This window comes from Pongo pygmaeus, chromosome Y (assembly GCF_028885625.2).
Source record: "Pongo pygmaeus isolate AG05252 chromosome Y, NHGRI_mPonPyg2-v2.0_pri, whole genome shotgun sequence".
NCBI lineage: Eukaryota > Metazoa > Chordata > Mammalia > Primates > Hominidae > Pongo > Pongo pygmaeus.
This window is the reverse complement of record NC_072397.2, coordinates 36,255,203-36,322,825: the sequence shown is the minus strand read 5'-3', so window position 1 is coordinate 36,322,825 and position 67,623 is coordinate 36,255,203. Positions and strand designations below refer to the sequence as shown.

At 36.9% G+C, this 67,623-nt stretch overlaps 2 pseudogenes; both read left to right on the top strand.

Annotated features, from left to right (window-relative positions):
- The first annotated feature begins 10,821 nt into the window (after positions 1-10,821).
- LOC129025758 (glutamate dehydrogenase 1, mitochondrial-like) lies at positions 10,822-20,939 on the top strand (annotated as a pseudogene).
- A 2,569-nt stretch (positions 20,940-23,508) lies between these two features.
- Positions 23,509-53,436, top strand: LOC129025757 (heat shock transcription factor, Y-linked-like; annotated as a pseudogene).
- Positions 53,437-67,623: the final 14,187 nt, after the last annotated feature.

Below are 67,623 nucleotides of genomic sequence, written 5' to 3'. Positions count from 1 at the left end.
AGTTACAGGTAGATTTAAATATGTTTTCATTGGCAGTTGTCTGAAAGAATTAAGTTATTACCTAAAAACCTAAAATCAACAGATAGGAATGACTGGGTTACAATAAATAGTAAGGGCTGTAGAGACCAAAGTTTTATCATGATGATGAAGACTCTATGTAGTAGGCTTGAGAGAATAGAAGGTAAATATTCCTTATCAGACTTAAGGTATGTGTTGCTGTTAATGATGGTCAACTTTTTCTAAAGTGAAAAAGGGAGGAGTGTGTAATGAATCATGTGTGTCCCTCTTTCCTGTTGGGAACTGGACCACTTTTGGAATGCCCTTGGTCAAAATGAGGGGTCCATTCAGATGACTGTGGTGGGTGGGGGGACTTGAGAGTTAATTTTTTCTATAATGTTTCACTTCTATTTACAAAAGTATAACCTATTAAATTGCTATACATTATAATTAGTCTAAGAGAAAAAAGGGATTTCTTAAAGAAAAAAAAAAAAAACACTAAAAAACCTAAGCCACCACAACTTGCCAGATTTTTTATTGTTTCTGTTTTTAAAGTTGTCAGGGATGCTTTGCTTGTAAGTCATATAGTTGACTTGTTGACCATCCGGGTATAGTTCTTTTGCTTCTTCAAATACTGTACCTAGTAACCTTCCACAATTGTTTTTAAGTAAATTTCTTAAATTGTAGCAGTAAACAAAATGAAAAGATAATGTTAAACAATACTAAGGTTTATCACAGGACATAAAATTTTCAACTCTTATTCCTTTTCTTCTTCTTTTTTTTTTTTTTTTTTTGAGACAGGGTCTCATTCTTTTTCCCAGCCTGGAGGGCAGAATTGCCATCATGGCTCACTGCAGCCTCTAGCTGCCAAGATCAACTGATCCTACACCTTAGACTCAGCTATCATCTCTGGCTAACTTTTTGTATTTTTTGGTAGAGACAAAGGTTTGCCATGTTGCCTGGACATGTCTCAAATGTCTGGACTCGAGTGATCTGCCTGCCTTGGCCTCAAAAAGTGCTGAGATTATAAACATTAATAAAACGTTTATGTTAGGGTTAGATAAAAACCAATCTTGAAAACTGGCTAGCCATATGTAGAAAGCTGAAACTGGATCCCTTCCTTACACCTTATACAAAAATTAATTCAAGATGGACTAAAGACTTAAATGTTAAACCTAAAACCATAGAAACCTTAGAAGAAAACCTAGGCATTATCATTCAGGACATAGGCATGGGCAAGAACTTCATGTCTAAAACACCAAAAGCAATGGCAACAAAAGCCAAAATTGACAAATGGGATCTAATTAAACTAAAGAGCTTATGCACAGCAAAAGAAATTACCATCAGAGTGAACAGGCAATCTACAAAATGGGAGAAAATGTTCACAACCTACTCATCTGACAAAGGGCTAATATCCAGAATCTACAATGAACTCAAACAAATTTACAAGAAAAAAAAAAACAATCCCATCAAAAAGTGGGTGAAGGACATGAACAGACACTTCTCAAAAGAAGACATTTATGCAACCAAACAACACACGAAAAAATGCTCACCATCACTAGCCATCAGAGAAATACAAATCAAAACCACAATGAGATACTATGTCACACCAGTTAGAATGGCAATCATTAAAAAGTCAGGAAACAACAGGTGCTGGAGAGGATGTGGAGAAATAGGAACACTTTGACACTGTTGGTGGGACTGGAAACTAGTTCAACCATTGTGGAAGTCATTGTGGTGATTCCTCAGGGATCTACAATTAGAAATAGCATTTGACCCAACCATCCTATTACTGGGTATACACCCAAAGGACTATAAATCATGCTGCTATAAAAACACAAGCACACGTATGTTTATTGTGGCACTATTCACAATAGCAAAGACTTGGAACCAACCCAAAAGTCCAACAATGTTAGACTGGATTAAGAAAATGTGGCACATATACACCATGGAATACTATGCAGCCATACAAGATGATGAGTTCATGTCCTTTGTAGGGACACGGATGAAATTGGAAATCATCATTCTCAGTAAACTATCGCAAGGACAAAAAACCAAATATCGCATGTTCTCACTCATAGGTGGGAATTGAACAATGAGAACACATGGACACAGGAAGGGGAACATCACACTCTGGGGACTGTTGTGGGGTGGGGGGAGTGGGGAGGGATAGCATTAGGAGATATACCTAATGCTAAATGACGAGTTAATGGGTGCAGCAAACAAACATAGCATATGTATACATATGTAAAAAACGTGCACATTGCGCACATTTACCCTAAAATTTAAAGTATATAAAAAAAAAAATGTTGGGAGTTGGTAGATGCAGAAGTTCCTTTTCTGGCCTTGCTTGAAAATGTTCAAAATATTCTAATTGTTTCCTGTCCATGTACTTCTTTTTCTGTTTTTTAATCTGTCATCTGTTAAAGTCATAAATACATTTTTCACAGTTTATGAATTGCTGCTCTGCTTCCCTAGTGTCATTCTGTTTGTCATAGTTTTTCCACTGAATGAAATACTCTGCCTTCCTATTTTTGTATTATCTTTTGTCAACAACAGTTTCAACCTCAAAATCCCAGGATGCCATGAAGGAAGAGATAGGATTGGAGCAATTACTGTGTCATGTTTATTTTTCTTTTCTTTTCTTTTTTTTTTTTTTTTTGAGACAGACTCTCACTCTGTCACCCAGGCTCCAGTGCATTGGCGCAGTCTCAGCTCACTGCAACCTCCACCTCCCTGGATCACGCCATTCTCCTGCCTCAGCGTCCCGAGTAGCTGGGACTACAGGCACGTGCCACCATGCCCAGCTAATTTTTTGTACTTTTAGTAGAGACAGGGTTTCACCGTGTTAGCCAGGACGGTCTCAATCTCCTGATCTCGTGATCCGCCTGCCTCGGCCTCCCAAAGTCCTGGGATTACAGGCATAAGCCACTGCACCTGGCTTGTCATTTTTCTTTCTGATGAGTCTCCACATTGTCACTGCTTTCAGCCTCATTGCTGCACCAGCCCTGGGTATGGATGAGCCTGTTCCACTTTGTGGCCACTGGTGTAGTAAAAGTTGTGTGAAGAAGCAGCTATGCTATGTACCTTTGTATCACCTAACTTAGTCCATGGTGGGACAGCTCAGGCTTCTGTTTATCATGCCAAGGTGTCTGGTTGGGTAGCCTCAGGTATTCCTACTTTCTGGTGTGGTAAAGAGATCTTTCTTCCTGGCTATAACTCTTTGCTTTGTAGTTGCTCCAGTGTTTATATTGAATATTCTAAAAGTAAAACACTTCTAAAATCACATTAGTTTATTCTCACTTAATATAAAAAACCCTTACTCCTTTATAGCATGGCCGGCTTTATTTCAGTTATTGAGTTCTCGAAATTATAACAATATGCATTCTATCTCCAAAACACAAGCTAGTGAGTTTTTTTTAATATAATAGTGTATTAAATTATGTGGAGAACAGATAGTGAAGGTGCACATTTTTAATTTTTTTATCTTTTGGAATTTTTTGTGTACTTATCTTTACTTTATTCTTTGTTTATTAATACTGCTGTTCAATGTCCTTTCATTTTACCCTGGAATAATCCATAAAGTATTTGTTAAACGGTTGTCTACTGGCAAAAGAATGTGGCTTTTATTTGGGAATTTCATAACTTCTCCTCTCTTTTGATGGACACTTTGTTAAAACATAACTTTTCTCTTTGAAAGTTTTTTCTTACTGCACTTGGAATATATGAGTCCTCTGAGTTTTCAGATAAGAATTTCCCCTGTTATTTGTGAGGGTATGTTGTGCATTACTAGTCAAAATTTCTCTTTCTGCTTTCAAGATTCTCTTTGTCTTTGTTTTAGACAGTTTAACTATCATGTATGTTTGGGTGTGTTTCTTTGAGTTTATTTTACTTGGAGTTTTTGAGTTTCTTAGGTATTTATTATCTCAAATTTGTGACATGTTTAACCACTTTTTTTTAGTCTCCCTATTTCTTTATCTCCTCTTGAATTTCCAAAATGCCTAAGTAGGTCTGCTTGATGGTTTCACACTGGTTTCTAGACTGTTTTCACATTTCTTTATTTTTTTCTCTTCTTAACTTAATAATTTCAATTGCCTCTTTTATTCAATTTGCTGACATGTTCTATATGTGCAAGTCTCCTTTTAAATGTCTGTAGTAATTATTTATTTTTTTATTTGAGATGTAATCTTGCTCTGTCACCAGGCTGGAGTGCAGTGGCACAATCTTGGCTCACTCCAACCTCTGCATACTGGGTTCAATTGATTCTCCTGCTTCAGCCTCTTGAGTAGCTGGGACTACAGATATTTGTCACCACATCCAGCTAATTTGTGTATTTTTAGTACAGTTGGGGTTTCATCATGTTCCCCAGCAAAGTCAAAACTTCTTGACCTTATGATCTGCCACCTAGGTCTCCCGAAGTGCAGGGATTGCAGTCCTCTAGTGAATTTTTTTTTTAATATGTATTTTTAGTAGAGATGGGGTTTCACCATGTTAGCCAGGATGGTTTTGATCTCCTGACCCCTTGATTCACCCGACTCAGTCTCCCAATGTGCTGTGATTAGAGGTGTAAGCCACCATGCCCAGCCAAGAATTTTAATGTCAGTTGTTTTACTTTCATCTCCAGACTTTTTTTTTTACTGAGAGCCACTGAACCTGGCCCAGAGCTTTTTTCTAAGTTTGAAAATAAGTTTCCATGCTTTCCTAAGATCCTGTATTATTTTACTTTCAATCTCTGTTTCTTGAACCTAAAGTAAGACATGCATAGACATCACATTTGTGAATTTTTTTTCAAAGATGCATTTGTACCAGTCTGTGTGTTTTTATATAAGAGCTCACATTTAGTTACTACAAGTAAAAAAAATTACTTACTGTGACATTTACTTACATTTTTTATATGTTCTTTGTCTTATTTGATCCTCAATTACTCCTTTGTCCATTAAAAAAAGTTAACATTTTGAAAATTTTTTCTGTATTTTCATGTAATTATTAGTTATATTTGGGACTTTAATTATATTTTAAACATAATACAGCTTCTTTGAATAATATTAACTTGTTTGAATATTCAAAATTTTAATTTCAATAATATAAATATATGCTGCTCTTGTACTTTTCTCTATCTCAATATAAATTGTCTCAGATTATATCTGTACACACTGAGTGTCCATTAAAGTAAATTTGTAACTTTTTATGTAATAGCTGCCTATGAGATCTGTAATAGTAATAGCTAACTTTGCCAGGATTGCAATAGTAATAGAATTTTTTTTAGGCAAATGTTAATCACACATTATTTTAGCTTTTCTATATGTAGACATTTTTTGCTTGAGTATCGTTTTCATAAGATATTGATTTTCTTCATTTCTCCAACGTGTTTTTCTCAGTTATTGATACCTTAGAATGCATTCCATTAACACTATGAATATGAGCATTATAAAACTATTATTTTTTTAAAAAACTGGATCTGTATTAACAAATCTTTTGTATTGTCTATTGTATGAAATAACTGTATTCTTGCTTTCAACAATTGAAAACTTTGTTTGTGACCAATTCCTGGCATTTTCAACCAAGAATGAGTTCTGAGTTTGCAAAACAGAAATAAATATGTTTCATCGATTCTTTATTTATCTTCTAGAAAGACTGCAACAAACACAATAAATTAACACCAAGTGCTTCTTCACTCCTCCCAGAATTAGGAGTCAGGGCCTGAAATGGAAAATGCGGATTTCAATTTTGAAGGCTTCATCTGTGCCTGGGAGGCAGTATGACAATCCAAAACAATATTTACTACTTTAAAACTGTCTCTTTTGATGGTTTGCTTGGTTTATACAAACTACTGATTTACAGTAATCAGACAGTTTTTGATTGGTTTGATGTTTCTTTGAATGGTTTGAAGCTGCCAGCCCTGCAGTTTTGCCCTCATTTTTATTTGGGAAGCACTGATTGTTTTAGAATCTCAGAGATTAATTTTATTTAGGGGATCTATGATTTGTCCCTTGAAAATATGGTTTAAAATACTAAAATTGAATTTTACATGTTTAATTTGTGTTTCTAATTGTTAGGTTTTTGTTTTAGTGGTTATGGTATGAAGTTTGTTGTTTGCTTTTTATTAATTGATGTTATCAATTTCATATAAAAGACAAGGGCAATATTCTCTATTATGAATCACGTCTTGGTTTTATGTAAAACATGTATACAATTTTTTGTTTCCAAAGTGACTTTCAAGTACATACCAAAATAAAATAATAAGGGAATAATTATGTAGGCATGCAGCAAGATCTACAAGTGTGATGATCTCTGGCAGAAGCTTGCATAAATTGTTTGAAAAACAACCAGGTCACTGTGGATGGAGCAGACTGTGGAAGGAAAATGATTGTAGACAATGAGATTATAGGTGTAACACACAGTTGATGTGATTGTCTAGGGTTTCCATAGGTCAGTAGATTTTACTTTAGTTTCACTTTAAGCCAAGTTCATGACTGGAAGTGGAATTGGTAAGGTTGTTGCTAGCATCTAAAGCCAAGAGGCTAGAAATGCTGCTGAATATCTTAAAATCTAGTCTCAGGCAACTTTGAGCAATTAACAGTATTGAACCATCTCTCCAGAAAATTGTAAAAAGAAAAAAAGAAGCACACTTTTAGAAAACATTGATTTTATATTTTCAAGGTTACTTAACTCAATCTTTGGTTTCTGTAAATCAGAAGGATTTTAAGAAGCTCTTTTAAAGTTCAGTTGATTGAAGTTAGGGTAAGTGTTAGTAAAGTGAAGTCAGTTCAGTTAATCAATAATTAGAAAGTAAACTGTAGGCCAGGTGTGGTGGCTATAATCCCAGTACTTTGGGAGGCCAAGGTGGGCCAATCACAAGGTCAGGAGATCAAGACCATCCTGACTAACATGGTGAGACCTTGTCTCTACCAAAAAAAAAAAAATTAGCTGGGCATGGTGGCGGGCACCAGTAGTACAAGCTACTCACGAGGCTGAGGCAGAAGAATGGTGTGAACCCATGAGGTGGAGTTTGTCGTAAGCCGAGGTGGTGCCACTGCACTGTCCAGCATGGGTGACAGAGCAAGACTCCATCTCCAAAAAAAAAAAAAAGAAAAGAAACTATTTCCTTTTTTCTCCCCCTTTCTTTTCCATTACTTTAAAATATCTCTGTAAAGCACTAATATAGCAAAATAAAACCCTAGGCACATTCTATTTTTGGGATAACATGGAGAACACTCCAAGGCTTTTGGGATATAACTAATCTTGAATACAACTGGAAGTCATACAGAATACAGATGCATATATGTGCATTAGTGCAATACATTATGCATACAGACTGGGCATAGTGATTGTCATAAGACAAATATTAAATGTTTCTTATGACATAAAATTTGCTAAGATTTTACAATAACTAAGACAAATGGAAACCAAGATTTCAAGGATTACAGCCAGGGTTAGAGAATTCTGGCTGTTAAGTACAATGAAAACTCAAGCATCTTCTAGGAGAGTCCATCACTCTTGCCATAACCAGCGTGGGGATTATCTCTACAGAAACAGGTGAAAGGGCTGATGGCAGCATGAATCTCATTATTCCTGGATGCAGAAACATAATTTGAGATTATCTGAATGACAGGGCTGAATGACCTGGAACACAAACAGGGATAAAAGTTTCCCCTGGCTTACCACATTGTGGTAAGACAAAAATAAAACAAGAGCTGTGGCCCTTCAGTGTGCACAGACCTAGGAGCTATCAAAGCCAGGGAGGGCTGTCACACCCTTTGCGGCTTTGCATTTTCCGGCATCTCCAAGCTTCTGGGTATCACTACATTCCCCAGTATCAGCTGTGGAAGCTGCTTGCGGTAGGCCTGGTCCAGCTGCAGCTTTTCAATGATCTGGCAGTTCTGTTGGCAACTAAATCTTCCTGGCCTGATACAGCTGGCATGACTGACCTTGTTTAGCTGCTGAAGCCCACACTTGATCATACACCACTCACCACTCATCCATGCTTGCCCTTGGCAGGTGATAAATCCCGGCTGTTAACACCAGATGAGTGCAGCATGTCAAGTAGTGTGGGTAGAACAACTTAGCAGCCCTGATTAAAGCTTAGGGAAAGGAACCACAGGCCACAGAGGTTTTCATCTGCAAAGTGACACCCCTAAACTCCCATAGCAGTAGAAGCGTAGCTGGTTATGTTTAAATGACTTACTTCTTTTGGTTCTTGAAATAATGACTATTCAGTGTCCTACATTTTGGTATTTTTTAACCTCATTTGCAAATTATTATATTTCAAAATTTTTACAAAATCAAATTTGAAAGATTATTATTTGCGTTGAACCACCTGATCCATCTTATGTACACTGCATTTTTTTAAGACAGAGTTTCAGTTTTGTCATCCAAGCTGGAGTGCAGTGGCATTTTCTCAGCTCAGTGTACATCCTGCCTCTGCCTCCCATGGAGCTGGAATTACAGGCACCCACCATGGTGTGCAGCATGGCATTGGAGTTCAGATTAGCTTTCTCCTAGTAGATTATGAAGCTTACTTATGAAAGAGTATTTATAATTCCTGGACTTTGATGTTTTGTACTCATGTAATTTCTGTTTGAGAGACACTTTTGCTCAGGGTTCTAATATGATGAGCAGCATTTCTGGCATTTTCTGCTAAATGCAATGGTGACATACATTTTCTGTGGTTGAAATACCCTAATATGTTTGTGTCTCAAGAAGTCTGAATCGTTGACATTTACTATTCTAGAGAGTTCTGAAGAAGAAATTAAAAACCACTTTTTAAAATTTTGCAGAGGCCAGGAGGAGTGGTTCACACCTATAATCCAAGCAACTTTGGAGACTGAGGCAGGAGGATCACCTGAGTTTAGGAGTTGTAGACCAGCCTGGTCAATAGGGTGAAACCTCATCTTCACTAAAATTACACACACAGGCATGAAGTAAAATCAGCTTGTCAGGGTGGTGGACAACTGTAATCCCAGCTATTTGGGAGGCTGAGGCAGGAAAATCTCTTAAATCTGGGAGGTGGAGGTTTCAGTGAGCTGAGATCACACCATTGCACTCCAGCCTGTATGACAAAAGAAAACCTCTGTCTTAAAAAAAATTTGCAGTAATTTTATATGAGATCTCATTTTTCTCTAATTTTTGGCTATTCTAACATCCTGATATTTTCTCTAACTTGCTGCTATTATAACATTCTGTCATTGGTGAAATATACCAGGGTGTCCTGCATGTACCATGGAACTTAATATAAAACAATATTAATTAACACAAATAAAAAGTTTTTTCTGGATGTGAGGTTATAGTAGCTTTGAAAAATGTGCCACACTTTAAAACATTTTGTAATTACAAATCAGCGTTGTCACAAACTTCATTGAAAAGCAAATAAGAAGCATATCTCAATTTTTAGTTGATTGAATTTCTTTTCTTTTATTTTTAGAATGAAATCTCACACTCTCTTTGGCTGGAGTGCAGTGGTGCAATCTTAGCAGACTGCAACCCCCTGCCTCCCAATTTCAAGTGTTTATTCTTCCTCAGCTTCTTGAATAGCTGAGAATACATGTGTGCATCACCACCTCTGATGGGTTTTTACCATATTGGCCACACTTGTCTCAAGCTCCAGACCTCAAGTACTCTGCCTGTCTTGGCCTCCAAAAGTACTGGAATTACATGTGTGAATCACCATGCCTGGCCCCTGACTGAATTTCTAATTCAAAAAAAATCCATCTTACAAAACCTTATTTTCTATATTATATTTTTGATGTGTTTCTTTATATGTCTCATAATTAAAGAAAATGGTATAATTTTAATGTATTTTTTTGTAATTGAAAATGAGTTTATTTGTATTAATATGTAATTAAAACAGTAAGTATATTAAGAATTTTTTTGCTGTGTGTAAAGTTATGAGGTTTTAGAAATTTCTTTAAAAAACTAATTTGGATAATTAATTACATTAGTTGATTGTACTTGGGTTATTTTCCTCAGGATTTTCTTTTGTAAGAAAATTCAAAATTGCTTCAAGATACATTGAGATGTTCAATTATGTGAAATAAACTTAAAGGTATTTTCTTTGAAAAGAAAGTTTTTATACCCTACCTTTTCTACTAATAATATGTGATTATTTTTTCTAACATGTTAGAAATTAATTTTTTTCATCTTCCCTGCACCTAAAGTTCCCTTGTAATATATGACAAGCAAAGAACTGCTATCAGAGAAGGCTGTTGTAGTCTGTAAGTCACCTATTACCATCAACCCTGGTTTTGAGCTACTTGCAACACCAGCTATTGTCTGTGTAAAAAATCTCACAGTGATGCTAGACTGTCTGACAGAAACATATTACATAGACAAAGTAAAAACTGTGAGTATTTTAAATTATAAAACAGTTTTGTTCATTAATCATACTTTTGTTTGAAATTCTATTATTTCATTTAGAAAAATTAACTCATGGTTTTCTGTGTTTTTGGTCAGCTAGTTTACCATTTTGTAGTCAACAGGTATATAATTAAAACCATTTAACTAAGAGAACATCAATTTTTTAATAAGCATGTATTTCTTAACTTCTCTCCTATTGTTGGTTTTAGTACTTTACCACAGTGGGTTTTATTTAGTCATATGTGAAAAAAAAAAGACAACCCATTACAGTAACAAGAAACCTAATTTAATGCTACAAAAATTTATATTTAAAATGGATTCATTAAAAAGATTTTCATAACCCAAATGTTAAAGTTGCTCAATGTATTTTAATTATATTCTGAGAGGTACTTTTTTAAAAAAATCATAATGTGAGAAGAGAACATTTGAGTGCATTTTATTAATTTTAAATGTCCATATTAGTTAAGCAAAATGAATAGCAATGTTGAAATTTTACACAAAACTGAAACTCAGAGTGGGAGCCAATGTAAGTAAGTTAACAAGTAATAACTTGAAATTTAGTTGATTTCAAGAGAAATCTGAGGGTTAAGAATATAATTAACAACAGCATTCTGTACAGATATTTAATTGGAAATTTGAAATTATATTTGTTTATGTTTTTTCTCGGTTTGAGTATATTTTTTAGTACATTGTAGGAGTTTCTAGCTAAACTCAGTATTTAAAAGTTCAGATCTTTATGTGTTCTGTAGGATCTACATAGAGAGAAGAATTTCGTTTTTGAAAACTTTTTTTTGTTTATTTGTTTAGCTATTGTATTGGAATAGTAAATATATATTTTCAAAAGAGATTTTTTTAACCAACCCTGTTTTTGTTAAACTATTTAGCCAATGTTTTCTTGTGATTAATATATATTTTCAAATATATAAGAGGACATGCAGTAAAAACTATGAACTTGTCACCAATATATATTTCTTGGGCAGAGATTTTCTTTAAGGTATATGCACATCTTCAAACACTTACCTATTTTTTTTTAATCAGAAATATGCAATATACAATATGGTTAACTTTGTTTTGTACTTAGTCACACACCTGTCAATACATGAAGATCTGTTTAATTCTCTTTTGTAGCTACTTAAATTGCATTTCAATGTGCTCTAATTTATGCAGTCCACCCCTAAGTTGAAGTGATGTGTAAGTTGTATTCAGTTTTACAAAAAGTAGCATTTACAATTTTCACAGCTATTTTAAAGACACCATCTAATTGACTTCTTCTTACAATAAAACTATGAACATATATAAAGCAATTATCACTGTTAGCTGAGGAAGAAAGTGATATTTATGTGGAGGTTATAGTTTTTATGAGTTGGAACAATAATTTAAATGAAATGATCAATTAAAACTGAGAAAACCCTAATGTTCTATTTATATACAGTTCTGATGAAAGTGTATTGGATATAATTATTTTAAGTGCAAAAGTTTTTTAATATGTAAAGTCATAATGATTAATGCTAAGTCTCTGTTTAACACATGAGAATTTAATATTATATCGTCGTGTATGACTCGTTCTAAGAGAATTGTTACAAAAGCAATGACATTAAAAATGTGCACTTAAAAATTCTGTATTTAATAGTCTTTATAGTGGCTCACATTGCTGATGTAAAAGTTTAAAGTACTCTTTCAAAATGGTTGTGTTAGCCTGATAGAATAAATTTCACAGCCCAATTAAGAGAACAATGGGTAAAATCATTATATTTGTTGCAAAATCATTATATTTTCTTAGCTTGTGAAGCACTCAGTGAATAGGAATAACTGTCCCCTGTTGGATCCTGCCCACCAAAAAGATTGGTGGGACTCAGAGAAACTGCTGCTACTTTTCACCTAAATTATGTGATCCATCAACTATACATAATCCTAGTCATCAGAAATAGTTTTTCTACAATTGAAAAAACAGTTAGTGATAAAGATGACGATTGTTCAAAGATGAGAAACAAAATTGTGAGGTAAGTTTTAATTATATATTTTTAAATATTCTGATAGTAGATACTGTTGTTCTTCCTGAGATTAGTGTACTTTCGTGAGATTTTTATCCAGACTGCGTTTTGATGATAGGGCTAGAAAATGTGAGATACTGTGACTGACATATTTATTGTGCTCACTATCTAGTAACTTTAAATTTTGGTTAATAATATGTATCACTTTTTGTTTGTTTGTTTTGAAACCGTGGTAGATATAATCACATTTGTATGACCTGGTAAATGAAATTCAGCCTTTGAATAATGAGTTTTTTTTTTTTTTTTTTTTTTTTTGAGATGGAGTTTCATTCTGTCACCGAGGCTGGAGTGCAGTGATGCAATCTCAGCTCACTGCAAGCTCTGCCTCCTGGGTTCACACCATTCTACTGCCTCACCTTCCCAAGAAGCTGGGACTACAGGAGCCCAGCATCACTTCCGGCTATATTGTTTTTGTATTTTTAGTAGGGATGGGGTTTCACTGATAGCCAGGGTGGTCTCCTGACCTCGTGATCTGCCCATCTCAGCTTCCCAAAGTGCTGGGATTACAAGCATGAGCCAACGTGCCAGGCCTTTTATTTTTAATAATTATATTGCCTTTTAAAGAAGGCATTTTTTTTTTTTTACTGTTGTTCTGTCTGTGTCATATAATCTGTGCTTATTTTTAGGATTTTCTGAATATTTTTCTCAAATTAGGGTTTTTTCTGCTAAGGAAAAAAATTATTTTTGAGATAATGCTACATGGACCTGTTAGCAACCTGAAATAATTATTACAATCAGGCTGCTAAGTGTATAAAAACATCTGATTGAAAATACAAAGTATCTGGTTGAAAATAAAGCAGAAAAAACGTTAGGTTTTAGTGGCAGTTTACATATTTAAGATATAGCTATTAAGTAGTGTACCCAGAAAACTTTAATTTTGGAAACATTTGTACTCAAGTAATTTATCATTCCTATACTTTTTTGCATAGATATTGACAGAAACTAAATAAAGAAATTAGAATATTTTAACTCTAGTAAATAATTCTTAAATTTCTGTTTATCTTCCTCTGTGATCAGAAATAGTTTGGTTTTCAAATAGCATCTCAGCACTTATCATCAATGGAGATTGAAACACAAACTTGCCTCTGCCTTTCTAGATCTGATAGATCACACCATACAGTTATTACAACCTTGGTAGTATTTCTTTTTATTAGAATCTCCACATGGGATGTTCACTAACACTTGATTAACAGCCACTAACAGAAAACAACAACAAAAAACTAAAATTTAAGTCCTGGTATTGTAGTCGGTTTTACCCCTAGGGTTTTGAATTTAAAACAGATAGAGGGGGGTAGGGGGAAGGGATAGCTTTAGGAGATATACCTAATGCTAAATGATGAGTTAATGGGTGCAGCACACCAGCATGGCACACGTATAAATATGTAACTAACCTGCACATTGTGCACATGTACCCTAAAACTTAAATTATAATAATAATAAAATTAAAAATAACAGATAGAGATGGTTAATTATACTGACAAAAAGTGAATGAGGCAGACAGAATATAAAATTCAAATATAGTCCCCACCTGTGTTCTTGGTTGCTTGTGTTTTATGTTTTCTTAGGATTCACTGTGGCATGCATATCTGCCTAGCTAATTTTTCTACATGATGAACTTCATCAGGGCACAAACTGGATATTGTTTATTTTTGTATCAAAAACCTCAGGTGTAGAGAAAAACATATAGAAACATGATATGTGTAAAATAACTGTATTTTGCTCTGTAGCTACAAGGAAATTATGATCTTTGGAGCACCTATGTATGTTCTCTTACCTTCCACAACTACTCTTAACAGCCATATTTATTGTGTGGTAATAATTCCAAATACATCACATAAATTATATCCAGAAATCTGTAAAAATACATTATACTCACAAGGGGACTCTGAATTCTAGGAGAACAAACTATCTTATTCCTCGTAAGTTATTTATCACAGGGCACATAGCCATCAGTGTCCGTGTCGGTAATGTTTTCTGATTTGCAACAAATAAGAGACTTCTACATACACAGGTTCTGCAAACAGCTTTCTCCAAACATATATTAAGATGTTTGAAAACAAAAACAAATCAATACTACAGTAAAATGTAACAAATTTAAAGCCATTAGAGTATATTATCTGTCTACAGATCATTTACATTTTATTAAATATTTATGTAGAGATAAAGTAAACTACACAGGAGGAGGAGTGTGAATTATATTTACATACTCCATCATTGTAAATCAGAAGCTTGAGCAGACAAAAATTATAGTATTAAAGAGGATCCTTGAGCCAAACCCCTACAAATATCAAACGATTACTATATGGAAATATTTTAAGCTTTGGTAAGAAAGTATTGCTTAAGTTAGTTATGGCATAATCACCCTAATGATGTTAATTTTTATTTATTTATCTTTTTATAAAAAGATTATAAACCTTAAAATTATCATTAAATTGTTTTAATGTTTGCTCAGTGAATGTGAACATTTGTACCTGTTCTCTGTTTATGGTGTGTAACACAATTAAGCACTTGCTATTTAAATAATCTTGTTTTTTTTTTTTTTTGGCCAATAGAAATGATTTGGGTATGACTAAAAAAATGTGCATTTACATTCAGTGATTATTTTGAATTTCCTTGGGAGTTGGATATGGGACCTTACACAGAAGCAGGCATTGCAAAGCTGGAAGAGAATAATGTGAAATCAGAAAATCAATGGATTCTACAGAAAGAGTAACCTGAAAATAAAACTACAAAGATCACAAAATGCAGACTTTTAGATGTGCTTGTATACTGTGGTCAAGCAAAGCAGTGGGCATTATTATTCTCATATTATTCAAAAAATGGTAGGATGATGACTGAGATTCCTGGTATAAATTTGATTATGAAGATTTAACAGGACTTAAATGGATGATGATAAAGAAATTTTATCAAAGGCCTTTTCGGCATCTATTGAGATAATCATGTGGTTTTTTGTCTTTGCTTCTGTTTATATGATGGTTTGCATTTATTTATTTGTGTATGTTGAACCAGCCTTGCATCCCAGGGATGAAGCCCACTTGATCATGGTGGATAAGCTTTTTGATGTGCTACTGGATTCAGTTTGCCAGTATTTTATTCAGGATTTTTGCATCAATATTCATCAGGGATATTGGCCTAAAACTCTCTTTTTTGTGTGTGTGTCTCTGCTAGGGTTTGGTATCAGGTTGATGCTGGCTTCATAAAATGAGTTAGGGAGGATTCTCTTTTTCTTTTGATTGGAATAGTTTCAGAAGGAATGGTACTAGCTCCTGTTTGTACCTCTGGTAGAATTCAGCTATGAATCCACCTGGTCTTGGACTTTTTTTGGTTCATAGGCTATTAATTACTGCCTCAATTTCAAAGCCTGTTATTGGTCTATTAAGGAATTCAACTTCTTCCTGGTTTAGTTTTGGGAGTGTTTATGTGTCCAGGAAATTTGTTCATTTCTTCTAGATTTTCTAGTTTGTTTGTGTAGAGGTGTTTATAGTATTCTCTGAAAATTCTTAAATGTAAGACCTAAAACCATAAAAATCCTAGAAGAAAACCTGGGCAATACAGGACATAGGCATGGACAAGAATTTCATGTCTAAAACACCAAAGGCAAGGCAACAAATGCCAAAATTGACAAATGGGATCTGATTAAACTAAAGAGCTTCTGCACAGACATAGAAACTACCATCAGAGTGAACAGGCAACCTACAAAATGGAAGAAAATTTTTGCAATCTACCCATCTGACAAAGGGCTAATATCCAGAAAATACAAAGAAATTAAACAAATTTACAAGAAAAAATCATACAACCCCATCAAAAAGTCGGCAAAGGATATAAACAGGCACTTCTCAAAAGCAGAAATTTATGCAGCAGAAAGCCACATTGAAAAAGGTTCATTATCACTGGCCATCAGAGAAATGCAAATCAAAACCACAATGAGAGACCATCTCACACCAGTTAGAATGGCGATCATTAAAAAGTCAGGAAACAACAGGTGTTGGCGTGGATGTGGAGAAATAGAAAAACTTTTACACTGTTGGTGGGACTGTATACTAGTTCAACCATTGTGGAACAAAGTGTGGTGACTCCTCAAGGGTCTAGAACTGGAAATATCATTTGACCCAGCCCTCCCATTACTGGATATATGCACAAAGGATTATAAATCATGCTGCTACAAAGACACATGCACACGTATGTTTATTGTGGTACTATTCACAATAGCGAAGAGTTGGAACCAACCCAAATGTTCATCAATGAGAGACTGGATTAAGAACATGTGGCACATATATACCATGGAATACTATGCAGCCATAAAAAATGATGAGTTCATGTCCTTTGTAGGGACATGGATGAAGCTGGATACCATCATTCTGAGCAAACTATCACCAAGGACAGAAAACCAAACAACATATGTTCTCACTCATAGGTGGGAATTGAACAATGAGAACACTTGGTCACAGGATGGGGAACATCACACACTCGGGCCTGTTGTGGGACGGTGAGAGTGGGGAGGAGGGAAGGATAGCATTAGGAGATATACCTAATGTAAATGCTGAGTTAATGGCAGCACACCAGCATGGCAGTTATATACATATGTAACAAACATGCACATTGTGCACATGTACTCTAGAACTTTAAGTATAACGATAAAAAAAAGAAATTTTAAAAATTAGTGTTTTGATGGAGAGTACATGAATGTATTTGATCATATGCTGAAGTGCATGTCATATAGACAGCAGAAGAGGTGATAAAATGCTTATATAGTTTTGAAACAATAAACAAATGGACATGATTGATGAAGGAGATGAGATGATAAGACATATATTATGGCTAACTCTTGCGAGAACACATCACATCATCATGTCACCAGCCTTCAATAAAAGTGTATGGTAAAAAAAAAAAAAAAAAATGACATTTACTCCTAAATGAAAGCAATAAAGATGAGAGTATTTGCAGTTTGTGAAAGAACTGCTTACATGTAATGGTGTTTATTTAAACCCTGCTCATGCTAAGCTTTTAGATTAGCTTCTTCGTAATAAAAATAATGTGTGCTTGGCTTCTACGATTCTTTACAACACATCAACATGTTTTTCATATTTTTCTTCAGTCTTCTTTTTGCTTTTTTCATAGAATCATTAGCCTCAATTTATGTGAACATGTTGCCTTTCTGGTTTAGTTATTCTAAAGTAAAAAAATTTAAGATATCTGTACCTTAGAATAGTGGAACTTAATGTATGGATACGTGAAAAGCATTTATTTATTAAACCAGTGATTATTTTTTACTCAAGCATTTGTTTAAAATGTGGGTTAGTGAAGTGGTAAGATCATCAGCAAAAGTAGTCTTAACTAACAAAAATTATGTTAAGAAAGAGCTTGAAAATACAACTGTTTTTGACTGTATAGGTAATTTTTATTTAAAGAGCAGAATTATTTTTCTGCCTGAATCAAACTAAATTACTGTGATTTGTATACAGATTGCTGCTATATTCCTCATTATCATTGTATTTTACATTTTAAAAAAGTAATTTGTGTTCCTGCCAGTGACTGGTATACGGCTTTGGATTTTATTCATAGGGAACTTATAATTGGTTTGTTTGTCTATTATACTGCTTTACATTTTCCTAACCATAAAAACATTATTTCAAATTTTAAATACACAATAATCATTTTTGCAGTAATTGTGAGAGAATTCTTCATAAACTTAAAATTGTCTAATCTAAATGCGTGTTTATTATTTCAAAATTGGTTCCTATTCCAATACCTTCGTATTGCACCTTTTTCCACTTTATCATTAAGTATGAAGTTTTACCTTTACTAAATAAAATATTAAGTGATAATTAAAAAGATATAACATATTTTAGATGAGGTTTTCTTGGTGATATTCATAATTCCAATAATTTGGAAGGCCAAGGCAAAAGATCGCTTGAGGCCAAGAATTTTGAACCCGGTTTGGCAAAACAGTGAAACACAATCTCTACAAAAGTGTTTACAAATCAAGAAGATATGGTAGCTCACACCGGTAACCTTAGCAATCTATAATTCCGTGGTGGGTGGATCAGTTCAGCATATAAATTGAGGCCAGCCTGAACAATATAGCAGGATTCTGTCTATAAAAAATATTAAAATAATTAAAGAAATTGAATAATTATCTGAGCCTACTGGCCTTTTCCTGGAGAACCAGCTAACTGGGAGGCTGAAGCTTCAAGAACATGGGTATCACAGGCTGCCACTAAGGAGATGAGACAGATGCCTGATTCTTTCACATAGCTAAGTGGATACAGCCTACTTTACATTTATCTTTTTCATGTAAAATTGCTTATTTTCTTGACTTTGTATGACTATAGGTAGGGTTGTAGTTTGCAGTCAGAGGACAGCTTTAGCTGAGCCATCTCCCCCTGAAAACACAAGGCATTCTTCCTTCCTACACAGTCACCCATCTTAGTGCCCCAAAACGCTCAGGCAGAATTTGACTTAGATTGTCCTAAATTTAATGTGATTTTTGTCTTCTGATCCTTCCATTAACGCTCTCTTTTCTCCACACTCATGTCCCATCTTTTGCTACTGTCAATAATCATTTATCCCCTCCCATCACAAAAGAAGCCTGTACTCCCTTCAGATACAGCAACATGAAGATTCCCCAGAAAAAACAAAAATTAAAAAAATACATACTTTAATTTTGCACTTTTTTAATTTTTAAAAAACGTTCGAGATTGAGGAACCACATGCATCTGGTAGGAGACGAGTTTTATCTTCACAAAGAATTTACTGATATGAACATTTTTGTTACATAATATTAGCAGAAAAAATTCTGAATTAAACAAGAACAAAAAAAACCCTAAAACCTGAGGTGAAGCCCTGCTGCTGTCCCGGGCCGGGCCCTCTGCCATGGGCTCGGCGGCCTCCCACTCGGCCGCCTTGTTGGGCGGGGCCCGGAGACAGTCCGCCGCTGCCTCACAGCCGGGGCTCTCACTGGCCGCCTGGCGCCGCTACAGCTAGGCGGTGGCCGATCGCGAGGACGACCCTAACTTCTTCAGGACGGTGGAGGGCTTCTTCAATCGCGGCGCCAGCATCGTGGGGGACAAGCTGGTGGATGACCTGAGGACCCGGGAGAGTGAGGAGCAGAAGCAGAACCGGCTGCAGGGCACCCTGTCGATCATCAAGCCCTGCAACCATGTGCTGAGTCTCTCCTTCTGCATCCGGAAGGACGACGGCTCCTTGGAGGTCATCTAAGGCTACCCAGCCCAGCACAGCCAGCACCGCACGCCCTGCAAGGGAGGTGTCCGTTACAGCACTGATGTGAGTGTAGATGAAGTAAAAGCTTTGTCTTCTCTGATGACATACAAGTGTGCAGTGGTTGATGTGCCATTCGGGGGTGTTAAACTGGTGTTAAGGTCAATCCAAAGAACTATACTAATAATGAATTGGAAGAGATCACAAGGAGGTTCACCATGGAGCTAGCAAAGAAGGGCTTTATTGGTCCTGGCATTGATGTGCCTGCTCCAGACATGAGCACAGGTGAGAGGGAGATGTCCTGGATCGCGGATGCCTATGCCAGCACCATAGGTCACGAAGATATTAATGCGCTCTCCTCTGTTACTGGTAAACCCATCAGCCAAGGGGGAATCCATGGACGCATCTTTGCTACTGGCCGTGGTGTCTTCCATGGGATTGAAAACTTCATCAATGAAGCTTCTTACATGAGCATTTTAAGAATGACACCAGGGTTTGGAGATAAAACATTTGTCGTTCAGGGATTTGGTAATGTGGGCCTACACTCTATGAGATAATTACATCATTTTGTTGCTAAATGTATTGCTGTTGATAAGTCTGATGGGAGTATATGGAATCCAGATGGTATTGACCCAAAGGAGCTGGAAGACTTCACTTTGCAACATAGGTCCATTCTGGGTTTCCCCAAGGCAAAGCCCTATGAAGGAAGCATCTTGGAGGCCTACTGTGACATACTGATCCCAGCTGCCCGTGAGAAGCAGTTGACCAAATCCAATGAACCCAGAGTCAAAACCAAGATCATTGCTGAAGTTGCCAAGGGGCCCACAACTCCAGAAGCTGACAAGATCTTCCTGGAGAGAAACATTATTGTTATTCCAGATCTCTTCTTGAATGCTGGAGGAGTGACAGCATCTTATTTTGAGTGGCTGAAGAATCTAAATCATGTGAGCTATGGCCATTTGACCTTCAAATATGAAAGGGATTCTAACTACCACATGCTCATGTCTGTTCAAGAGAGTTTAGAAAGACAATTTGGAAAGCACGGTGAAACTATTCCCATTGTACCCATGGCAGAGTTCCAAGACAGGATGTCAGGTGCAACTGAGAAAGACATCAGGCACTCTGGCTTTGTGTACACAATGGAGTGTTCTGCCAGGAAAATCATGTGCACAGCCAGGAAGTATAACCTGGGATTGGACCTGAGAACAGCTGCCTATGTCAATACCATTGAGAAAATCTTCAAAGTGTGCAATCAAGCTGGCGTGACCTTCACATAGATGGATCATGGCTGACTTCCTCACTATCCTCTTCACGTGTAACTTCTGCAGACCTATCACATATTACATGTAACCACATAAATCCCTTTCTCTCCTGACTCATTAATAATGGATACTTTTTTCAACAAGTCAATCCAAATCAGCCTGTTAAGGAGTAATAAATTAAGGTTAGAGGATCATGTACGAGCTGAGTGTGAAAGTAGAAATCACCTACATCAGAGAGCCATTTTGGTATTTTGCCTTTAAATAAAAATCCTCCTCCATCTGGCTGTGCAGCCTTGCTCTGTGGCTTTTCCCAACACAATTAGTGCTAGTGCTGGGGAAGGGATAGTCAAGAGCAGTCAGTTGCTTACTTATTTTGCTCTGGATGAGTCTGGGACATGCTATAACTTTAACACATTTAAGAAGTAGTTGTGTGGCCTTTTCAGAAGGTGGCATGGTCCTCAAGTGAGTTCTTAGTATTTTATATCAGCAAAATAACTCAATTTTGCAGGTTACAGACAAATATAAAAGCTGTTTCTGTTTATGAATTTTATTATTTTAGAATAGAATAAGTACATGCTGTCTTTAATCACTTAACAAGCCTAACCTTGACTCAAACAGTGAATGCCTATAAAAATAATAAATGAAAAAAACTAGTATTTTTATATCATAAAACAGTATCATTTATAGCTTATCATTCATGTATTGTTGTCCAGCAAATATTAAAAGACCTGTGGATAATTAAGTTTTCTTCATACCTGCAAAATGTTGGAGGCTATTTTCACTAAAACTGTCAGAATTTGCTTACTATAATTATGACACATAGTACAAAGAATGCCGGAAACTTTTTATCATGTTAACCAATTGTTCTCTTTTTAAGACCTATGGTTGACTAATTAAACTATAATTCAAGTAGAGTGTCCCAGAAAGAAACCACTTCGGCTCCCTCTTTGGAGTCTGGCTGGCTCTGAGCATTGCCAATGGCCCCTACTCACCTGAATTTTTATCCTCTCCTTTTAGAGGCTTTGCATTCTGCACCCAGCTTCACTAACAGTGGGCTCAAAACAACCTTGGGTTGAGTGTTTCATTTGGGAGTTATTTGGCCAGGGCCTTTTGAACAGTAGTGCCCCCATGAAGTGGTAGATAATATATGTGTAAGAATGAACTTCTTTTTTTTTTTTAAACTATAACACCCTTCAGAAATTTCTCACTACTTTGTAACTGCATGGCTTAACCTGTTGATAAAAGCAGTTATTTAAAGTCTACGTTTTCCAAAAAAAAACTACAGGATATTAAACCAGGACAATCTTCTAACAATGACACCTCTTTCCAGTATGAGAGAACTACCTCCTATGATATGAGAAATATCAATATTTTATTTCTTTCTTCTACACATATTCAACACTTATCAATGCCAAAGAGTTCAAATTTTAATATGTCAAATTTCAACCATGAAGATATAAAAATTCTTGCTGTAAATGCAGCATTGTTTTTTCATTCAATATTACTTTATGAATTCAAGTCCTGCTTAATAATGATAACATTATTGGCAGGACCCAAAGATCATTCCTTACAAATCTTTTTTTAATAGAGATTATGTTCTTGGAGCCAAATAAAAATTTTGCTGCTTAGACACACATACATATGTTCTTTTCTTAAAACATTTTCTTGTTATTATTTATTTACATCTCCTACTCTTTGGGAATTCCTTACAAGTAAATCACCAGCTTTTAAAATCTTTCATCATTAATATTTGTCAGATATTTACAGACATACCAAATAAAATCATTATTTATTTTTCTGATATGATTGAAAAATGTTTTGAAGAGACATGCATATAAATAACTTTTTATTCTTAAAAGTAATCAGTTAGTTTTATTCACATTTGTTTTCTCCTTAATTTATCAAGGTAAGTTTCACATAATGTGAAATTACATTTGATTATGCAATTCAATGAAATTTAATATGCTTATAATGTGGTACAATCATCATCTATCTTTAGTTCCTAAATATTTATATTGTCCAACAGGAGACTCCATATCTACTAAAGACTTCTTTTTATTTCTCAGTCCCTGATAACCAGTAACCTACCTTTTATCTCTATGGCTATGCCTTTTTACCACATGGGTTTTGCACTGCAACAGTTTTCAATCCAACATGCCAAAGTCATAGAGGTTTTAAAATTGTTCATTTTTCTTTTCCTTTTCCTTTTTTTTTTTTCATTTTGCAATTACCAGGCCCTGTGCTCCTCTCACCAATTTAGTAAGAGTGTGTGTATCAGGGAGAGAATTATTACATTTATTTCAGGGACTGAGGACATTATTTTCTTATTTATTTAAATGCTGCTACAGGGATGAGATTTTGCAGCCTACAGTATGTAAGTGAGCAATCTATATTTTATTTTCACTGGATACATTTCTCAGACTGGGAAGGAAATTCTTTTAGCCAGATTTTTGTTGGTTGCTAGGAGACCAAATTCCTCTTGTGATGTGTTTGCTACTCAGCTTGACATATACTAGAGTGATGCTTTAGATTGCTTTACCTTCGTAGGCCTTCTGAGGCAGTGTTTCAATTTGCACTCTTGAAAACCATACAGGCTGGAAGAATATCTAAAGAAATATTTATTTGAGATGGCACGTGTTTCTTCAGAAACTCAAGTTGTTTCTCCCAGAGATGAATTAAATGATTCAGAAGCCTCCACTAGGTCTCCACTGTGTAAACACACATTCCCTGCGGACTCAGACTTAAGGTCAATCATTGAAGAAAATGCTGTTCAGGTTTTGTCACAAGAATCCTTGTTAAAATGGCCATGTTACCGAGTGTGTGTCTCTGAGCCAGATAAAGATAATGATTTTTTTTCTCTGACCTTTCCCAGGAAACGTTGGAAAATATTTGAGAATGACCAATTCAAGTCTATTCTGTGGGATGAGAATGGAACTTGCATAGTGACTAATGAAGAACTCTTCAAGAAAGAAATTTTGCATAGAAAGGCTCCTTACAGAATATTTCAAGCTGACAGTATCAAAAGTTTTGTTTGACAGCTCAGCCTTTATGGATTTAGTAAAATTTACAGAATTTTCAAAGATCTGCCTTTCTAGCCACCTTTCTGGCAGAAGAGAATGAATCCATTGTCTTAAGCAAGGTATTTAGCATATTTCAGTTAACACTTTACATAGAGTATATATGTAATTTTACTTTGTATACCAGTAAATATATTAATACATGCAGTAAGATCACATTTTGAAAATTATGTAAAACACTAATGTAAAAATTATTCATTTTTTTGAAATTATTGAGTTCAGCTTGAGCATTAACCTTTCAGGGTTTTAAGGAATTTTGCTAACAACTTTGAAGCTCATTTATCAAAATAAATGTACCAAAGCCACTTAATGCAATGTTACTATTAATATATAACATGTTTTCACTTGAGGGCTTAACAACTTGAGTGCTTTTTTCCCAAAAGCACATTTCTGAAGATAGTAAACCATGTTCATGAATTATTTGATGACATTAAGTTTGTGTGATGAAGCAGAAATCTGATATTTTAAGTGTTATGTTTGTTATTGCCACTTGTCTCAACAAATTACAAAAGATCAACATGCTATTTTGAATCAGTTGACCACTATTCATGTGCACTCTCATAGCACCTGCATCCAAGCAAGTGGCCACATTGTGAATTTCATTACAACCACAATTTCTCAATACCCTAACACATCTCCCTAGTAAAACCATTATCTGGGGCTGATAGTGGAACAATCTGCTCTTCCAACAAGATATCCTGTGATATCAGTCAACGAGGCTACACGTCTTAACCTGCTACCAGCAGGCAACTCGTGGTTGCAAATGCCTATGATACCTGATACATCAGCGGTCCCTCATTCCAGGCCAGATCTTCAACCATCACAACTGGACAAATATCACCCTGATTACAAATGATCTTCCATTAAAAGTGTACCAGGTTATGCGGGACAACAGAGACTAACATTTACATTGACCAAAAAAATCCAAAAATTTCTGCAATTATCTTACTGAACAATAAAACTGCATGTCGACTTTTATGTTTCCTTTTTTCTCTATTTCTCAAAGTATAGTTAAAAGTAGAATGGTGTTTTCTTTCAGTGTCAGGCTATTTTACTACTTTTTGTAAAAGTATATATGGGCGTTTTGATCATTTGTAAGAAAATTTGATGTGCTCCTATGTAAGTTAACTAATTTAGTTCTCTAAAGAGGAAAAAATAATAAAGTCTTTGGGTCCATTTGCTGCTGAAACAACACAGCACCACTGCCTGACTAATTTGTAAAAAGACTTATTTTGCTCATGGTTCTGCAGGTGGGGAAGTCCGAGGGGCTGCATCTCATGAGATCTTCTTTCTATGTTACAACATGGCAGGTTGACCTCATATGGCGAAGGGCATGAGATGAACAGAAAATTGAGACCAAACTCATCCTTCATCAAAGACCACTCACAGAATAACTAACTTCTTCTCCAGATAACACCATCAATTCAGTCATGGGGTTGAGCATACATGGCTAATCACCTCTCAAACATCCTACCTCCCAACACTATCTCAATGGACACAGAATTTCAATGTGAAATTTGGAGGGGACATATCAAACAATGACAGCAGGCAAAGGAAAGGAAACAACTGGAGCTAGGAAAAAGTAATAAGTGACTTCTAAAGTAGTCTGGCATAAATCAAATGAGGGCAAAAATTTGCATGACACAAAGGGAATAGAGGCTCACATAAACACATGCCCACCACACTGGGCTAATTTTTATATTATTAGTAGAAATAGGGTTTCACCATGTTGGCCAGGATGGTCTTGAACTCGTGGCTGCATTTGATCCACCCACCATGGCCCCCAAAACTGCTGAGATTACAAGTTTGAGCCACCATACCCCACCTCTACTGCAGAATTTCATCACATTGGTTTCGTGCTCCATACAAAGTCAGATTTAATTGCTTTTTGTCAGGATTAACACCTTTTAGATTCTGAGTCCCGATCCTCAGCATGGCTAAATAAATCCCTTCCAGACCTGATATTTGTTTTCCTTTCAGCTTTATGTCCTTCTGTTTCACCACAGTGAGACATTCAGACCATTCCACTTTCAGACATGCCCTTTTCCATCTGGTAACTTGAGTCCCATTATTTTCTTGGAGACAAAAGTCTCTCCCCAGTTTGCCTACTTAAGACTACTACAACACAGACATCACTCCTTCCAGGATAGTGCTTCTTGTCTATCGCATTAATTTTCCTGTCTGTCTGTCTGTCTTAGACAACCAGCACTGATGTAACACAGTACTTAATACATATATGTATGTGTGTGTATATATATACACGTATGTATGTGAATTAGTCAATGTTGACTGGGACTTACAAATATAGCACTTATTTTCATTGTCAAAATGAACATTCTTGGTGTTGTGGCATTAATTTTTATTTTTTCCTCACCACAACTTTTTCTAAAAGGGTAGGTCACAGTATTGTTCACTAGAGATGCAATAATTTTGACTTACTGAGATTAGCATCACTGGTTATCATTTCAACTATGATGCTCTTTTTTAGGTCTACTTATAATTTTTCCATGCTTCTAAAAGTTCTTTTTCATCTTCTGTTTTGACTGGCAGGTCCTTGCCTGAAAGAATTAGCTGTCTCCTTACCACTTGTTCCTTTATTTGCAGTAACAATTCCCAGTGGCAAAGGGATATTTGGGAGCCCTTTGTGGCCTATGGAAAAAAACAAAATATCCTAAAATAAAAACCTAAAGAAGCTCTTTGTGAAACTGACTTTTGATGTGTGGATTCATTTGATAGAGTTCAACCTTTCTTTTGATTCAGCAGGTTGGAAACCCTCTAATTGTAGAATCTGCAAAGGGACATTTGGGAGCCCATAAAAGCCTATGGGGAAAAACCTACTATCCCCACACAAAAACTGGAAAGAAACTATCTCTGAAACTGCTTTGTGATGTGTGAATTCATCTCAAGGAGTTAAACCTTTTCTTTGATCCAACAGTTAGGAAAACTTTTGGAGAATCTATGAAGAGACATGTGGGAGTCCTTTGAGGCCTATAGTGAACTACCAAATATCCACAAATAAAAACTAGAAAGAAACTATCTGTGAAATGTCTGTGATGTGTGGATTCATCTCACAGAGGTAAAACTTTCTTTTCTTTCAGCAGGTGGGAAACATTCTTTTAACAGTATCTGTGAAGGGACATTTTATAGCCCATGAAGTCTATGATGAAAGACTACATATCCCCAGATGAAAACTGGAAAGAAGCTATCTGTGAAACTGATTTGGGATGTGTAAATTCATCTCACAGAACTAAACCTTCCTGTTGATTCAGCAGATTGTAAACCCTCTTTTTGGGGAATCTGCAAAGGGACATTTCAGAGGTCATTGGGGGTCTTTTGAAAAGAAAAGAATATCCCCAGATGAAAACTAGAAAGAAGCTATCTGTGGAACTACTTGGTGATGTGTGGATTAATCTCATAGAGTTAAACTTTTATTTCAATCTAGCGGGTTGGAAATACTCTTTTTGTAGAATCTGTGAAGCAACATTTGGGAGTCCTTTGAGGCCTATGAAGAAAAACTGAATATTCCCAGATAAAAGTTAGAAAGAAGGTATCTGTGAAACTATTTTGTGATGTGTGGATTCATCTCACAGAGCTAAACATTTCTTTGATTCAGCAAGTTGAAAACACTCTTTTTGAAGAATCTGTGAAGGGACATTTGGGATTCCATTGAAACCTATGGAGGAAAATTGGATATTCCAAGATTAAAACTAGAAAGAAACTATCTATGAAACTGTTTTGTGATGTGTGGGTTCATCTCACAGAGTTAAACCTTTCTTTTTATTAAACAGCTTGGAAACACTCTTTTTGGATAATCTGTGAAGAGACCATTGGGAGTCCTTTTAAACCTATGGGGAAAATCAACTATCCCCAGATAAAAGATAGAAGCTTTCTGTGAAACTACTTTGTGATGTGAAGATTCATCTCACAGAGTTAAATCTTTCTTTAGATTCACCAGGTTGGAAACACTCTTTCTGGAGAATCTGCAAAGGGACATTTGGGAGCCCATTGCAGCCTTTGGGGGAAAATGGAATATCCCAAGATAAAAACTATAAAGAAGTTCTTTGTGAAATTGCCTTGTGATGTGCAGATTCATCTTACAGACTTTTTTTTTATTATTTTTCAGGAGGTTGGAAACACTCTTGTTAGACAATCTGTAAAGGGACATTGGGGGTCCATTGTGGGTTATGAAAAAAAAAACATGCTGGATAAAAACTAGAAATAAGATATTTGTGAAATTTTGTGATGTGTGGATTCATCTTGCAAAGTTATATCTTTCTTTTGATTCAGCATGTAGGAAATACTCTTTTTGGAAAATCTGTGACGGAACATTGAGAAGCTCATCAAGGCCTATTGAGAAAAACTGTGTAGCCCCAGATAAAAATTGGAAAAAACTGTATGTGAAACTGCTTTTTGATGTGTGGAATGATCTCACAGAGTTAAACCTTTCTTTTGATTCAGCAGTTAAAAAACACTGTATTTGGAGAACATGTGATGGGACATTTTGGAGCCCATTGAGGCCTAGAGTAAAAACAAAATATCCCCATATCAAAATTGGAAGGAAGCTATGTATCAAACTGTGTTGTGATGTATGCATTCACCTCACAGAGGTAAGCCTTCCTTTTAATTCAGCAGGTTGAAAACACTCCTTCAGGAGATCTGTGAGGGTACATTTTGGAACCCTTTGAAGCTTAAGGGAAATAACTGAAAATCCACCGGTATAAACTAGAAAGAATCTACCTGTGAAATTGCTTTCTTATGTGTGGATTCATCTCACAGTGTTAAATTTTGCTTTGATTCAATAGGTGGGAAACATTCTTTTTGGGGAATCTGCAAAGGAACATTTTGGAGCTTTTTGAGGCCAGTGGGGAAAAACAGAATATCCCCAGGAAAAAACTAGAAAGAAGCTATCCATGAAACTGCTTTGTGATGTCTGGATTCACCTCACAGGGTTAAACATTTCTTTTGATTCAGCAGGTTGGACACACTCTTTTTGGAAAATTTCCAAAGGGACATTTGAAAGCCCATTGAGGACAATCAGGAAAAAACTGAATATCCAAGGTAAAAATTAGAAAGAGGTTATCTGTGAAATGGCTTTATGATATGTGGGTTCATCTCACAAAGTGAAACATTTCTTTTGATTCAGCAGATTGGATACCCTCTTTTTGAAGAATCTGTGAAGGGACATTTTGGAGGCCATTGAGACCTATGAGGAAAAATGGAATATCTCCAGGTAAAAACTAGAAAGAAGCTCTCTGTGGTACTGTTTTGTGATATGTGGATTCATCTCTCAGAGTGAAACATTTCTTTTGATACAGCAGTATGGAAACACTCTCTTTGGAGAATCTACAAAGGGGCATTTGGGACACTTTTGAGGCTTAAGGGAAAAAATTGAATATCCTCAGTTAGAAACTAGAAAGAAGCTATCTGTAAAACTGCTTTGTGATGTGTGGCTATATCTCACAGAGTTTAAACATTTCTTTTGATGCAGCAGGTTAGAAATGCTCTTTTTGGAGATTCTGATAAGGGACATTTAAGAGACCTTTGAGGCCCATGCAGAAAAAACCACGTATCCTTAGGTAAAAACTAGAAATAAAGTATCTGTGAAACTGCTTTGTTTTGTGTGGATTCATTTCACAGAGTTAAGCATTTCTTTTGATTCAGCAGGTTGGAAACACTCTTTCTGGAGAATCTGCAAAAAGACATTTGGGAGCCCATTGAGGCCCATAGGGAAAAACAAAATATACCCAGGTAAAAACTATACAGAAGCTATTGGTATAACTGATTTGTGAAGTGTGCTTCATTTCACAGTGTTAAACTTTTCTTTTTATTCAGCAAGTTCAAAATACTCTTTTTCAGAATCTGAGAAGACACACTTGGGAACATGTTGAAGATTATGGGGAAAAGTGCAATATCCCCAGGTAAAAAATAGAAAAAAGCTATCAAAGAACCCACTTCGTGATGTGTGGATTCATCTCACAGAGATAAACCTTTCTTTTGATTCAGCAGATAAAAATCACTTTCTGGAGAATCTACAATGGAACATTTGGGAGCCCATTGAATCATATGGGGAAAAACTGAATATCCCGAGGTAAATACTAGGGAGAAGTTATGTGTAAAACTACTTTGTGATGTGTGGATTCATCTAACAGAAGTAAAGCATCCTTTCTGTTCAGCAGGTTGGAAACACTCTTTTTGGAATATGTGCCTAGGGACATTTTGGACCCCATTGAGGCCTAGAGGAAAAACAGAATATCACAGATAAAAATTAGAAAGAAAATGTATGAGAAATGGCTTCATGATGTCTGGATTCATCTCAGAGAGTTAAACTTTTCTTTTGACTCAGCAGGTTGGAAAGAATCTTTTTGGAGAATCTATGACGGGATATTTGGGAGCTCATTGAGGCCCATGGGGAAAAACCAAATATCCCAAGGAATAACTCGAAGGAAGATGTCTGTGAAACTGCTTTGTGATGTGTGGATTCATCTAACAGAGTTAAAACTTTCTTTTGATTCAGTAGGATGGAAACACTCTTTTTGGGGAGTCTGTAGAGGTAAATTTAGGAGCCTAGGAGACCATGTGGAAAAATAGAATGTACCCAGGTAGAAACTAAAAACAAGCTGTCTGTCAAACAGCCTGGTGATGTGTGGATTCATCTTACAGAGTTAAAACTTTCTTTTGATTCAGCAGGTTGGAAACACACTTTTTGGAGGATCTGTGAAGGGATATTTGGAAGTCCATTGAGGCCAATGGGGTAAAATGGAATATCCCATGATTAAAAACTAGAAAGAATCTATCTGTGAAATTGCTTTGTGATTTTCAGATTCATCTCACAGAGTTAATACTTTCTTTTGATTGGACAAGTTGAAAACACTTTTTTTTTTTCTTTTGGAGAATCTGTGAAGGGACATTTTAGATCCCATAAAAGATCATGGGGAAAGTCAGAATGTTCTCAAGTAAAAACTAGAAAGATGCTATGTGTGAAACTTCTTTGTGATTTGTGGATTCATCTCAGAATTAAACCTTTCTTCTGATTCAGCAAGTTAGAAAATCTCGGCTGGGTGGGGTGGCTCATGCTTCTAATCCCAGGACTTTGGGAGGTGAAGCTGGGTGGATCACAAGGTCAGGAGTTCAAGACGGTCCTGGCTAACATGGTGAAACACCATTCTATTAAAAATACAAAAAAAAAAAAATTAGCCAGGCATGGTGGTGGCTGCCTTAGTCCCAGCTACTTGGTAGGCTGAGGCAGGAGAATGGCATGTACCTGGGAGGTGGAGCTTGCAGTGAGTGAGAAATTGCAACACTGCACTCCAGCCTGGGTGACAGAGAAAGACTCCATCTCCAAAAAAAAAAAAAAAGAAAGAAAGAAAAAGAAAATCTCTTTTTGGAGTATATGCAAAGGTATATTTGGGAGACCACTGAGGCCCATGTGGAAAAACTGAATATCTCCAGGTAAAGACAAGAAAAAAGCTCTCTGTGAAACTCCTTTGTGATGTGTAGATTCATTTCATAGAGTTAAAAGTTTCTTTTGATTCAGCAGATTGGAAACCCTCTTTTTTAGAGGTTTTGCTAAGGGATATTTGTCAGCCCATTGAAGCCTATGGGGAAAATCCAAATATTCCCAGGTGAAAACTAGGAAGAGGTATCTGTGAAACTGCTTTGTGATGTGAGGATTCATCTCATAGTGAAAAACCTCTTTTTTGGCCCAGCAGATTGAAATAGTCTTTATGGAGGATCTGCAAAGGGACGTTTTGAAGCCCTTTGTGGCCAATGAGAAAAATAAAATATCACCACGTAAAAACTTGAAAGAAGCTATTTGTAAAACTACTTTGTGGTTTACTGATTCTTCTCACAGAGTTAGACGTTTTCTTTGATTCAATGGGTTGGAAACAATCTTTCTAGAAAATTTGCAAAGGGACATTTGAGAGCCCATTGAGGCATATGGGGAAAAACCCAATATCCCCAGGTAAAAACTAGAAAAAACTTTCTATGAAACTGCTTTATGATGTGTGGATTCATCTTACTGAATTAAAAGTTTGTTTTGATTTAACAGGTTGGAAACACTCTTTTTGGAGAATCTGCAAAGGGATTTTTGGGAGCACATTAAGGCCCATGAGGAGAAACTGAATTTCCACAGGTAAAAACTAGAAAGAATCTGTGTAACAGCTTTGTGATGTGTGGATTCATCTCATGGAGTTAAATATTTCTTTGTATTCAGCAGGTTAAAAACAGTCTTTTGGAGGATCTATGAAGGAATTTTTGGCAGCCCATTAAAACCTACTGGGAAAAAAATGAATATCCTCAGGTAAAAACTAGTAAGAAGCTATCCGTGAACTGCTTTTGTCATGTGTGGATTCATCTCACAGAGTTAAACCTTTCTTTAGATTCAGCAGGTTAAAAACATTCTTTTTGGAGAATCTGCATAGGGATATTTAGGAGTCCATTCAGGCTTATGTGGAAAAACCCAATATCCCCAGCAAAAAATTAGAAAGAAAATGTGAAAATGCTTTGTGATGTGTGGATTCATCTCACAAAGTTAAACCTTTCTTTTGATTTATGTGGTTGGAAATGTGAGAAGGAGGGTTTCTGGGGTGCCAGTTGTGTTGGTCTCCCCTGTGTGAGACACATGGAAAGCCATGGCTGGTCTCTGAGGAGAAAATTCTCCTTATTGCCTTCAGGTTTTTATGCCCCAAGAGCATAACCACTCAGCAGCATTCCACAGTTTTCTCAGGGAGATAATGCTCCCTTGAAGCAGTGGAGTATAGCCAAACATCTTGGCTTCTCCTAAAACCTGCTCCCACCTGTTTCAGTCCCAATAAGTTGAAGATCTTAAGTAGTTTAGACACACGCCTCTCAAGGAAATTCACAGAAATCACCACTGCTATACATCTTATTGAATGACTCACAAGATCTCCTTCACTGATTAATCCTTTTCCTCATTCCTTCCTCCCCCTCCCATCTGCTGTAAGAACAAACTGTCCGTATACCAATAAATTGGGTGGAGCCTGAGGGCTCCAGGCTATGAGGAATCCTTCAATGCTCCAATCCCCTAGACCCACCTTTTAAACACTTACTCTGCCTAACTCTTTTTTTCTCCACCAGAGTCAGGGTACCCACTGGGTAGGAGGGGGCTTGTTTCCCCAACATCTGGCACCCAACACAGGTCTCCCTGTAATCTCTACAATAATACGGTGAAGAAATGCCAGAGCATGGAAAGTGGAGCATGACTGACAAAGGACACCCACGTAGGTTTTCACTTCAGGCTCTGTGGAGAATTCCATGGTAACCTCAGGAAAATCTGGGTCAGGCTGAAAGTAAGTTGGCTAATTACTTATGCCTGTTGACACAGTTATTGTGCTACAGTGGGGCAATTGTGAGTATCTGAAATCTCACATCTTTGTTCCATCTCATAGAAGAGTATTCTCCTTGGTTCATGGAATATGGAACCAGGCATGTAAAAGATTGGTATAAGGTTGGATCAGACTTAAAATTAGCATGAGAGAGCCACAATATTCCTTTCTCAACTTGGTCATTGTGGTTGGTAATTAAAACAGCACTGAAGTGCTTCCCCACTGAGGAGGAAGGAACAGGAGTTTCAGGATGACACAGAAAATTTTAATAATCAGAAGTCTGATGATGAGCAAAGGGAACCATCACAGTCTAGGTTTAAAAAGGGGGAGAAATGGGAAGGTATACATACTAATCTCCAAAAACTTATGAAAGGAACAGTTCCACCTACTGCAGAAATATTACCACCTACTGTGCCTTTAGGGGAAGGCCTGGAATGGTCACCCCTTCCTCAGCCTTATGAATTTCTAGAAAGGAAGCCTGAGATGCATCTTGCCACTCCCAATGTTGCATGCCCCACCATTGACTGTGGTGAAAGGAAGCTGCACGCTTGCCCAACAGCCAATTACAGTAGGGAATGATCCAGGCTTGTACACCTGTTAATTATGGTAAAGAAATTGTGTGAGCTAGCCCAGATACTAATTATGACTCAGGGGTAATCCAGGCAACCCTTCTCCCGACACAAGAAATGGGGGATTTGGATGCTTGGCAGTTTTTACTAATTATTTTGCCAGCTGAAAAGGTCAGAGAACATACTCAAGCACAGTGGGAGCTATTTTATTTTAAAATATTAAAAGACTTAAGGCAAGCAATTGGACAATATGGGCCAAATTATCCTTATGTTCATTCCTTATTACAATCTGTGGCTTATAACCAACATTTAATATCTATGGATTATTATCAGTTATTAGCCTGATCCACCCTGTCTCCCTCTCAATTTCTCTAATTTGAAACTTGGTGGATGGATGAAACAATAAATTAGGCATGCAGAAATGCTCAAGCACAACCTCCCATTAATATCACATCTGATCTGTTGCTTGGATTTGGAGAGGCATGAGGTACTGGAAATCAACTGATGGTAATGGGTGTTGAACCTGTTGATCAGCTAAGAACTATATACCTAAGAGCCTGGGAAAAAATTCATAACCCTGGTACTACTTACCCTTCTTTTTACTCAGTTCCACAGGTTCCAAGGGAGCCTTATCCAGATTTTGTCACCCATTTGCAAGACACGGCTCCAAAAGCCATTTTGGATTATCATGCAAGGAAAGTGATTCATGAAGGAACATTTTGGAGCCCATTGAAATCTATGGGGAAAAACCTTATATTCACAGGTAAAAACTATGAACAAGCTATCTGTGGAACTGTTTGCTGATGTGTGGATTCATCTCACAGAGATAAAACTTTCTTTTGATTCAGCAGGTTAGAAACACTCTTTTTGGTGAATCTGTCATGAAACATTTGAGTGTGCATTGAGGTGTACGAGGAAAAACTGAATATCTTCAGATAAAAACTAGAAAGTAGCTATCTGAAAAACTACTTTGTGATATGGGGGTTCATCTCACAGGGTTAAAATTGTCTTTTGATTCAGAAGTTACAAACAGTATTTTTGGAGAATCCACATAAAGTCATTTGGAAGGCCATTGAGGCCTCTGGGAAAAAAACAAGTATCTTCAGAAAAAATTAGAATCTCTCTGTGAAATTACTTTTGATGTGTAGATTCATCTAATAGAGTTAAACCTTTCTTTTCATTCAGCAGGTTGTAAACACTGTTTTTGTGGAATCTGCAAAGTCACATATTGGAGCTCACTGAAACATATGCTGAAAAACAAACTATCCCCAGATAGAAACTAGAAAGAAGCTATCTGTGAAACTCTTTTGTAATATTTGGATTCACCTCAAAGAGTTAAACCTTTCTTTTAATTCAGTAAGTTGGGAAAACTCTTTTTAAAGAATCTCCAAAGGGAATTTTCGAGCCCATTGAGTCCTTGGAGACAAACTGAATATCCTCAGGTGAAAACCATAAAGAAGCTATCTGTGAAACTGCTTTGTGATATGTGGATTCATGTCACAGAATTAAAATTTTCTTTTTATTCAGCAGGTTGGAAACATTCTTTTTGGCGAATCTGTGAAGTCATATTTGGGAGCCCTTTGAGCTTTATGCAGAAAACCAAAATTTCAAGAGATAAAAAATAGAAAGAAGCTATTTGTGAAACTGCTTTGTGAGTTGCAGATTTATTCCACAGAGTTAAAGCTTTCTGTTGATTCAGCAGGTTGAAAACATTATTTTAGGAGAATCTGCAATAAAACCTTTGGGAGCCCATTGAGGCCTATGGTGAAAAACCAAATATCTCCATTTAAAAACTAGAAAGAAGTGAGGGACTGATCCAAGATGGCCGAATAAGAACTGGTTCAGTCTACAGTTCCCAGAGTGACACAGAAGACAGGTGATATTTGCATCTCCACCTGAGGAACTGGGTTTATCTCTTTGGGACTTGTTGGACAGTGGTTGCAGACCATGGAGTGCGAGCCAAAGTAGGGAGGGACATTGCCTCACCTGAGAAGCATAGGGGGTCAGGAAATTCCCTTTCCTAGCCAAGGGAAGACATGACAGATGGTACCTGGAAAATCAGGACACTCTCATCCTAGTACTGCACTTTTCCAACAGTCTTAGCAAATGGCACACCAGGAGATTACATTCTGTGCCTGGCTCAGGGGGTCCAACACCCACAGAGCCTTGCTCACTGCTAGAGAAGCAGTCCAAGATCAAGCTGCAAGGCAATTGCAAGGCTGGGAGAAGGGCGTCCACCATTGCTGAGGCTTAAGTAGGTAAACAAAGCAGCTGGGAACTTCAAACTGTGTGGAGCCCTTTGCAGCTCAATGAGGCCTCCCTGCTACTGTAGACTCCACCTCTGGGGGCATGGTATAGCTGAATAACAGGAGGCAGAAACTTCTGCAGACATAAAAGTCCCTGTGTGACAGCTCTGAAAAGAGTAGTCATTCTCCCATCATGGAGTTTGAGATCTGAGAATGGACAGACTATCTCCTCAAGTGGGTCCCTGAACCCTGAGTAGCCTAACTGGGAGACACCTTCAAGTAGGGAGTGACTGAAGTCTCATACAGCTGGGTCCACCTCTGAGACAAAGCTTCCAGATGAAGGATCAGGCAGCAATGTTTCCTGTTGTGCAGTATTTGCTCTTCTACAGCTGCCGCTGGTGATACCCAGGAAAACAGGGCCTGAAGTGGACTTCCAGCAAAGGCCAACAGAGCTGAAGCTGAGGGCCCTGGATTTTAGAAGGAAAACTAAAAAACAGAAAGGAATAGCATCGACATCAACAAAAAGAACATCCATACCAAACCCCCTTCTGAAGGTCACCATTATCAAAAACCAAAGTAGATAAAACCACAAAGATGGGGAGAAAATAGAGCAGAAAAGCTGAAAATTCTAAAACTCAGACCATCTTTCCTCCTCCAAAGGAATGCAAGCTCCTCCCCAGCAACAGAAGAAAGTTGGAGGGAGAAAGACTTTGATGAGTTGACAGAAGTGGGCTTCAGATAATTGGTAATAACAAATTTCTCCGAGCTAAAGAAGGATGTTTGAACCCATTGCAAAGAAGTTAAAAACCTTGAATAAAGATTAGCCAATTGGCTAACTAGAATAAACAGCATAGAGAAGACCTTAAATGACCTGATGGAGCTGAAAACCATGGCACGAGAAGTATGTGATGCATGCACAAGCTTCAGTAGCTGATTCAATCAAGTGGAAGAAAAGGTATCAGTGAAAGAAGATAAAATGAATGAAATGGTGCAGGAAGAGAAGTTTACAGAAAAATAGAGTAAAAACAAACAAACAAAGCCTACAAGGAATACGGGACTATGAAAAAAAAAGAAATCTACGTCTGATTGGTGTACCTTAAAGTGACAGGGAGAATGGAACCAAGCTGGAAAAGACCCTTCATGAAATTATCCACGAAAACTTCTCCAACCTAGCAGTGCAGGCCAACATTCAAATTCAGGAAATATGGAGAATGCCTCAAAGATATTCCTCAAGAAAATCAAACCCGAGACACATAATTGTCAGATTCACCAAGGTTGAAATGAAGGAAAAAATGTTAAGGGAAGCCAGAGAGAAAACTTGGGTATCCTAAAAAGGGAAGTCCAGCAGACTAACAGATGATCTCTTGGCAGAAATTCTACAAGCCAAAGAGAGTGGAAGCCCATATTCAACATTCTTAAACAAAAGAATTTTCAACCCAGAATTTCATATCCAGCCAAACTAAGCTTCATAAGTGAAGGAGAAATAAAATACCTTACAGACAAGAAAATGCTCAAAGATTTTGTCACCAGCAGGCCTGCCCTACAAGAGCTCCTGAAGGAAGCACCAAAAATGGAAAGGAACAACTGGTACCAGCCACTGCAAAAGCATGCCAAACTGCAAACACCATAACTGCTAGGAAGAAACTGCATCAACTAACGAGGAAAATAACCAGCTAACATATTAATGACAGGATCAAAATCAGACATAATGATATTAACTTTCAGTGTAAATGGGCTAAATGCCCCCATTAAAAGACAGACTGGCAAATTGGATAGTGTCAGGACCCAACTGTGCTGTATTCAGGAGACCCATTTCATATGCAGAGACACACATTGGCTCAAAATAAAGGGATGGAGGAAGACCTACAGACCAAATGGAAAACAGACAAACAAAGAAATGAAAAGCAGGTTTTGCAATCCTAGTCTCTGATAAAACAGACTTTAAACCATGAAAGATCAAAAGAGACGAAGAAGGCCATTACATAATGGTAAAGAGATCAATTCAACAAGAAGAGCTAACTATCCTAAATATATATGCACCCAATACAGAAGCACCTAGATTCATGAGGCAAGTTCTTACAGACCTACAAAGAGACTTAGAATCACACACAATAATAATGGGAGACTGTAACACCCCACTGTCATCATCAGACAGAGCAACAAGACAGAATGTTAACAAGGATAACCAGGACTTGAACTCAGCTGTGGACCAAGTGGACCTAGCAGATATCTACAGAACTCTCCACCAGAAATCAACAGAATATACATTCTTCTCAGCACCACATCACACTTATTCCAAAATTGACCACAGATTTGGAATTAAAGCACTCCTCAGCAAATTTAAAACAATAGAAATTATAACAAACTGTCTTTGTGATGAAAGTGCAATCAAATTAGAACTCACGGTTAAGAAATGCACTCAAAACCACACAACTACATAGAAATTGAACAACCTGCTCCTGAATGGCTACTGGGTAAATAACGAAATGAAGGCAGAGATAAAGATGTTCTTTGACACCAAGGAGAACAAAGACTAGACATACCAGAATCTCTGGGACACATTTAAAGCAGTGTGCAGAGGGAAACGGATAGCACCAAATGCCCACAAGAGAAAGCAGGAAAGATGTAAAATTGACAGGCTAACATCACAATTAATAGAGCTAGAGAATCAAGAACAAATACATTCAAAAGCTAGCAGAAGGCAAGAAATAACTAAGACCAGAGCAGAACTGAAGGAGATAGAGATATTAAAAAAAAAAAAAACCCTTCAAAAAATAAATGAATCCAGGATCTGGTTTTTTGGAAAGATCAGCAAAATTGATAGACTACTAGCAAGACTAATAAAGGAGAAAAGAGAGAAGAATTGAATAGATGCAATACACCTTCACAAGACTAATCCAGGGAGATGTTGAATCCCTGAATAGATGATTAACAGGCTCAGAAATGGAGATAATAATTAGTAGCCTACAAACCAAAGAAAATGCAGGTCCAGACCAGATTCACAGCTGAATTCTACCAAAGGTACAAAGAGGAGCTGACACCATTCCTTCTGAAACTATTTCAATCAACAGAAAAAGAGGGAATCCTCCCGAACTCATTTTATGAGGCCAGCATCATCCTGATACTAAAACCTGGCACAGACACAACAAAAAAATAAAATTTTGGACGAATATCCCTGATGAACTTTGAAGCAACAATCCTCAATAAAATACGGGCAAACCGAATCCAGCAGCACATCAAAAAGCTTATCCTGCACAATCCAGTTGGCTTCATCCCTGGGATGCAAGCCTGGTTCAACATATGCAAATCAATAAACGTAATCCATCATATAAGCAGAACCAAAGACAAAATCCACATGATTGTCTCATATGCAGAACAGACCGTTGACAAATTTCAACAGCCCTACATGCTAAAAATTATCAATCAACTAGGTATGGATGGGATATATCTCAAAATAATAAGAGCTACTTATGACAAACCCACAGCTAATATCATATTGAATGGCAAAACCTGGAAGCATTCACTTTGAAAACTGGCACAGGGATGCCCTCTTACCACTCCTATTCAACATATTGTTGGAAGTTCTGTCCAGTGTAATCAGGCAGGAGAAAGAAATAAAGGTTATTCAATTAGGAAATGAGGAAGTCAAATTGTCCCTGTTTGCAGATCACATGATTGTACACTTAGAAAACTCCATTGTCTCAGCCCAAAATCTCCTTAAGCTGATAAACAACTTCAGCAAAGTCTCAGAATACAAGATCAATGGGCAAAAATCACAAGCATACCTATACACCAATAACAGACAAACAGAGAGCCAAATCATGAGTGAACTCCCATTCACAATTGCTTCAAAGAGGATAAAATACCTAGGAATCCAACTTAAAAGGGATGTGAATGACCTCTTCAAGGAGAACAACAAAGTACTGCTCAACAAAATGAAAGAGGACACAAACAAATGGAAGAACATTTCATGCTCATGGTTCAGCAAGTTGGAAACAATCTCCTTGGAGAATCTGCAAAGGGACTTTTGTAAGCCCACTTAGGCCTTTTGGGAAAACTGAATATCCCTAGATAAAAACAAGAAAGAAGCTACCTGTGTAACAACTTTGTGATGTGTGTATTCAACTCACAAATTTAAAACTTTATGTGGATTCAGCAGGTTGGAAACGCTCTTTGTGGAGAATCTACAATTGGACATTTGGCAGTCCATTGAGACCTAAGGGGAAAATCAGAATATCCTCAGAAAAAGTAGAAAGTAGCTATCTGTGAAACTGCTGTGTGATGTTTGAATTAATCTCACAGGGATAAAAATTTCTTTTGATTCAGCAGTTAGAAAATGCACATTTTGAGGAATCCGCTAAGGGACATTTAGTATCCCATTCAGGCCTACGGGGAGAAGTCAAATATCCTGAGATAAAAACTGGAAAGAATCTCTCTGTGAAACTGCTTTGTGATGTGTGAATTTATCTCTCAGTCGTAAATGTTTCTTTTGTTTCAGCAGGTTGGAAACACTGTTTTTGAAGAAAGTGCAATGGGGAATTTGGAAGCCCACTGTGGCCCATGGGGAAAAACTGAATACCCCAAGACAAAAACCAGACAGAAGCTATCTTTGAAACTGCTATGTGATGTGTGGATTCATCCCATAGAGTTAAAACTTTCTTCTTATTGGGGAGGTTGGAAACACTTTTTGGAAAATCTCACATGTGGGTGTCTATTAGGGCCTATGAAGAAAACCAGAATATCCCCATATAAAAACTAGAAAGAAACTATTTGTGAAATTGCTTTGTGATGTGTGGATTCACCTCACAGAGTTAAACTTTTCTATTGATTCAGCAGGTTGGATACTTTTTTTTGGAGAATCTGCGATGGGACATTTTTGAGCCCTTTCTGGCCTATGGGGAAAAACTGAACATTCCCAGATAAAAATTAGAAAGAAGCCATTGGTGAAACTGCTTTGTAATGTGAAAATTCACCTTATAGATTTAAACCTTTCTATTCATTTAGAATGTTGGAAACACTCTTTTTGGAGAATCTACAAACTGGCATTTAGGAGCCCATTGAGGCTGATGGTACAAAACAGTGTATCCTCAGATAAAAACGAGAAAGAAGTTATCTGTGAAACAGCTTTGTGGTGTGTGGATTCAGTTCACAGGGTTATACCATTCTTTTAATTCAGCAGTTTGGAAATGCTTCTTTTGTAGAATCTGTGAAGGGACATTTTGGAGCGCATTAAGGCCTATGATGAAAAACCAAATATCCCGCAATAAAAATTTGTAAGAAGCTTTCTGTGAAACTGCTTTGTGACGTTTGATTTCAGCACAGAGTAAACCTGTGTTTTGATTCCACAGATCAGAAACTCCTATTTTAGAATCTACAAAGGGTCATTTAGAATATACAAAGAGTCATTTTGGAGTGCAGTAAGGCCAATAGTGAAAAACCAAATATACCTAGAAGCAAAGAAACATGTTTTCTGTGAAAGTGCTTTGTCTCCATTCAGCTCACAGAGTTAAACTTTTTTTTTGATTCAGCAGTTTGGAAAAACTCATATTGTAGATTCTGTAAAGGGACACTTAGAAGGACCTTGAGACCTACAGTGAAAAACTGAATATCTTGTGATAAAATGTGTAAAGAAGCTATCTGTGGAACTGCTTTGTCATATGTGGATACAATTCACAGAGTTAAACCATTGTTTTAATTCAGCAGGTTGGAGACCCTCTTTTTGTAGAATCTGCAAAGGGACGTCCTGGAGCCCATTATGCCTATAGAGAAAAACAGAATATCTCATGATAAAATTTCAAAATAATCTATCTGTGAAATTTCTTTGCAATTAATGCTTTCAGCTCACAGACTTACATTTTTATTTTGATTCAGCAGGTGTGAAACACTTTTTGTAGAATATGTGAAGGGACATTTCAGATCACAGTAATGCATACGTAAAAAACTGAATATTTCATGATAAAAACTAAAGAGAAACTCTGAAACTGCTCTGTGATGTGTTGATTCACCTCACAGAGTTAAACTTTTCTTTTGATTCAGCATGTTGGAAACACCCTTTTTGTACAATCTGCTGAGGAACATTTTGGAGAATAGTGAGACCTATAGAGAAAAGTTGAATATCCCATGATAAAATCTTGAAAGAAGCTGCATGAGAAACTGTCTTGTGATATGTGGATTCAGCTCACAAGTTAAACCATTCTTTTCATTTGGTAGTTTGGAAACACTCTTTTGTAGAATCTGTGAAGGGACAGTTCAGAGGACAGTAAGGTCTATAGTGGAAAATCACATAGCCCTTTGTAAAAATTAGAAAGAAGTTATTTGTGAAACTGATTGATGATGTGTAGATTCAGCTCACAGAATTAAACATCTCTTTCCTTCCAGCATGTTGGAGACACACTTTTTGTACAATCTGCTAAGGAAGATTTTGGAGCACAGTAAGGCCTATAGTGAAAAATCAATATTCCATGAGAATAACTAAAAAGAAACTATATCTGAAACATTATTCTTAGGTCTGCATTCAGCTCACAGATTTAACTTTTCTTTTTCATTCTGTAGTTTGGAAACTCTTTTTTGTAGAATCTCTGAAGGGACATTTCAGAGCCTACCAGGCATATAGCGAAAACAGAAGCATCCATGATGAAATTTAGAAAGAAGCTATCTGTGAAACTGCTTATACAGATTCAGCTCACAGAGTTAAACCTTTCTTTGGATTCAGCAGTTTGGAAATACTCTTTTTGTAGAATTTGCTAATGAACAATTTGGAACACACTAAGACCTACAGTGAAAAACCTAACATCCTATATTAAAAACTAGAAAGAATCTATCTGTGAAACTGCTTTGTTTTGTGTGGATTCAGCTCACAGGGTTAAATTTTTCTCTTTTGATTCAGCAGTTTGGAAACACTGTCTTTATAGATTCTGTGAAGGTACATTTTGGAGTGGAGTAAGGCCAATATTAACAAAACTGAATATGCCATGATAAAAACTAGAAAGTTATCTGTGAAAACTGCTCTATGATGTGTGAATTCAGCTCAAAGAGTTAAACCATACTTTTGAATCAACAGTTTGGAAACTCTTTTTGTAGAATCTATGAAGGGACATTGAGGCCTATAGTGGAAATCTGAATGCCCTGTGATAAAAACCAGAAGGAAGCTATCCGTGAAATGGCTTTATGCTGTGTGGCTTAGGCTCCTAGAGTTAAAATTTTCCTTTTTTTCAGCAGGATAGAAACACTGTTTATGTAAAATCTGTGAAGGGACATTTCAGAGTGCAGTAAGTCCTAAATTGAAAATTGTATATCCCACTAAAAAACTAGAAAGAATCTATCTGTGAAGCTGCTTTGTTACGTGTGGACTCAGCTCATACACTTAAACCTTTATTTTCATTCACCTGCTTGGAAACACTTTTGTTTGGAGAATCTGCAAAAGAGCATTTCAAATCCCATTTTGCTTATAGAGAAAAGCAGAATATCCCACAATAATATCTAGAAAGAAGGTATCTGTGAAACTGCCTAGTGATGTGTGGATACAGCTAACAGAATTTAAACTTTGTTCTGATTCAGAAGTTTGGAAAAAGTGCTTTTGTAGAATCTGCAAAGGGACATTTCAGAGCATAGTAAGGCCCATAGTGAAAAACCGAATATCCCACAATAAAAACTAAAACTGTGATGTGTGGATTCAGCTCACAAAGTTAAACCGTTTTTTAATTCAGTGGTTTGGAAAGTCTTTTTGCAGAATCTGTGAAGGAATATTTCAGAGCACAATAAGGCCTATAGTGAAAAATCAAAAATCCCATGATAAAATCTAGAAAGAAACTGTCTGTGAAAATGTTTGCCAAGTCTCCATTCAGCTCACAAGGTTAAACCATTCTTTTTATTCAGCAGTTTGCAAAAGCTCTTTGTGTAGGATCTGTGAAGGCACATTTTGAGACCACTAGGCCTACAGTGAAAAAGTGAACATCTCATGATGAAATCTAGAAAGAAGCTACATGAGAAACTATTTTGCTATTTGAGGATTCAGTTCAAAAAGTTAAACTGTTTTTTTTGGCTCTGCAATTTGGAAACACTTTTTTTTGTAGAATCTGTGAAGGGACATTTCAGGGTACCATCTGGCCTACAGTGAGAAACAGAATATTCCTAGATAAAAACTAGAAGGAGATTGTCTGTGAAACTGCTTCCTGTGCATTCAGCTCACAGATTTAAACCTTATTTTGATTCATCAGTTAGAAAACACTCTTTTTGTAGAATCTGCAAAGAGAAATTTTGGAGCACAGTGAGCCCCATAAAGATAAAGTGAATATTCCATGATTAAAAACCAGAAAGAAGCAATCTTTGAAACTGCTTTGTGAAGTGTGCATTCAGTTCACAGAATTAAACTGGTCTTTTGATTCAGCAGTTTGGAAACACCATTTTTGTAGGATATGTAGAGACATTTCTGAGCACAGTAAAGACTGTAGTGAAAAACAAATTATCCCACAATAAAAATTAGAAGGAAGAATAGTTGTCAGTCTGCTTTGTGATGTGTGCACTCAGCTCACAAAGTTAAACCTTTCTTTTCATTCAGCAGTTTGGAAAAACTCTTTTTGCAGAATCTGTGAATGGATATTTCTGAGGACATTGAGGCCTATAGTGAAAAAGTGAATAGCCCATGATAAAAATTAGTAAGAAGCTATCTGTGAAACTTCTTTGTCATGTGTCAATTCAGCTCATAGAGTTTAGCCTCTCTTTTGATTCAGTAGGTTGGTAACTCTCTTCTTGTAGAATAAACAAAGAGATATTTCAGAGAAAAGTAAAACCTGTAGTGAAAAACAGAAAGTCCCACGATAGAAACTAAAAAGCAGCCATCTACAAAACTGCTTTGTGATGTGTGGATTCAGTTCTCAAAGTTAAAATTACCTTTGATTTGGTGGTTTCAAAACACTATTTTTGTAGCATCCACTAAGGGACATTTCAGAGTGCAGTAAGAAAAAAACTGAATAGCCTATTTAAAAACTAGAAAGAAGCTATCTGTGAAACTGCTTTGTGAAGTCTCCATTCAGCTCACAGTGTTAAAATTTTCATTTGATTCAGTGTTTGGAAACACTTTTTTTGTAGAATCTGTAAAGGGACATTTTGGAATACAGTAGGCCTATAGTGAAATACAGAATATCCCATGATAAAATCCAGAAATAATCTATCTGTTAACCTGCTTTGTGAAATGTGGATTCATCACACAATGTTAAACCACTCCTTTGATTTAGCAGTTTTAAACACTCTTTTTGTAGAACCAGAGAAGGGAAATTTTGGAGCATAATAAGGCCTACAATGAAAAAACAAGTATCTCTAGACAAAAACTGGAAAAAGTTATCTGTGAAATTGCTTTCTGATGTGTGCTTTCAGCTCACACAGTGAAATTTTTCTTTTGGTTTTGATTTTGTATAATTTGGAAGGTATTGAGGCCTGTAGTAAAAAATTGAACATCCCACGATAAAAACTAAAAGAAGTTACCTGTGAAACTGCTTCATGATGTCTGGATTCAGCTCTCAGAAGTAAACCTTTCTTTTCATTCAGCAGTTTGGAAACACTTTTTTTAGAAGCTGCAAAGGGACATTTTGGTGGACATTGAGGCCTACAGTAAAAAACCTAGTAGCCCACAATGAAAACTAGTAAAAAGCTGTCTGTGAAAATGCTTTGTGATGTGTGTATTCAGCTCACAATGTTAAGCCTTTCATTTGATTCAGTTCAGTGGAAACACTCTTTTTCTAGAATATGTGAAGGGACACTTCAGAGCACAGGAAGGCCAATAGTAAAAAACAGAAGATCTTGCAATAAAAACAAAAAGAAGCTATATGTGCAACTGCTTTGTGATGTCATTCAGCTGACAGAGTTAAACCTTTCTGTTGATTCAGCAGTTTGGAAACACACTTTTTGAAAAATCTGCAAAGGGATATTTCAGAGACAACCAGGCTGATAGTGTAAAACAGAGTATTTCATCATAAAATCTTAAAGAAACCATCTGTGAAACTTCTTTTGGAATATCTCAATTCAGCTCACAGAGTTAAATCTTTCTTTTGATTCAGATATTGGAAGCACCCCTTTTGTGAAATACGCTAAAAGATATTTCAGAGTACAGTAAGATGTATCGTGAACAGCAGAATATCCCAAGACAGAATCTAAAAAGATATTATCTGTGAAACTGCTTTGTGATATCTGCATTCAACTCACAAAATTAAACCTTTCTTTTGATTCAGCAGTTTGGGAACACTCTTTTTCTAAAATCTGCAAAGGGATATTTCAGAGACAACTTGGCCTATAGTGGAAAACCTAACATCTTACATTAATATCTAGAAAGAAGGTATCTGTGAAACTGCTTTGTGATGTTGGATTCAGCTCACAGTGTTAAATTTTTATTTTGATTCAGCAGGCTTGAAACACTTCTTTGGAGAATCTGAGAAGAGACATTTCAGAACACATTAAGGTCTTTTGTGAAAAACTGAATATTGCTTGTAAAAACTGAAAAAAAAAACAAGTTTTCTGAGAAACTGCTTTGTGATGTCTGCATTCACCTTATACAGCCAACCCCTTCTTTTGACTCACCAGTTTTGAAACACACTTTTTGTAGAAGCTGCAGAGACATTTCAGAGTTTATTGAGGCATATTGTGAAAAAACCATCATCTCGTGTTGAAAACTAGAAAGAAGCTCTCTGTGAAACTTCTTTGTAATGTCTGCATTTACGTCAGAAAGTTGAAGTTTTCTTTTGATTCAGTAGTTTGGAATTGGATTTTTTTTTTTTTTTTTTTTTTTGGAGAATCTACAAGCGACATTTTGGAGCCTAATAAGTCTATAGTGAAAATCCAAATATCCTGTGATAAAAACTAGAAAGTCGTTATCTGTGAAACTGCTTTATGATATGTGTATTTGGATGAGTTAAACTTTTCTTTTGATTCAGCAGGTTGAAAACACTGTATTTGTAGAAATTGTGAAAGGACATTTCAGAGGGCAATAAGGCCTGTGGTAAAATACTGAATATCCCTAGATAAAAACCAGAAAGAATTTATGTGAAACTACTATGTGGCATCTGCATTTACCTCACAAAGGTAAATATTTTGATTTAGCAGATTGGAAACACATTTTTTTTTTTTTAGATGGAGTTTCACCCTGTCACCCAGGCTGGACTGCCATGGTGTGATCTCGGCTCACTGCAACTTCTGTCTCCCAGACTCAAGTGATTCTCCTGCCTCAGCCTCCCTAGTAGCTGGGATTACAAGCATATGCCACCATGCCTGGCTAATTTTGTAATTTTAGTAGAGATGGCATTTCTCCATGTTGGTCAGGCTGGTTTTGAACTCCTGCCTTCAGGTGATCTGCCTGCCTCAGCCTCCCAAAGAGCTGGAGTTACATGCATGAGCCACTGCACCTTCCTTTGGAGATACTTTTTTTTGTGGAAGAGATGTTTTAGAGCACATTGAGGTTTGTAGTGAAAAACTGAGTATCTTTTGATTAGAAACTAGAAAGAAGCACTGTGTGAAACTGCTTAGTTATGAAAGGACTCAGCTTACAGAGTTAAATCTTTCTTCTGGTTTAGCAGATTGGAAACACTATTTTTGTGGAATATGCAAGAAAATATTACAGAGCACAGTGAGGTATATAGTGAAAAACATAATATCTCACAAAAAAACTACAAAGAAGCTATCTGTGAAACTGCTTTGTGATGTGTGGAATCAGATCACAGAGTTGTATTTTTGTTTTGACAGAGGAGTTTGGAAAAACCCCTTTTGTAGCATCGCCTAAGGGACATTTCAGAGTGCACAAAGGCCTATATTGAAAAACCGAATATCTTGCCATTAAAACCTGGAAACAAGCTATCTGTGAAACTGCTTTGTGATGTGTGGATTCTGCTCCCAGAATTAAACCTGTCTTTTGATTCAAAAGTTTAGAAACACTCTTTGTAGAATACACAAATGGATATTTCAAAGCATAGTATAGCTGATAGTGCAAAACCAAATAACTTGAGATAAAAATTAAAAAGATGCTACGTTTGAAAAATTAAAAAGATGCTATGTATGATTTTTGTAGAATCAGCTAAGGGACTTTTCTGAGCACACTAAGGCCTATAGTGTAAAACTGAATATACTGTGATAAAAACAAGAAAGAAGCAATCTGTTAAAATACTTTTTGTTGTGTGCATTCAGGTCAGTGTTAAAACTTTCCTTTGATTCAGAATTTTGGAAATACTCTTTTTGTAGAATCTGTGAGGGGCATTTCTGAGGCCACTAAGCCTATAGTGAAAAATCAAATATCTTGTGATAAAATATTGAAAGAAGCTAGCTGAGAAACTGCTTTGTGATGTGTGGATTCAGCTTACAAAGTTAAATTGTTCCTTTCATTCAGCAGTTTGGAAACACTCTTTTGTAAAATCTGCAAAAGGGCATTTTGGAGTGCAGTAAGGCCTATAGTGAAAAATCGAATATCCCTAGATAAAAACTAGAAAGAAGCTCTCTGTGAAACTGCTTTGTGATATGCGCATTCAGCTCACAGAATTAAAACTTACTTTTGATGCAGCCATTTGGAAACACTCTTTTTATAGAATCTGTGAAGGGACATTTTGGAGGGCAATCAGGCTTATAGTGAAAAACCGAATGTCCCATGATAAATTCTAGAAGGAAGCTATCTGTGAAACTGCTTCATGGTGTGTGGATTCATCTCTTGTACAATCTAAAAAGGCATATTTCATAGGACACAGAGTCCTATAGTGAAAAAGGAAATAGCCTGTGATAAAAACTAACAAGAAACTATCTGTGAAACTTCCTTGAAATGTGTGGATTCTGCTTCCAGAGTTAAACCTGTCTTTTAATTCACCAGCCTGGAAACACTCTATTTGTAGAATCTGCTAAGGGACATTTCAGAGCACATTAAGGCATATAATGAAAAACCCAATATCCCATGATAAAAATTAGGAAGAATCTATCTGTGAAACTGCTTTGTGATGTCTGCATTCAGATCACAGGTGTAAGCCTTTCTTTTGACTGAACACTTGGAAGTACTCTTTTTCTAGAATCTGTGAAGGCACATTTCAGAGGCCATTAGGCCTATAGTCAAAAACTGAATATCCCAAAATAAAAACAGAAAGAAGCTAACTGGGAAACTGCTTTGTGGTGTCTACATTCAGCTCACAGAATTAAACCTTTCTTTTTATTCCACAGTTGGGAAACACTCTTTTTGAAGGATCTAGAAGAGACATTTCAGAGCCCACCATGCCAATAGGAAAAAAATGAATATCTAGTGATAAAATCTAGAAAGTAGCTGTCTGCAAAACTGAATTATGAAGTGTGGATTCAGCTCACAAAATTAAACTGTTTTTTCTGATTCAGCAGTTTTGAAACACTCTTTTTGTAGAATCAGTGAAGGGACATTTCAGTGCACAGTAATGCCTACAGTGAAAAGCCAATTATTCCATGATAAAAGCTAGAAAGAAGAAATCTGTGTAATCGTTTTGTGATGTGTGCATTCAACTCACAGAGTTAAATCTGTCTTTTGATTCAGCAGGTTGGAAACACTGTTTTTGTGGGATCTGAGTGATATTTCAGAGAGCAGAAAGACCCATATTGAAAAACCAAATATCCCTAGATAGAAAACTAAAAAGAAGTTTTCTGTGAAACTGCTTTTTGATGTATGCATTCAGCTCAGAGTTAAACCTTTCTTTTGATTCAGCTATTTGGAAACACTCTTTCTGTAGAATCTGCAAAGGTACATTTCAAAGTGCATTAAGGCCTATAGTGAAAAAACGAATATCCCTGAAAAAAAAGTAGAAAGAAGTTATCATAGAACTTATTTCTGGTGTGTGCATTTAGCTTACAGAGTTAAACCTTACTGTTGATTCAGCAGTTTGGAAACACTCCTTTTGTGGATTTAGCAAAGGGATATTTGGGAGGGCATTGAAGCCTATAGTGAAACATTGAATATTCCTTGATAAACAATTGAAAGAAACTCTCTGTAAAACTGCTTTGTGAGGTTTGGATTCAGTTTACAGATTTAAACTTTTGTTTTCACTCAGCAGTTTGGAAACACTCTTTTTGTAGAATCTGTGGGAGACATTTCAGAATGCAGTAAAGCCTATAGTGAAAAACTGATTATCCCACAATAAAAAGTATAAAGAAGTTATTTCTGAATCTGATTTGTGATATGTGCATTCAGCTCACAGAGCTAAACAATTGTTTTCTTGTAAATTTGTTTGAGTTCTTTGTAGATTCTGGATATTAGCCCTTTGTCAGATGGGTAGATTGCAAACATTTTCTCCCATTCTGTAGGTTGCCTGTTCACTCTGATGGTAGTTTCTTTTGCTGTGCAGAAGCTCTTTAGTTTAATGAGATCCCATTTGTCAATTTTGGCTTTTGTTGCCATTGCTTTTGGTGTTTTAGACATGAAGTCCTTGCCCATGCCTATGTCCTGAATGGTAATGCCTAGATTTTCTTCTAGGGTTTTTATGGTTTTAGGTCTAACGTTTAAGTCTTTAATCCATCTTGAATTGATTTTTGTATAAGGTGTAAGGAAGGGATCCAGTTTCAGCTTTCTACATATGGCTAGCCAGTTTTCCCAGCACCATTTATTAAATAGGGAATCCTTTCCCCATTTCTTGTTTTTGTCAGGTTTGTCAAAGATCAGATAGTTGTATATATGTGGCATTATTTCTGAGGGATCTGTTCTGTTCCATTGATCTATATCTCTGTTTTGGTACCAGTGCCATGCTGTTTTGGTTACTGTAGCCTTATAGCATAGTTTGAAGTCAGGTAGCGTGATGCCTCCAGCTTTGTTCTTTTGGCTTAGGATTGACTTGGCAATGTGAGCTCTTTTTTGGTTCCATATGAACTTTAAAGTAGTTTTTTCCAATTCTGTGAAGAAAGTCATTGGTAGCTTGATGGGGATGGCATTGAATCTATAAATTACCTTGGGCAGTATGGCCATTTTCACGATATTGATTCTTCCTACCCATGAGCATGGAATGTTCTTCCATTTGTTTTTATTTTATTTTTATTTTTTTTTTCATTCTTTTTTTTTCTTTTATTATTATTATTATTATTATTATTATACTTTAGGTTTTATGGTACATGTGCGCAATGTGCAGGTAAGTTACATATGTATACATGTGCCATGCTGGTGCGCTGCACCCACCAACTCATCATCTAGCATTAGGTATATCTCCCAATATTTACAAGAAAAAAACAACCCCATCAACAAGTGGGCGAAGGATATGAACAGACACTTCTCAAAAGAAGACATTTATGCAGCCAACAGACACATGAGAAAATGCTCATCATCACTGGCCATCAGAGAAATGCAAATCAAAAGCACAATGAGATACCATCTCATACCAGTTAGAATGGCGATCATTAAAATGTCAGGAAACAACAGGTGCTGGAGAGGATGTGGAGAAATAGGAACACTTTTACACTGTTGGTGGGACTGTAAACTAGTTCAACCATTGTGGAAGTCAGTGGGGCGATTCCTCAAGGATTTAGAACTAGAAATACCATTTGACCCAGCCATCCCATTACTGGGTATATACCCAAAGGAAAATAAATCATGCTGCTATAAAGGCACATGCACACGTATATTTATTGCAGCACTACTCACAGCAACAAAGACTTGGAACCAACCCAAATGTCCAACAACCATAGACTGGATTAAGAAAATGTGGCACATATACACCATGGAATACTATGCAGCCATAAGAAATGATGAGTTCATGTCCTTTGTAGGGACATGGGTGAAGCTGGAAACCATCATTCTCAGCAAACTATCACAAGGACATAAAACCAAACACTGCATGTTCTCACTCATAGGTGGGAAGTGAACAATGAGAACACGTGGACACAGGAAGGGGAACATCACACACTGGGGCCTGTCATGGGGTGGTGGGAGGGGGGAGGGATAGCATTAGGAGATATACCTAATGTTAAGTGACGAGTTAATGGGTGCAGCACACCAGCATGGCACATGTATACATATGTAACAAATCTGCACGTTGTGCACATGTACCCTAAAACTTAAAGTATAATTAAAAAAAAAAAGGAAAAAAAAAATTGTTTTCATTCAGCAGTTGGGAAACATTGTTTTTTTAGACTCTACCAAGAGATATTTTGGAGTGTATTGAGGTCTGCAGTGGAAAACTGAAAAGCCCAGGTTAAAAACTAGTAAGAAGCTATCTGTGAAACTGCTTTGTGATGTGTGCATTTAGCTCACAGAGTTAAGACTTTGTTTTGATTCAGCACATTGGAAACATTCTTTTTTGTAGAATCTACAAAGTGATATTTTGGGGCACAGTAAGGCCTGCAGTGAAAAACAGAATATCTCAAAATACAAACTACTAAGAAGTTCTTTGTGAAACTGCTTTGTGATGTGTGCATCCAGCTCAAAGAATTAAATTTAACTTTTGATTCAACAGTTTGGGAACACTCTTTTTCTAGAATCTGTGAAGGGATATTTCAAAAGGCATTGAGGTCTATACTGAAAAAATGAATATGCCACTATTAAAACTAGAAAAATAATCGGCTGGACATGGTGGCTTTTGCCTCTAGTCCTAGCATTCTGGGATGCCTGAGTGGGTGGATCATGAGGTCAGGAGTTCAGGACTAGCCTGGCCAAGATGGTGAAACCCTGTTGCTTGTATAAAAGCAAAAATTAGGCAGGCACAGTGACAGGAGCCTAAATCTCAGCTACTTGGTAGGTTGAGGTCAGAGAATCAATGGACTAGGGTGGCAGAGGTTGCTGTGTGCCAAGATCAATCCTCTGAAACCCCAGCATGGGTGACAGAGTGAGACTCCATCTCAAAAAAAAAAATCTAGAAAGAATCTATCTGTGAAATTGCTTTGTGATGTGTGCATTCAGCTCACAGAGTGAAACCTTTATTTTGATTCAGCAGATTGGAAAAACTCTGTTTACACTAACTATAAAGTGACATTTTGGGGAATAGTGAGGCTTATAGTGAAAAACAGAATATCCCAAAATAGCTAGTAAGAAGCAATTTGTGAAACTGCTTGTGATGCATACATTCAGCTCAGAGAGTTAAAGCTTACTTCTGATTCAGCAGTTTGGAAACACTCTTTTGGTAGAATCTGTGAAGCAGTATTTAGGAGTCCACTGAGGCAAATAGTGAAAAACTAAATATCCTGAAATAAAAACTAGAAAGAAGCTATCTGTGAAACTGCTTTGTGTTGTGTGCTTTCAATTCTTGTTGTACAGCATTACATTTGGTTCGACAATTTGAAAACACATTTTTTGTAGGATCTGCGAAAGGATATTATAAGAACCAGAAGGCTTGTACTGAAAAACACTATATCCCATGATAAAAACTGGAAAGAAGCTTTCAATGAAACTTCTTTGTGATGTGTGCATTAAATTCATAGAGTTAAACCTTTCTTTTTTTAAATTCAGCTGTTTGGAAACACTCTTTTTGTAGAATCTGAGAAGGTACATTTATGAGGGTATTGAGGCCTACAGTGAAAAATGAAAAATCTTCTGATAAAAAGTAGAAAGCAACTATTTGTGAAACTGCTTTGTGATGTGTGGATTCATCTCACAGAGTTAAACCTTTCTTTTAATTCAGCAGTTTGGAAACCCTTATTATGTAGAATCTGCAAGGGGACATTTGGGAATGCACTGAGGCGTATAGTGAAAAACTGAATATCCCAAGACAAAAAACTACAAAAAAGCTATCTATCAAACTACTTTGTGATGTGTGATTGGGCTCACAGAGCTAAACCTGTCCTTTGATTCAGCAAGTTGGAAACATTCTTTTCGTAGTATTTGCAGAGGGACATTTTGGAGGGCATTGAGGCCTATCATGAAAAACTGAATATAGCACGATAAAAACCTAGAAGAAAGTATCTCTGAAACTGCGTTGTGATGCATGCATTCAGCTCATAGAGTGAAAGGTTTTGTTTGATTTAGCAGATTGGAAACACACTTTTTGCAGAATCTGCAAAGGGCGTTTCGGAGCTCTTTGAGGCATATAGTGAAAATCTGAATATCTCTAGATAAAACCTAGAAAGAAGATATTTGTGAAACTGCTCCTGATGTGTGCATTCAGTTCACAAAGTTGAATCTTACTTTTGAATCAGATGTTTTTAAATGGTTTCTTTATGGAGTCTGCAAAGAGATTAGAGACCACAGAGCCCTGTAGTGAAAAACCAAATATCCTGAAATAAAAACAAGAAAGAAGCTATTTGTGAACCTATTTTGTGATGTGTGCATGCACTTCACAGAGTTAAATCTTACTTTTGATTCAGCAGTTTCAAAACACTCTTTTTGAAGAATATGCAAAGGGACATTTCTGAGCCCTCTGAGACCTAAAAGTGAAAAACCAAACATCCCAAAATAAAACATCCTAGAAAGAATCTACCTGCCAAACTGCTTTGTGAAGTGTGCATTCAGTTCACAGAGTGAAACCTTTCTTTTGATTCAGCAGATTGGAAACACTTTTTCTAGAATCTACAAAGGGACATTTTGGGGTACCATAAGGCCTACAGTGAAACACAGATCACAAAAGAAAAACTAGCAAGAAGCTGTTTGTGAAACTGCTTTGTGATATGTACATTAATGTCAAAGATTTCAACCTTATTTTGATTCAGAATTTTGGAAACACTCTTTTTGTAGAATCTGCAAAGTGACATTGCAGACCCCAGTGAGGCCTACAGTGAAAAACTGAATATTCTGAAATAAAATCTAGAAAGAAGCTATTGGTGAAACTGCTTTGTGACATACACATTCAGCTCACATTGTTCAATGTAACATTTGATTCAACAGTTTGAAAATATTCCTCTTATAGTATCTGCAAAGAAACATTTGTGTGTGCACTGAGGCCTATAGTGAAAAAATGTATGTCCTAAAATAAAAATGAGAGTCTATCTGTGAAACTGCTTTCTCATGTGTGGATTCAGCTTTCAGGGTTGAACCTTTCTTTTGATTAAGCAATTTGGAAACATCCTTTTTGTGGAATCAGCCAGGGAAAATTTCAGTCCACTGAAACATATAGTGAATATTGGAAAGGCTCTTTTTGTAGAATATGCAAAATGGAAATTTGGAGGGCATGGAGGCATATAGTAAAAAACCAAATATCTCATGATAAAAACTAGAAAGAAGCTATATGTGAAACTGCTTTGTAATGTATGGATTCAGCTCACAGAGTGAAACTTTTCTTTTGATTCATCAGTTTGGACATATCCCATGATAAATGCTAGAAAGAAGCTATCTGTGAAGCTGCATTGTGATGTCTGCATTCAGCTTACAGAGTTAATCCTTTCTTTTGATTCAGCAGTTTAAAAACACTCTTTTTGCAGAATCTCCAAAGGGAGAATTTAAAACCCATTGAGGGATTAAGTGAAAAACAGAATATTCCGAAATAAAAACAAGAAAGGAGCTATTTGTGAACCCATTTTGTGATGTGTGCATGCACTTCACAGTTAAACCTTACTTTGGATTTAACAGTTTGGAAACTCTCTTTTTGTAGAATCTACAAAGGGAGATTTCTGAGCCCACAGAGACCTATAGTGAAAAACTGAATATCTTGAAATAAAAACTAGAAAGAAACTGCTTGTGAAACTGTTTTGTGATGTGTGCATTCAGCATACAGAGCTAAACCTTACTTTTGATTCAGCAGTTTGGAAACATTCTTTTTGTAGATTGTGCATCAGAACACTTTAAAGGGCATTGAGGCCTATAGTAAAAAACAGAATATCCTTTGATAAAGAATAAAAAGAATCTATATAGGAAACTGCTTTGTGATGGGTGGATTCAGCTCACAGAGTGAAACCTTTCTTTTGATTAGGCAGGTTGTAAACAACTATTTTTGTAGAATCTGCTAAGGAACTTTTCTCAAACCACTGAGGCCTATAGTAAAACACAGAATATCAAGCCATAAAAATGGGAAAGATGTCTGTGAATCCACTTTCTGAGGTGTGAATTCAGCTGATAAAATTAAACCTATCTTTGATTCAGCAGGTTAGAAACAATTTTTTCAGGAATCAACCAAGGGATATTTCACACCTCACTGAGACCTATAGTGAAATGTCTAATATCTCGCAATACAATTTAGAAAGAAGCTATCTGTGAAACAGCTTTGTGATGTGTGGATTCACCTCACGCAGTAAAACTTTTTATTTGATTCAGTAGTTTTGAAGCACTCTTTATGTAGAATCTGTGAAGAAACATTTCAGAAGCCCTGAGGCCTTTAATGAATAACCTAATATCCTGTGATAAAAAATAGAAAAAAGCTATCTGGGAAACTGCTTTATGAAGTGTACATTCATCTCACAGATTTAAATTTTTCTTTTGATTAAGCAGTTTAGAAACACTCTTTTTGTACAATCAGCAAAGGGATATGTCACAGTGCAGTGAGGCCTATGGTGAAAAAATGCATATCCCATGATAAAAACTAGAAAAATCTATCATGAAACTGCTTTGTGATGGGTCCATTCATCTTTCTTTTGCTTCTGCAGGTTGGAAACTCTTTTCATAGAATCTGTAAAGGGACATTACAAAGCTAACTGAGGTCTACAGGGAAAAACTAAATATCACATAGTAAAAATTAGAAAGAAGCTATCTTGAAGCTTCTTTGCTCTGTGTGTATTCAGCTCACAGTGCTAACCTTACTTTTGATTCCCCTGTTTGGAAACAGACTGTTTGAAAAATATACAAAGGGACATTTCGGAACACATTGAGGCCTACAGTGAAAATCTGAATATCTCACATGAAAAACTGGAAAAAATGTATCTGTAGAACTGCTTTGTGATGTGCGGATTCATCTCACAGGATGAAATCTTTCTTTTCATTAAGCGGATTGGAAATACTCTTTTTGTAGAATTTGTGAAGTGGCATTTTGTAGGTCATTAAGACCCATGGTGAAAAATAGAATATCCCTTGATAAAAACTAGCAAGAAACATCTGATCTGTGAAATTGCCTTGTGATGTGGGCATTCAGCTCACAGGCTTAAATCTTTCTTTTGCTTCAGGAGTTTGAAAACACTCTTTTGTAGGATCCACAAAGCTGCATTTCAAAGGTCATTTTGACCTATAGTGAAAAACTGAATATTTCTTGGTTAAAAACTAGAAAGAAGCTATATGTGAGACTGCTTTGTGATGTGTGGGTTCACCTCACAGATTTGAACGTTTCTTTTGATTCAGCAGTTTGGAAACACTGTTTATGTAGAATTGGCAAAGGGACATTTCCCAGTACAGTAAGGCCTGTGGTGAAACACTGAAATTTTCTAGATAAAAACTAGAAAGAGGCTATCTGTGAAAACGCTTTGTCATATGTGCAAACAGCTCACAGAGTTAAACTTTACTTTTGAATCAGCAGTTCACAAATACTCTTTTTGTAGAATATATGAAGGGACATTTTGAGCACAGTGAGGCTTATAGTGCAAAACCCAATATTCAGTCACAAAAAGTAGAAAGAATTATTTGTGAAATTGTTTTGTGATTTCTGGATTCAGCTCACATAATTAAACCTTTCTTTTGAGTCACCAGGTTGAAACATTTTTGTAGAATCTGTGAAGGGACATTTCTCAACCCACTGAGACTTATAGTAAAACATCAAATGTCCAGCCATAATGATGGGAAAGATAGGATCTGTGAATCCACTTTGGGAGATGTGGAATCAGCTGACAAAGTAAAACTTATCTTTTGATTCAGCAGGGTAGAAATACTTTTATTGTAGAATCTGTGAAGTGGCATTTCACACCACATTGAGGCCTAAAGTAAAAACTCGAATATCCCACCATAAAACCTAGAAAGAAGTTATCTGTGATAAAGCTTTGTGAAGTGTGTATTCTGCTCACTGAATTACACCTTACTTTTCATTCAGCCGTTTTGAAACACTTGTTTTGTAGAATCTGCAAAGGGACACTTCGGAGGGCCTTGAGACTTATAGTGAAAAACCGAATATCTTGCAATAAATCTAGAAAAAAACTATCTGTGAAACTGCTTTGTAATGTGTGGTTTCAGCTCAGGGAGTTAAACCTTTCTTTTGAATCAGCAGTTTGTAAACACTATTTTTATAGTATTTGCAGAGATATTTCAAAGTGCAGTAAGGCCTATAATGAAAAATTGATTATCTTGTGATACAAACTAGAAAGAAGCTATCTGTGATACTACTATGCAATGTGTGAGTTCATCTCCAAGAGTGAAATCCTGCTTTTGGTTCAGGAGCTCTATAACATTCTTTTTATAGAGTCTATGAGAGCCATTTTGCAGCCCACTGAGGCCTATATTAAAAAACCAGGGGGGAGGAGCCAAGATGGCTGAACAGGAACAGTTCTGGTCTACAGCTCCCAGCATGAGCTATGCAGAAGATGGGTTATTTCTGCATTTCCATCTGAGGTACTGGGTTCATCTCACTAGGGAGTGCCAGACAGTGGGTGCAAGTTAGTGGGTGCATGGACTGTGTGTGAGCTGAAGAAGGGCAAGGCATTGCCTGACTCAGGAAGCCCAAGGGGACAGGGAGTTCCCTTTCCTAGTCAAAGAAAGGGGTGACAGATGGCACCTGGAAAATTGGGTCACTCCCCTCCGAATATTGCACTTTTCTGATGGGCTTAAATAACGGTGCACCAGGAGATTATATCCCGCACCTGGCTAAGAGGGTCCTACACCCATGGAGTCTCACTGATTGCCTGCACAGCAGTCTGAGATAAAACTGAAAGGCGGCAGCAACACTGGGGGAGGGGCGCCAGCCATTGCCCAGGTTTGCTTAGGTAAACAAAGAGGCCAGGAAGCTCGAACTGGGTGGAGCACACCACAGCCCAAGGATGCATGCCTCCATAAGTTCCAGCTCTGGGGGCAGGGCACAGGCAAACAAAAAGACAGCAGTAACCTCTGCAGACTTAAATGTCTGTCTGACTGCTTTGAAGAAAGCAGTGGTTCTCCCAGCATGCAGCTGGAGATCTTAGAACAGGCAGACTGCCTCCTCAAGTGGGTTTCTGACCCCAGACCACTGAGCAGCCTAACTGGGAGGCACCCCCCAGTAGCGGCAGCCTGACACCTCACACAGCCAGGTACTCCAACAGACCTGCAACTGAGGGTCCTGTCTGTTAGAAGGAAAACTAACAAACAGAAAGGACATCCAAACCAAAAACCCATCTGTACATCACCATCATCAAAGATCAAAAGTAGATACAACCAAAAAGATGGGTAAAAACAGAGCAGAAAAACTGGAAATTCTAAAAAGCAGAGTGCCTCTCCCCCTCCAAAGGAATGCAGTTCCTCACCGGCAATGGAACGAAGCTGGATGGAGAATGACTTTGACGAGATGAGAGAAGAAGGCTTCAGATGATCAAATTACTCTGAGCTACAGGAGGATATTCAAACCAAAGGCAAAGAAGTTGAAAGTTTTAAAAAAAATTTAGAAGAATGTATAACTAGAATAACCAATACAGAGAAATTCTTAAAGGAGCTGATGGAGCTGAAAACTAAGGCTCGAGAACTATGTGAAGAATGCAGAAGCCTCAGGAGCCGATGTGATCAAACGGAAGAAAGGGTATCAGGGATGACAGATGAAATGAATGAAATGAAGGGAGAAGGGAAGTTTAGAGAAAAGAGAATAAAAAGAAACGACCAAAGCCTCCAAGAAATATGGGACTATGTGAAAAGATGAAATCTACTTCTGATTGGTGTACCTGAAAGTGACAGGGAGAATGGAACCCAGTTGGAAACCACTCTGCAGGATATTCTCCAGGAGAAATTCCCCAATCTAGCAAGGCAGGCCAACATTCAGATTCAGGAAATACAGAGAATACCACAAAGATACTCCTCGAGAAGAGCAATTCCAAGACACATAATTGTCAGACTCACCAAAGATGAAATGAAGGAAAAAATGTTAAGGGCAGCCAGAGAGAATGGTCTGGTTACCCTCAAAATGAGGCCCATCAGACTAACAGAGGATCTCTTGGCAGAAACTCTACAAGCGAGAAGAGAGAGTGGGCCAATATTCAACAGTTTAAAGAAAATAATTTTCAACCCAGAATTTCATATCCAGCGAAACTAAGCTTCATAAGTGAAGGAGAAATAAAATACTTTACAGACAAGCAAATGCTGAGAGATTTTGTCACCACCAGGACTGACCTAAAAGAGCTCCTGGAGGAAGCACTAAACATGGAAAGGCACAACCTTTAACAACCACTGAAAAATCATGCCAAAATGTAAAGACCATCGAGACTAGGAAGAGACTGCATCAACTAATGAGCAAAACAACCAGCTAACATCATAATGTCAGGATCAAATTCACACATAACTATATTAACTTTAAATGTAAATGGACTAAATGCTCCAATTAAAAGACACAGACTGACAAATTGGATAAAGAGTCAAGACCCATCAGTGTGCTGTATTCAAGAAACCCATCTCATATTCAGAGACACACATAGGCTCAAAATAAAAGGATGGAGGAGGACCTACCAAGCAAATGGAAAACAAAAAAAGACAGGGGTTGCAAACCTAGTCTCTGATAAAACAGACTTTAAACCAACAAAGATCAAAAGAGACAAAAAAGGCCATTACATAATGGTAAAGGGGTCAATTCAACAGGAAGAGCTAACTATCCTAAATATATATGCACCCAATACAGCAGCAACCAGATTCATAAAGCAAGTCCTGAGTGACCTACAAAGAGACTTAGACTCCCACAAAATAATAGTGGGAGACTTTAACACCCCACTGTCAACATTAGACAGATCAACGAGACAGAAAGTTAACAAGGATACCCAGGAATTGAACTCAGCTCTGCACCAAGCGGACCTAATAGACATCGACAGAACTCTCCAACACAAATCAAGAGAATATACATCTTTCTCAGCACTACACCACACCTATTCCAAAATTGACCACATAGTTTGAAGTAAAGCTCTTCTTAGTAAATGTAAAAGAACAGAAATTATAACAAACTATCTCTCAGATCAAGATATAACAAATTGTAACAAACTGTCTCTCAGATCAAGTTCTAGTGAAATCAAGCTAGAACTCAGGATTAAGAATCTCACTCAAAACCGCTCAACTACATGGAAACTGAACAACCTGCTCCTGAAAGACTACTGGGTACATAACGAAATGAAGGCAGAAATAAAGATGTTCTTTGAAACCAATGAGAACCAACACACAACATACCAGAATCTCTGAGATGCATTCAAAGCAGTGTGTGGAGGGAAATTTATAGCACTAAATGCCCACAAGAGAAAGCAGGAAAGATCCAACATTGACACCCTAACACCACAATTAAAAGAACTAGAAAAACAAAAGCAAACACATTCAAAAGCTAGCAGAAGGCAAGAAATAACTAAAATCAGAGCAGAACTGAAGGAAATGAGACACAAAAAAATCCTTCAAAAAATTAAGGAATCCCGGAGCTGGTTTTTTGAAAGGATCAACAAAATTGATAGACTGCTAGCAAGATTAATAAAGAAAAAAAGAGAGAAGAATCAAATAGATGCAATAAAATATAATAAAGGGGATTTCACCACCGATCCCACAGAAATACAAACTACCATCAGAGAATACTAAAAACACCTCTACACAAATAAACTAGAAAATATAGAAGAAATGGAAAAATTCCTTGACATGTACACTCTCCCAAGATTAAACTGGGAAGAAGTTGAATCGCTGAATAGACCAATAACAGCAGCTGAAATTGTGGCAATCATCAATAACATACCAATCAAAAAGAGTCCAGGACCAGATGGATTCACAGCCGAATTCTACCAGAGGTACAAAGAGAACAGGTACCATTCCTTCTGAAAATATTCCAATCAATAGAAAAAGAGGGAATCCTCCCTAACTCATTTTATGAGGCCAGCATCATCCTGATAGCAAAGCCGGGCAGAAACACAACAAAAAAATAGAATTTTAGACCAATATCTTTGACGAACACTGATACAAAAATCCTCAATAAAATACTGGCAAACTGAATCCAGCAGCACATCAAAAAGCTTATCCATCATGATCAAATGGGCTTCATCCCTGGGATGCAAGGATGGTTCAATATATGCAAATCAATAAATGTAATCCAGCATATAAACAGAACCAAAGGCAAAAACGACATGATTATCTCAATAAATGCAGAAAAGTCCTTTGACAAAATTCAATAACCCTTCAGGCCAAAATTTTTCAATAAATTAGGTATAGATGGGAAGTATCTCAAACTATTAAGAGCCCTCTATGACAAACCCACAATCAAAATCATAGTGAATGGGCAACAACTGGAAGCATTCCCTTTGAAAACTGGCACAAGACAGGGATGCCCTCTCTCACCACTCCTATTCAACATAGTGTTGGAAGTTCTGGCCAGGGCAATTAGTCAGGAAAAGGAAATAAAGGGTATTCAATTAGGGAAAGAGGAAGTCAAATTGTCCCTCTTTGCAGATGACATGATGTATATCTAGAAAATTCCATTGTCTCAGCCCAAAATCTCCTTAAGCTGATAAGCAAGTTCAGCAAATTCTCAGGATACAAAATCAATGTACAAAAATCACAAGCATTCTTATACACAAACAACAGACAAACAAACAGCCAAATCAGGAGTGAACTCCCATTCAGAATTGCTTCAAAGAGAATAAAATACTTAGGAATCCAATTAAAAAGAGACGTGAAGGACCTCTTCAAGGAGAACTACAAACCACTGCTCAAGGAAATAAAAGAGGGTGCAAACAAATGGAAGAACATTCCATGCTCATGGGTAGGAAGAATCAATGTCATGAAAATGGCCATACTACCCAATTTAATTTATAGATTCAATGCCATCCCCATCAAGCTACCAATGACTTTCTTCACAGAACAGGAAAAAATACTTTAAAGTTCATATGGAACCAAAAAACAGCCGGCATTGCCAAGTCAATCCTAAGCCAAAAGAACAAAGCTGGAGGCATCACACTACCTGACTTCAAACTATACTACAAGGCTACAGTAACCAAAACAGCATGGTACTGGTACCAAAACAGAGATATAGATCAATGGAACAGAACAGAGTCCTCAGAAATAACACCACATAACTACAGCTATCTGGTCTTTGACAAACCTGAGGGAAAAAAAGCAATGGGGGAAGGATCCCCTATTTAATAAATGGTGCTGGAAAAACTGGCTAGCCATATGTAGAAAGCTGAAACTGGATCCCTTCCTTACACCTTATACCAAAATCAATTCAAGATGGATTAAAGACTTAAACATTAGACCTAAAACCATCAAAACCCTAGAAGAAAACCTAGGCATTACCATTCAGGACATAGGCATTGGCAAGGACTTCATGTCTAAAACATCAAAAGCAATGGCAGCAAAAGCCAAAATTGACAAATGGGATCTAATTAAACTAAAAAGCTTCTGCACAGTAAAAGAAATTACCATCAGAGTTAACAGGCAACCTACAGAATGGGAGAATATTTTCGCAACCTACTCATCTGACAAAAGGCTAATATCCAGAATCTACAATGAACTCCAACAAATTTACCAGAAAAAACAAACAACCCCATCAAAAAGTGGGCAAAGGACATGAACAGACACTTCTCAAAAGAAGACATTTATGCAGTCAAAAAACACATGAAAAAATGCTCACCGTCAGTTGCCATTGGAGAAATGCAAATCAAAACCACAATGAGATACCATCTCACAACAGTTAGAATGGAAATCATTAAAAAGTCAGGAAACAACAGGTGCTGGAGAGGATGTGGAGAATTAGGAACACTTTTCCACTGTTGTTGGGACTGTAAACTAGATCAAGCCTTGTGGAAGTCAGTGTGGCGATTCCTCAGGGATCTGGAACTATAAATTCTGTTCGATCCAGCCATCCCATTACTGGGTATATACCCAAAGGATTATAAATCATGCTGCTATAAAGACACATGCACATGTATGTTTATTGTGGCATTATTCACAATAGCACATACTTGGAACCAACCCAAATGTCCAACAATGATAGACTGGATTAAGAAAATGTGGCACATATACACCATGGAATACTATGCAGCCATAAAAAATGATGACTTCATGTACTTTGTAGGGACATGGATGAAATTGGAAATCATCATTCTCAGTAAACTATCGCAAGAACAAAAAACCAAACACCGCATATTCTCACTCATAGGTGGGAATTGAACAATGAGAACACTTGGACACAGGAAGGGGAACATCACACTTCGGGGACTGTTGTGCGGAGGGGGGAGGGGGGAGGGATAACATTGGGAGATATACCTAATGCTAGATGACGAGTTAGTGGGTGCAGCACACCAGCATGGCATATGTATACATATGTAACTAACCTGCACATTGCGCACATGTACCCTAAAACCTAAAGTATAATAATAATGAATTAATTAATTAATTAATTTAAGAAAAACGAAATATGTTGTCATGAAAACTAGAATTTTGTTATCTGTTAAACCACTTTGAAAAGTGTGGATTCAAAAAGTTGAACATTTCTTTTGATTCAGCATGTTGAAAACATTCATTCTAGAATCTTCAAAGGAACATTTCAGAGCCCACTGATGCCTGTATTGAAATCCCGAATATCCCACGATAAAAACTAGGAAGAAGCTCTCCACTTTGTGATGTGTGAATTCATCTTAAAAAACTAAACCTTTCCTTTGATTCAGCATATTGGAAACCCTCTTTTTGAAGAAACTACAAAGGGACATTTTGTTTCCCATTGAGTCCTGTAGAGAGAAATGGAATATCCTTCAAAAAAAAAACTAGAAAGAATCCAACTGTGATGTGAAGATTCATTTCACCACGATAAACATATTTTGTTTCAGCAGGTTGAAACCAGTCTATGTATAAAATTTATGAATGGACATTTCAAGAGCTTTATGAGGCTATAGTGAAATACCAAATATCCTGTGATAAAAACTATAAAGAAGCTATTTGTGAAACTGCTTTGTTTGTGTGGATTTAGCTCACAGAGTTGAACTTTCCTCTGATTCAACTGAGTGGAAACACTCTTTTTGTAGAATCAGTGAAAGAATATATTGGAGCCCATAAGGCGTATAGTGAAAAACGGAATATCCCGCTATAAAAAATAGAAAGAAGCTATCTGTGAAACCACTTTGTGGTGTGTGGATTCAGCTCACAGAGTTAAACCTTTCCTTTGATTCAGCTGGTTGGAAACCCTCATTGTGTAGAATCTGCAAAGGGACATTTCAATTCCCAATGAGGCCTATAGTGAAAAACCAAATATTCTGTGACAAAAAATAGAAACAAGCTTTCTGTTGAATTGTTTTATGATGTATGCTAGTATTGCACAGAGTTAAAACTTACTTTTGATTCAACATATTGGAAACACTCTCTTTCTATAATCTACAATGGGATATTTTGGAGACCATTAAGGCATACAGTGAAAAACTGAATATCCCATGACAAGAACTAGAAACAAGATATCTGTAAAACTTCTTTGTTATGTGTGGATTTATGTTACAGAGTTAAAAACTTATTTTGATTCTGCAAACACTCCTCTTGTGGAATGCACAAAGGACATTTCTGAGCTCATCAAGGACTATAGTGAAAAACAGAATATCACATGGTAAAAACTAGAAACAACTTATGTGGGAAACCACTTGGCAATGTGTGAGTTCATCTAACAGAGGTAAGCCTTTCTTTGATTCAGCAGGTTGGAAACCCTCTTTTTTTAGAATCTATTAAGGGACAGCCAGGCATGGTAGCTCTCACCTATAGTTCCAGCACTTTGGGATGCAGAGAAGAGTGGATAACCAGGTCAGGAGCTTGAGACCATCCTGGCTAACATGGTGAAAACCCATCTTTACTAAAAATACAAAAATAACAAAAGTAGCCAGGTGTGGTGGTGGGCGTCTGCAGTCCCAGCTACTTGGGAGGATGAAGCAGGAGAATGGTGTGAACCTGGGAGGCTGAGCATGCTGTGAGCCTAGATCATGCCTCTGCACTCTGCACTCCAACCTGGGTGACAGAGCGAGACTCCATCTCAAAAAAAAAAAAAAAAAAAGAACTTACTAAGGGACATTTTGGGCCCATTGAAGCCTACAGTGAAAAATTGAATATCCTGCAATAAAGACTAGCAAGCAGATATCTGTGAAACTACTTAATGATGTATGGATTCGTCTCACAGGGTTAAGCCTTTCTTTTGATTCAGCTGGTCGGAAACACTCTTTTTGTAGAAGCTGCAAAGAGACATTTCAGACCTATAGTGAAAAACTGAGTATCCTGCTATGAAAAGTAGAACAAGCTATCTGTGAAACACCTAGGCCATATTTGGATTGATTTCACAGAGTTAAACTTGTCTTTTGATGCAGCGGGTTGGAAACACTCTTGAAGTAGAGTATCTGAAGGGACATATCAAAACCCATTGAGGCCTATTTTGAAAAACCGAATATCACACAATAAAAATTAGAAACAAGGGCAGGCACTGTGGCTAAAACCTGCAATCCCAGCACATTATGAGGCTAAGTCGCCTGAGGTTGGGAGTTTGATACCAGCCTGACCAACATGAAGAAACCTTTCCTCTACTAAAGATACAAATTGCTCTGGGCATTGTGGTGCATGTTTCTAATCCCAGCTCTTCAGGAGGCTGAGGCAAGAGAATTGCTTAAACCCAGGAGGTGGAGGTTTCAGTGAGCAGAGATCGTACCATTACACATTAACCTAGTCAAGAAGACCAAAATTCCATCTCAAAAAAAAATAGATAAATAAATCTAGAAACAAGTTCTCTGTGAAACCTTTGTGTGACGTGTGGGTTAATCTCACAGAGGTAGACCTTTCTTTCAATTCAGCAAGTTGGAAACCTCTTTTAGTAGAGCCTAAGAAGGGACATTTTAGAGCCCATGAAGTTTATTGAAAAAAATAAATATCCCATGATAAAAATGAGAAACAATCTACCTGTGAAACCTCATTGTGATGTGTGGATTTATCTCACAGAGATAAACCTTTCTTTAGATTTAGCACGTTGGAAACACTCTTTTTGTAGAATATATAAAGGGACATTTCATAGCCCATTAAGGCCTATTGTGAAAAACCGAATATCTGGAGATAAAAAACAGAAACAAGCTATCTGTGAAGCCACTTTGGGATGTGTGGATTTATTTCACAGAGTTGAGCTTTTCTTTTGATACACCAGGTTGGAAACACACTTTTTTTCAGAATCAATGAAGGGGATATTTTGGAACCCATTGAGGCCTATAATGAAAAATCAAATATTCCATGACAGTAACTAGAAACAAGCTATCTGTGAAATTGCTTTGTGATGTGTCCATTCATCTCACAGAGGTAAACCTTTCTTTTGATTCAGCAGGTTGGAAACACCATTACTTCATAGAATCCACGAAGGGACACTTTTGAGCCTATTAAAACCTACAGGGAAAAACTGAGTATCCCACAATAAAAACAAGAAACAAGCTATCTGTGAAACTGCTTACTGATGTGTGGATTCATCTCACAGAAGTAAGCTTTCCTTTGATTCAGTAGGTTTGAAAAATTCTTTTTGTAGTATCTACAATGGGACATTTCAGAGCCCATTAAGGCCTATAGAGAAAAACAGA